This window comes from Aythya marila (genome assembly GCF_965140915.1).
Source record: "Aythya marila genome assembly, chromosome: 4".
NCBI classification, from domain to species: Eukaryota; Metazoa; Chordata; class Aves; order Anseriformes; family Anatidae; genus Aythya; species Aythya marila.
The window spans coordinates 19770414-19842502 of record NC_139045.1 but is presented as its reverse complement, the minus strand read 5'-3'; the positions used below and the strand labels follow the sequence as shown (position 1 = coordinate 19842502).

At 38.5% G+C, this 72089-nt stretch overlaps 2 protein-coding genes across 5 annotated transcripts in view; both read left to right on the top strand.

Annotated features, from left to right (window-relative positions):
- The first annotated feature begins 57582 nt into the window (after positions 1 to 57582).
- TLR3 (toll like receptor 3) lies at positions 57583 to 66288 on the top strand. Of its 3 annotated transcripts, none has more exons than XM_082758768.1 (5): positions 57583 to 57656; positions 59288 to 59736; positions 60583 to 60774; positions 62337 to 64162; positions 64745 to 66288. In XM_082758768.1, the coding sequence occupies exons 2-5, from the start codon at positions 59296 to 59298 to the stop codon at positions 64971 to 64973; spliced, it is 2688 nt and encodes an 895-aa protein (XP_082614894.1). In that variant the 5' UTR covers positions 57583 to 57656; positions 59288 to 59295; the 3' UTR covers positions 64974 to 66288. The 3 variants fall into 3 exon arrangements, 2 of the variants coding, with proteins under 2 accessions (XP_082614894.1, XP_082614893.1); XR_014317361.1 differs by having other exon boundaries at positions 57602 to 57671; positions 62337 to 64223; positions 64745 to 64847; XM_082758767.1 differs by having other exon boundaries at positions 57602 to 57671.
- A 1303-nt stretch (positions 66289 to 67591) lies between these two features.
- FAM149A (family with sequence similarity 149 member A) overlaps positions 67592 to 72089 on the top strand; it is a 23389-nt gene continuing 18891 nt past the window's right edge. For both annotated transcript variants that reach the window (XM_082759675.1, XM_082759673.1), the window contains exon 1: positions 67592 to 67924. In XM_082759675.1, coding sequence (XP_082615801.1) covers positions 67803 to 67924 — 122 coding nt within the window. In that variant the 5' untranslated portion in view covers positions 67592 to 67802. The remainder of the gene's footprint in view (positions 67925 to 72089) is intronic.

Here is a 72089-nt window from a genome sequence, read left to right as displayed (position 1 = left end):
CACTTCTACCCTGAAGCATGTAAATTGTTAAGGATAAAGCCACATCAAAATGGTTTGTTGTCTACAGATTGGCCATATCCTATCATATTAAACAGGTGAATGGCAGGAAAAGATCATGAACCAAGCAACCAGATTAAGTAGCAGATAATTTCTGTTTGAAAAAGCTAAAGCCTGTGCTCTCAGAGACACTCATAAGAAGGTGAAGGAAATCACTATACTTCCTAATATGAGCTCTTTGCCCCTTATTTCCTGAACAGAAACAGCTACCATCGGACCCTTCATGAGATACGTGGAGCGTGAATAGAGCCATTCCATCTCTACTCCTTCATGTTCCTCCAATAATACGCTAAGCTCTAGCAGCAGGACCCCAGTGAAAAAGCCAGCCTTTTAGTGTCTGTGTTAAGAACCTGAAGATTTACATGGTAGTAATGTACACGCTTAAAAGCATCGCTGTGTTGGAAACTAGCAGAAACATGACAGCTGCAGCTAGCCTCCTAGTTGCCCTTCTAACACTTCCAGTAATAGCTGGAAAACATTCAGAGATATTTATTGGCTTAAGGACTCCACCAGGTATAAGAAAAATCTGATGTCAAGAGTAGGCATACCACACACTTTCTGAAACAAGCAAAAACTCATTAGCATTATCAGTGCCTCATACCCCCAAGTAGACAAGTTCTCATTTACCAGGTTCTTATCCCAGTTAATAGGATTTAGAATTCTTGAATATCTTACTTGAATTAGTCACGCACTATTTCTTTCACCTTATTCCAGAACAAAAACCTCAATTGATCAGACCATACAGGTAAGTTCTTCACATACATCCTTCATTTGCTATAAATAGTTCCCATAAAGGTTCAATTGGTCTTGTTTCTTTTGGTCAGCATGGCCTGCCACTGCTTAAAACAACTCAGTTCTTTAAAGTAGTAAGTATTGGTATTAACCACTTGATTTTCCTCGAGGAAGGCTTAAAAGGCAGAAGGAAAAAAGATCTTTGAGCAAAGATTACCATAAATTACATACATGCAGTGGCTGCTTACTCTTAGATACTTGGGAGTATTTTAGTTTTACTGTGTATTTTGGCCCATCAAATTTCAGGCAAAGATTTTTCAACTGTAGGAGGACAAAAGCTATGTTATCCTGCTGGTGCACTTACTAATACTCTCTTCTCAGTAGCACTAATTCAAGAGAGCTGAAACCAATGAAAGCAACTTAAAAAAAAAAAATAGTACTGACATTTCAATCTACAAGACTCTGAAGGTTTTCATTGGTTTTTGGTCTTGCTGTGCTACAGCCACTGACCATCATAACACAGTAAAGATGAATAATATCACACCTGGAAATTATCAAAGGTGCCATACACTTAATGAGATGTGATTTTCTGCAGCAAGAGAATATAATTTGACTGATGTTGTGTGCCCTCCACATAAGGGGCTCTGAAGCTGTTACAGCAGTCTTTGAACAAATGGAACATATTTAGAAGCTTAAGTGACAGTAGCATGATACTCAGTGATAAACATGGAAATTTTTGAGGAAACTGAACACTGGCAAACAAAATTTCAAGCTTTTGAAGTGCTGGCATTACAGAATTTTTAATTTTCTAATCACCTGCCATAGTTTGCTCTAAACTGATATTCGCTAGCTGTTTAAGAAAAGCATCTATTCATTATTAGTCACAGACTGAAGAACATATGCCCATTATATCAGCTAAGATAAAAGATGACTTGTCACTCTCTAGTGCTCAATCTCTAATGAATATCTACTTTAAGGACACTTTAAGGACAGGGTTTTCCTAACTTTCTCTTGAATGTCTCCTGCCATCAGAATTAAGAATCAAAAATTTATTTCTGGGTCTGGCAGACTAAGCGCTATATTCACGAACACTGGAGCTTTATGTTCATACCAGTATGCCATAAACATTAAACCAAATGTGTTGCCCCACCTTTGATACTTGGAACACTAAAAATAGAAGCCATAGTCAGAATTGTAGTTTTTGCTGGTTATCAGTGATGTCACCAGCAAGTTATATAATCACATACTGTACATTCCAAATGAATGAGCAGACTCCCAGGTTTTTAGATGAAAAGTTACAGTTTCACACTTTGTCAATGATTTAAAATTCATTGAAGGTGTATAGACAAAGTGATATGTACGTTTATGAAACTCATCAGTTTAATTTATATATAGTCTCTTGAAAGACTCTGGCTTGCTAAGAGCATACTTTGGAAGTGAACAGAAAAACAATTCAGCTTCTTCTAGTGCTAGGGCTCCCACCTACAGGAGATGCCAGAATTAGCACTAACATTTGGTTAAGTGATAGGTAGGAGTCCTAACTGGGTAGCTAACTAGATCAGTGTATAGAAAACAGTACAAAGAGAAGTCAGAGTTTGACTTAATAACTTAGAAGGATCTATTCTGAATTTCTGTAAAAGCACTGCACTAGTTTTAGTACCTTCAGGTTTCACACTTGCTTCAGAATTCTGTTATGTTCACGAATAGCATCTTCCAAAATTCCTCTCAGCACCATGTCAGCAAGAGATATCAGTGCCTCTTTTTGCATTCACCTTTAACACTTCCACTTTGTTTAAGAGGGTACCATCATATCTGACTTCCACAATTTCACTGTGATTTGCGTATCACTGCAAGGATGCTCAGACTACAGTTTAATAGCTGATGATGCAGTCAAGATCTTCTCTCCCAGCTATTAGAAGCTGTTGAAGAGTTACTGACGATTTCTGTTCTCCTTAAAGGGTTGTTCCTGTAGTGAATTGACGGTCAAAAATAAATTCAAGTATAGAAAAACTATTTAAAAAGAAGCTTAGCTATAATAAAATCTTCCCATAGTGCCTCTGTTTTAACAACAATTTGGTTCCATCCTAGTAAACTGTCTATAAAGTTATACTCCTACACTCACATTCTAAGTATCTCAAAGCTTGCAGCAAATACAGAGTTATAGCCAGATGTCTTACCAGTTTGACAAAGTCTTGCTTTATTTTTGCTTTTTTAATTTTATTGAAGGAGTGGGGATAGGGAGGCAGACAGAGGGGGATGTGTTCAGAGAGACTAGCAGTCAACTTGAAGAACTGGTAACAGCATGCTAACTTTTCCTCATCTATGTCAGCTCAAACTTAACTAATGGTAGTTTCAGCCAAAACTGTACTGCTCAGATCCCTAAAGCCATTTATCAGCTTTGAAAGAGTTTTCATTGTCTCAGTGTATATATGCCCAAATTTTCCTTTACCAATGAAATTGTCCAGTATTCTCCCTCTTAAGGGAGTTTGGCTATACCTGAAGGAAGTAGTGCTTTTCTTGCTCACAATGGATGTGTTCTGTGGAAAGCACTCAGAGTAATGGTGATATTTTTGGTCATCTTGTCTGTATTGATCTGTCACACTTTTTAATTTTTTTGTAATGAAAGATAAAAAGTGCAGATTTGTTCTAGAAAACTTGCATACAGCCTTATTATCACACTCTTCAATGACTTTTTTTTTTTTTTAAAGCCAGATTATCGTCCTGTTCTATTTTTTGGTATGTAAGATAAGACAAAGAACAGGGTGGCAAAATTCTTGCACTGCTGTTAATTTTAACCGCTGTATCAATTATGAACTGCCATTCAAGTTAATCAAGGGTTTCCATTATTATTATCATCATGTTAAGAGAATGAGATCATTAGCACTAGTCAAGCTATAAAAAGCTGTGGCATAACTGAAAGCTGATGCAATCCTAGAACATACTTGGAAATGTTTGCCTTTTTCCAAACAGATACTCAAATTCTCTTAAATATCCTTACATATGTACTTTAAACAGTTATAGTTACATAACAAATTTTGGATTATTAGTACATTGAAAAGCATTCATTAGATATTCCACATTCATAATATGAATGTTCTATAGGTGGGAATTAAGAAATACTTGTAAAGGTAATATTGTGAGGTTCTGGAACACTTTCAATACTTTTTACCAGTACATTTATTTTCTAAACTGCTATGGCTTATGAAGTAACAACATTCGAAACTAGAGTGTAGTCAAACACGTGCATGATCAAAGAAAATATCCTACAAGACAAATATGATCCCCAGCTCTTATCTGTATAAAATCATTGTCCTTAGCCAGTGCAGGCATTTACTTTTTTTTTCCCCCCAGTGGTATGTAATGAGAAATACAATTTAAAGTAGTGGCATTGGCCTAGGTATAACTGAGGTTAAATATAGGAATGATTGACTTAAGAGGCAGAAAAAAAAATTGTTCTCAACAGTTGTAGCTCAACAGCAACTGCAAGCATAATAATCTGTATAACAGTTGGATCTGAGTCTTAGATGTGAAAGAGGATGCCACTGTGCTTTGCACTATATGAATAAATTAGTTCATCTGAAAGAACTCAATCTGAATGTATTACTAAGGCAAAGATGACAGACTGAAACATCACAAAACAATTAAATTTGTCTCTATATCAGTGAGTGAATTTGGATTTACATTTTTCATCACTAACCAGCTGTGTAAGGAGTCACCATCTTATTTTTGGGAGAGCTACTACACTCAAAGATTTAGAAGTGAATATTAAAATTCTGCTCTGAATGTAAACTTTCCCTCAGAAACATCTTCATTTCTTGTTCTTATGCACTGCCCCCTCTTAAGGATCTTGACAGAAGACAAATTTAGCTATCAGATATTACAGAATATTAATAATTACATAACTTCCCCCCCCCCATTGTACAGCAGCTCTTAAGAGTGAGAAACAGTCTGAAAACTGAGACACCACAAAGCTTTTACTGTTATTCACAATGTCTAGCACACCAAATACTTTTGCCAAGCATCACCAATAAATAATATTTCCCTTATATGTACTGCACCTTTCTGTGTTTTAAGGAACACGATGCATTTGGGAAAGCCTAGCAAAAGATCTTCAAAGAACTTTCAACATGAAATACCCCTTCACTGATTATTTCAACCCATCTGGTCTTGAATCTATGTTAAAATAGCTTAATCTGGAAGTGAAAACAAATAAACACACAAGACATAACTAGGAAAACTTTGTAGTCCATAGCTAAAACTTATTCTTGCTTGTCAGGAACTCTGTATTGCCAATATAAAATAAAACAACATCATGGCCCTCCCATGAGAAGGTCCATCTTCCACAGACCTGAGGTAAAATGATTCCCAGTATTACTGATACAGACACATTGGTACAATCTGTCACAAAGGCATCTACCTATGATTTTTCATTCATAAATTTTATCAGCAGATACCATAAAAACTAGAAGAGCCTTTATTCAGCTGGACATTGCCCTGACCATGGAATTTTATCTCCACTCATGTAATTAGATTACCGAGACCACAGTTTTTAGAAGCAGCTCTAATGAGTGACCATCATAAATCATGGCCAAGACTCCTTTTTACAGGGGTTAGCATGGCAAACCAGAACACTGACATAGAAGGCATTCAGTAATTTCGTTAGTCACGGTGGATCATTGTGGCTCCCCTCCAATCACGCTAACATTACAAGAACTTTATTAATTATGAAGTATTTTCTAGTCAATCATTGCTGCTATTTCTGAGCTCATCTCATCTCTGAAGGACATTTACAAACAAGCCTCAGCAAGTTTCCAGTGCTGAAACGTGCATATAGAAGTGAAGCAATCATGAAAGCTTTCAATAATCACCACATGGAGACAACATACCATTCAAATCATATTTCAAAGAACCAATATACACATTTCACAACAAAAATATTAAGGGCACTAAAATCCATATTTGTTTAGGCTCAAGTGGTGACTCATGAACAGAGCTAGTGTCTATTTTGCCTTACGTAGAATCAGGCTATCTGAATGTTCTACGTAAGTCAAGAATATACTTAAACCAAGATGATGAGTTGAGGGAATTCAGCATGTATAGATAAATATTCAGCAACTTTGTAGAAGACAAATTAAACTATGTAGATCCAAGAAGTCAACAATCATGACAGACCTTTTGACACATCCATTTCTCTTCACTTGGCATTAATTTTACATTGACTATACAAAATGAGATTTTGCATTTTCATGTGATAAATAGTGAGTAACTATTTAAATAGTGAGTAACTATATGTGATAAAAGTGAGTAACTGACATCAAGTTGTATGACTGATATTAGATGGCTTATTAAAAATTCTTATCTGTTTTAACCCATATCCCTTAAACCCAAAGGCAGCTATTCCAGGGAGTGTATCACTGTGCTGGGCAAATCAGCATTCCTGGCTGAGCAGTACATTCCTGCCATTCTCAGAAGCACAGCTTTCACACAGCAGCAGTTCCAAGAACGAAAGCAAACGCATGCCAGGTTTCACAGCAGGTAGTCACTGGCACAGCAACAACTCCAGCTCTCTACTCCTGATCCCGAGACCACCACACACATTTGAATACTCGGGTGTATTTTTGTATGATCACTTCAGTGAATGTGAGAAACAGTACTGTACTGTTAGTCCAAATGACAAAAAAAAAAAAATGGTCAGCACTTTTCAGAAGGCATTGCACCGTTTCCACTTTCATACATACTAAATCTGAATTGTCTCTACTTAGTCATTGGGTACATAGAACTCTCACTTGCACAAAACCAGAGAAGTTTAGATTTCAGGCACTAAATACATCAATATAGCAGCACAATTATTTTACTATCCACTAGGTCCACCACAGGTTTCCTGTGGTGATACAAGTTTTGTTTGCTTTTTGGTTTTGGCTGTCTTCCCCCCCACCCCCAATGAATACTCTGGGAAAAAAAAAAAAAAAAAAAAAACAAAAAAAACACACAACACAAAGTTTACAGTCTATCTTGAAAGTTGGCAGAAAATAATGCACTGTAACTGTCTACCAAATATATAGTTGCAGATAATATGATTAGTCAAAGCACAGAAGCTGAAAGACATCTTGCTCAGTCTCCCTTCTCCTTGCCTTCTTAGTGGTATCTAGTGAAGGAGTAATAAATAATAGGCACAAATTGAAACACATGAAATTCACTGAAATGTAAGAAAGCTTTTTACTGTGATTGAGCACTGGAGGAGACTGTCCAGAGAGGCTGTGGAAACTCCAACCTTGGATATGTTTAAAATCCAACTGGACAAAGTTCTGGTCAACCTGCTTTAGCTAATCCTCTGTTGAATTGAAGGTTATTGGATTAGATGGCCTGCAGAGATCCTTTCTAACATTATTTTGCAATTCTGTGATTCTTCCGGTTGGGTTACTGGAACACTGACAGAAGACAGACAGAAGTTACTTTGGCATTTGCTGTACTAACTGAATGAGCTGTAGGGGATCTCAGATACCCTGGAAAGCCCTGAAGTGCTGGTATCCCAAGAGTAATTGTACAGCACAGCCTTCATGGACAGCCATTCTACAAAGGCAAGCAGGAGGGCAGAACCTGTCTGACAAAAAGATGAGTGGCTAGATGTTGACGGTAAAACAATTCAATGTTTCCTTTTAGAAGCAATCAACCAAGCAAGTCCAGCTCATCAAAAATAAAGCTGATGTCCTCAGTTCATTGCAGGAAAAAAAATAAAGAGGACCTACTAAACACTCAAGAAACAATCCTGAATTTCCAAAACAAATACCACTGTCCTGTTATTAGTGCCCAAGTATTATAACAACTGTTTTGATATGTGGGGGAAGAAGAAATGCCCCCATATTTAAAGAGGCAGACAGCAGTTTAACCAAACTGATAATAAACAAAGATAAAAACTAAACTTCCTCCATCTATGGGAAAATGCTTGCACTTCTAGTAGTGATTGTTGTTATGAACTACATATTTAGTCCAAAGAGCTTAAAAGTTTCTGTTATCAGGTTTCATGATTAAAATCACTGTTACCCATAAAAGCTTACTAATTATTGTAATTACTTATTTTTATTAAGAAATTTTATTGTGGGTAATATTGATGAGATTAATGCATTTTTAGAAAAAGTATTGCTTACCACAGAAGCTTTAGGGCTTTTGAGGTTACATCTGAAAACACAAAGTTTATGTAACTGATTAATGAACTGAAGTTTCAAAGGAATACTTTTTTTTTTTTTGGGTAATAAAAATAATCTGATTAGAACCTATACTAGCCTATACAATCCTAGCCACAATGATCCTAGCCGCATCATTTGATAAAAAAACTGTTTCAACTGTATTCAAACAGAAACAACATTTGTCAATGGCTTTATAAGACAGGTACACACTGACTAAAGCACTTAGGACTTATGAATTTGAAACAGCTTTCCTGGCAGGAACATACATTGTACTAATGAATTCTTCAGACTACCTTTCTTCAGGTGATCACTGCAAAAGATCCCCACTTTATTTTTTATTTCATTTTTTTGAAGATCTGATCTTATTTCATTATGAGCAGGAATATAACTCACGTGGTACACTTCTATTTCCTTACAAAGTCTTGTGAGATTTATCAAAATTAAACCAGATTTAGTTTTTATACTTAAAAAAAATAATATATATATATTTATTTATAGTTCTGTCACAGGTAAGCAATATAATCAGATCTCATCCATTAGGATATACCAACCTAAGAGAGGTAAGTGATGACAAACTGCAAGGTGTGAGGGCCCTTATTGCCCTCCCTATTTCCATGCACCATCATTTCCCCCCTATCTGTTAAAAATGCCTCACAATGCACACAGGATCAGCAGTCAGGAACTGCTGTTTGTGTGTAGGCAGTTACACTTCATCTTCTGGGAACTGAGAAATGCTTATTCTTTTAAGCACAGCCTGAGAGAAATTTTGCATAATTACTCAGTGGTAAGAATGGGAAATCTAGACTTTCTTAGAAAATGAGTGGGAAGTCAAGTCCCTAGGGGCTCAACTTCAGCAGAGAAGGAACTTAATTGGGTAAAGACACACTGTAATCAATAACCAAGAAATAATTAGTAGTTTAAGTCAAACTGCAGACTGGTCACATCAGCATGCAATACATCTCCAGAATCTTACCTATAGAATTAGATCATGAAGAAATGAATGCCAGCACTTTCTAAGCTAAAAACACACAAAACCATTTAGTTTCCTGAATGACAGTGTAAATACTGATTACAACTTACTCTAAAAGCACAGTGGTAGAGAACTACTGGGTAGACACATACTGACACAATGCATCAAATACATTATCAAAAAAATCATTGTATTCTCACACTTTAAATTTTGGTGCATAAAGAAATAAATTACATGATTACCTTTAGAAACTTCTTGGAGGCAACACAAAGTAACTGCTTGAAATTTGTATGTAACAAAATAGCTAGAAAAAGCAAGGTAATGTTATAAGAAGAAATAGAAAACTAGGTCTGTTTAATTCCATTCCCTGTACAAGAGCTTTTACTATTGAATATTCCATCCTTCTATCCAGTAAACCCACAGCTTGTTTAAGCTGGAAAAAAAAAAATATCCTGGAGCATGCTTTCTTATTACAATTCAAAAATTGCATTATATCCCGTAAGGTTTTAAGGATCATCTTTGATATTTATGTTGTAAAGTTCCAACAGAATATGCAAAGTCAGGGCAGAAATTTCCCTGCAATGCTTAAGGGTATTTTAGGTAGTGATGTTCTCTGGTTACAAATTTTAAAGCTGTTATTCTTGATGTTTAATAATGTTGCCTGGTCAGAGAAAAAAAAAAAAATCAGTATCTGGAAGGTTACATGCTATATGTGTGTCACACGTTATTACATAATTCACCAAACTAAGGTACTGCAGTATTTCCCTTATTCCCACATCAGCTATACTCATTTTCTTTAATATTCTAACACTGAAAAGGTGTTGAACAAAAGGAACTACAGGAGACTCCTCTCCAGCTTGAAGCTTCTCACATAGGTTAGATTCACATTCCTCTGATGCATTATATTATTTTCTGGTTTTGTTCCCCTCCTTTTTCTTCAATCCTGAAGATCTTTGTCATGTATTCACAGAATCACACCATCACTGAGATTGGAAGGAACCTCTGGAGCTCATCTAATCCAACACCCTGCCTCTAGCAGGGTCAGCTAGAGCAGGACACCCAGGACTGTGTCTAGTTGGGACTACTATTTACAGAGATGGAGATTCTACAACTCCTCTGGGATACCTTTTCCCATATTTGATCATCCTCACATTGAAAAAAAAAAAGAGAATCCCTTGTGTTCAGATGGAATTTCATACATATCAGCTTGTATCTACTGCCTCTTGACCTGTGAGTGGGCATTATCAAGAAGAATGTCTTCTACTTCCTCCAATTGTTATTTATATAGTGATGAGGTTTCCCCACTATCAGTAACGGTCTCTTCCCCAGGATAAGTAGTCCAAACTCTCTCAGCCTCTCCACATAAAAGAGATGCTTCAGATCCTTAATCTTCATCAACTACTCCAGTAGGTCCATGTCTTTCTTATAGTGTAGAGCCCACAACTGGATACAGTACTCCAGTACTGGCCCCACCACTGAGCAGGGCATCACCTCTCTCTTGTGGGCAGGATTACATTTAAACTTTCTTACAGAAAGAGAAAGAACAGAAATGTATACGTATAAATATCATGTCAATACTAAGGTTTCTTGATGCTTTAGACAGACATTGGGAAAGTCTCACATCATCTAGAACAGACAGGCAACATGTAAATCAGAGAGATATAGAATAAGAGGTTGATACATAAACAAAAGTGGGAAAGCAGAAGGACAAAGCAAGAAGAGAGCACTGAAGTGCGCATCCATTAAAGGATCTCAGATTTTCTACTAAAATGTAATGTGTAATTAAAAAAAAAAAAATCAGAAAGCTGATCATGGGAAAAAGTGAAGTTTATTAGTGAGGTTCTCATTGCTGGTACCCATGCCACTGATTTTCAAATTCACTGACTGTTTTAACTTAAAGCATCTTTTGTGATGCTTTTTTTTTTTTTTTTACCCTGACAATGCCGTTTGTCAGCCAATTTCTTATGTTTCCTCCTACCATAGTAATGAACAAATATATATTTAAACAAAAGCTTTTTTTAACACCACTTTCTACCAACTCTTGAATACCAACAGAATACCGCACAACATATACCACTACAAATGGCACTGAAAGATTTAAAGGAAAAAGACAAGTTTTTTGCTGTTCAAAAAAGTGAAGTCCCTTTATAAGCAAGTAATCCCTTTGCAGGATTAGTATGTCTGTGATAAACCTGAGCCAGTTAGAAAGAACTTATATTTCAAAGTATAAAGTAAATGTAACTGGATAGTTTCATTACTGGATTAAAGCCAACCTAAAGAAGTTTCCAGCTTACAGAACAGAAAAATTAATTTTGACTACTGAACAGTAGCACATAAATTTCTTCATGAGATTAACATTATTTCTTCTAAGTTACAAATGTGCCCAACAGAAACAGAACTCCAGCTATCCTTAACAGGAATTTAAGTTTTGTTCATCTTTTCATACAAAAGGTAAATTCCACCCTATATGCCCATAAAAATCCAGCAAACATCTAGGATGAACAATAGCATCACCTTTTTTTTTTTTCTTTCTAGCATGTCACAAAGCTCTTTTATAAGAGTTTGCCTTCACTTGATTCAGTGTTGAAATGCAGGAAGGACAAATGCACCAGTCACTCTCTTTAACCAGCCATTCTTCAACATGAAAGTCCTTGCCTACCTTGTTTTTTTTTGTTATTATTATTAATTTTTTTTTTTTTTTAAATTAGCCTTAGTGATCCTTCCATCCTTCCTTTTCCCCAAACTCTAAAGGGCTCTTCATACAAGTCACTGTGTAAACAGTCCTAGAGTGGGGTAACTGCTTCCTCAAGTTCTGGTTTAGGAGTTACTTTCATTAACCAAATCACTGCCCTTAAGTGAGCAGAACTGCCTTTTTCATTCATTAAGCAAAACAATTCTTCAAGTATACTGAAAACAAAAAACATTTACCATATGCTTCACAACAGGCTAACTGCTCAGAATTAAAATCCAGCCAATTAGCAATGTTAGTCATAGGAGACATCTATGCCCTTTAGCAGCAGTTTCTTTTTGCAAGGCCTATTCCTTCTACCCACACTAATAGCTGTGATCCACCCTGTAAAGAAGCATGCATTTGTAGTTTAGTCATCTTGCTTTAAGGGAACCTTTTCTATTATCTGTTTGCTAAAGGTTTGTTTTCTTCCTTCAATTTTGCACAGAAGCTGTAACAATCTACAGCTGGGTCAACATATTCAAGAACATACTTTGACCCACTGATTATAAAACCAGCTGCTTAGTTCAGTGCACATGCATATCAGAATTAACTGAAGCTGGCAAATTTTCCCTTTCAGCTACATACTTCAGGTTAAAGTAATTGTAACATAAAATTTCAGGTGCTGAAAGTTCCTGTATCAGGAACTTTTTACACCAGGTTACAATTTTGCAGTAACAGAACTACAAAAATCATTAATGCTAAAGTTTTTCCTAACTGAAAATTTAAGTTTTTCAATAAAATAAATCCCCCCAAAATCATTATACATAAAAAACATTTTAACCTGAGGTACTACAGCTAGCCCAGAATTTTTCCAAAGAGTTTTAGTGGAGTGTCTTAGAAATTTACTTATAACTACACATACTGTGGACACAAGAAAAAAAATAAAATAAAAAGATCAAGTAAGCTGCCTGCACTAGCACTTGCAAGATTTTAGATTGCCAGACTTGCTTTTCCATGCTATAAACTCTGCATATATTACACTTTCATTTACAGATATTTGATTACATGAACTCATGTGATAATGCAAGCAATAACATCTATTGCAGTAGACTTCATTTTGCACTGAGCCATCAATGATTAATATAATTAATTTCTTAGCACAACACAGGGAAAAAATGTTTTTCTGAAAAAGCAGCGAAGGTTAAATTTCAGATACACCCTGCTGTGCTGAAATTAGTCTAATTTTAATACGTAATCAAAACAGTAGTAAGTCAGAACCTGAAAGAATTTTGGACTTGAAATTTTTGAAAGAAGTAAGCTGAATTACAATAAGAAGTTGACACATGGTTATGAACATGAAACTAAGCTCTGGACAATTTCTAAATACTTAACAGCTATGACAGATGCTGTACAATACACAACAAAATAATGCTTGTTTAGCATCTACTGCAATGTTAAAGATGACTTAATTCATGAAGAAGAGCAACTACCAATTGCCTAAAAGTAATCCGATCCAGAGTTAAGATAGGTTTTCACAATGAGAATTACCACAAAGGAATATGCAAATTCAGAGGAATACAAATATCAGTAAGTGTCACCCAAGTATTTCCTCGATTATCTGTTTATACAGGTTGTATGAAACTAGAGGGTTTTCCAAGATAAATTTGTTTCTTACTCAAAAAAAGTTGATTCTTAAGTATTTGACAGTAATAGTTTGGTTAATAGTTTGTTTTTGGTGAACTCCCCCAAATCAGACTGGGAAGCCTGTAGAAACTTGCCCAGTTTCTACTAGAAACTGGGAAACAAATCTCCGGCCACTCCATCCAGCAGGAAAGCTTGCTTCAATCCCATCTGCTGGTTGAGGAACTTTACATTAGTTTAGGTTCCTAACCACATGTAGCTGAGAATCTGTCAACCTGGGAGCCAGCTTTTAGGGCTCCGAGGTTAACTTTTCTGGTTATGCCATCTTGAGAGTCCCAATACAACTATAAAATACAGCAACACTGCACTATCCGTGAGGAGAGAGAGAAAGAGCTAGGATTCTCCTTGCTCTTCTGGCTTTGTCTTCGTATAAAATATTAATAGAATTTCCTTTGAGAGTAACACAAATTTCGTCCTTTGGCTAAATGGAAATATTAAAAATACTTCTAAGTAGAAGGATGTAAAATGCTTTAGTCAAATCTCTCTGATTCACATCCTAGGCAACATATTAAATTGACGTTAAGTCTGGAATGCTTCTGGAGCAGATGAGCATACCTTCCATCTTCTACCATTTTGCCGTATTCTTTTTGAAGAAAAATGCCAAAGTCAAGCAGACTGACACACTTGGGACACTGCCAAGTTCTTTCTAGACTCATTAGCAAAGAAGCCTAACATAGTTGGGCAGGTTATCTGCAGATCTCTGGCAGTTCTCACATTTTAAGTGTATCACGCAGACGGGATTTTATCTCAAGCGGAGAGATTTAAGTTCCAGGAAGGCAGCTAAGTCCAGCAGGCCAGAATAGTGGCAAGACAAGCATGTGCTGGAACTCCTTCATAGAATCACATTCACGTATGAAGTACTTTCTCATCCACTACCTCCAGTTCACACTACTCCATTTAAGAACTGTGGCGTCACTAGTTGCTGTCAGTCCATGCATTACAGAGTAGGTTTAGCTTCTCAGGTGACATCTGCTGTGTGAACAGCCACTCTTATCTTTAGATTGAATATTACATGTCAGCTGATAGACAGCTTAGAGAAAAGATCAGTTACAGTTCAGAAAAAAGGTAGAAGCATTTATCTAACAGAACAGATTTTCGGACAGAAAAGTTGCCATTTCTGTAACTCTAACAGATCAACAGAGACACAAATTTGTTCTTAGAGCTGCAAGGAAAGACAGCATCTGCAAACATCATTGTGAAACAGAATCCAGAGATGGAGATTTCTGGCGGGCATTTCTTTGCATAAGCTATATTTCAGCATACTGTCCAGCCTGAAAAAAAAAATCTTCAAATCCTTCCTGCCGTTCAGACAGACCTCCATCTAAAGCAGATCATTTGGGTCCTTGATACCAGGTACAGAATTTCACATTAAATAGGTTGATAAAAAAAAAATAAATAATGTGCACACATTTATCTTCTACATGTTGGGAATAAAATATACAAACTGAAGTGATATTCAAATTACCATTTCTGAAGTGCATCTGATTTCATTTAATGATTGAGTGGCATACAGAACTCCTGACTCATCTGTCAGAATGCTTGTACTATGTGAGTTATTGTATATAACCAAACCTGTGTACAACTCTTCAACAGGACAGAACTAGACACTAGGTACTTAAACATCTTTACAAACCACAGAGCTGTTACATACCATCTAATATTATAGTCTGAAGCCTGGAAGGCAGTTATTTCCATGGGCTAAAAACACCTTGCTCATCCAGCTCCATGAATAGCCTAGTAGTTAGATTTATCTTATTGTTTGAATAAGCTTCACATATGAATTAGCTTCATATAAGACTTGCACATGCAACCAATACAGTGTTCTCCACAGAGACTATGCTTAAAGGAATATTACTGCACTATAACTTAGTAACAGCATAAATGCTGTTGAAATACTTCTTTTCCAGGGTCAGCTTGAATGAAGCTAGGTCAGTTCTCCAATTGTATCAAAACGCCAACATAAGGCTAGAATATGCTTATTGCATATCAGTCTCAGAAACATATATTTTCAGTCACCTCAATTCAACAAGTTTTTATTCATATTTTCATATCTTCCGTGTAAGTTGTTATGCTTCATGTAAAAGTTTCTCTCAATCCATCTCTTTTCACGAAATATGAATAGGCCAGAACAAAACCCTGAAAGCAAGCCTATTCCCACCATTTCTAAAGTTAGCTCAGGTCTTTCCAAGGGAATAGTTTAACAGAAGCTTTAGAATATCAGTTTACTTCAGCACACAGTATCTTCTGTCCCAGAATCTGTATTCATTAGCACTACACCTTTGCAACATTACATAGCTACTTCAAGTAATCTGAATCCAGCAATTCACAATACATTGTAAGCAGCAAATTCTGTTCAGCCTCAGCTTTGCAGCCTGTGCTTTCTCATTTAACAGAGGACTAAAAATTATTATTTCTGTCCACTCTTTCAAAGTGAAATAACCACTTTTTTTTTTTTTTTTTTTTTTTTTTAACACAATTGAGCTAATGAGAACTGCTTAAAGCATTAACTGTCACAATCCAGTTTGTACCACATTAATGAACACTGTGCTGATAGCCACTGATACACTAAAGGTTCAGCTATTTGTATAGTTCTACATTTGTGGTCAAAAAACTAATCAGTATTACATTACTTGTTTAACATATTGGCAGGATGCTGCAAAATTATTTTTAGATGGAAACTATTTCTATTAGTCCTTCACAACGGTTTTCTCCCCTCACGCCCTCCAGTATTATGACTGGAAATCAGCATGTTTGAGGTGTGCCTTAGTTCATGAGTCAAGTTACCCTAATATCATCTTACGAAATGCACCAGGAGACAGCTTAATGTGTTGTCTAGTTTTAGATCTACTATTAAAACCCCGAACTCTTCCTTGTGCACTGTGAAGGGAGACTAAGCACAGAGCGCTGAATGTAATGATTTTATAGGAAAAATTAGGATATTTAGTTTTATGTAATTAAGTCCTTCATGGGAAATGAGCTCTATGTTCTTCTACAGCATTATTCCAATTGAAACTATTATCTAACTTGCTCTTACAGGATTCTAATATAGTTTAGGGTAGCTGATTAACATCCATTTCTTTACAGAATGAACTGAGAATTGTAAACCAGTACAGGAGTGCAATAATCTAAGCAGTTTTTATAAACAAGAACTACCAAATTCTAGCCAAATATAAAAGTCTGCATAAATTTCAGGTGAAAAAACATAAATCAGTATACACGTACATAACATACATGTATTGCATTGCATTTATTTTCTGGTTTAGCTTGGCCAAATTCTACACTTAATACATAAAAGTTTTATTCCAAAATATATTAAACATTATCTACAGTGCAAAAAAAGGCTGTATTAAAATGCACAGTGACATAAGGAAAAAGCAAAAGCTTAGAACTTCAGTGCCCGTGCACTGCCAGCACATGGCCAATGCATACTACATAAACCGTGTGGATTTACATTATGCATGTACACACACAAGGACAAACATCATGCTGAATCATCTTGTCGTTGGTGTATCTAACCACATGGCTAAGACCAGACATTACTACTTAGTTGGTCTGCCTATACTTCACAGCAACTGGTAGAAGGCCCTTGCCAGAGCTGATTTGGGTATTTTTGCACACAGCATAAGGAAAAATCTCTTCTTGGGAAACGCATAAGTTAAATGTCTGGATATTAAGAAACTGTAGAAAAACATTTACCATTAATTTTACACGATGTGATTATATTCACAGTCAGCGTAGAGCAAATGAACTACAAAATGTACTATAATTACATGGTATGGATTCCATCAATTTTAGCTTTTCTTAGCAATACTATAAGGACTTAGCAATACTGTCAGAACTATCAGTAAAATACTCATTACTTGGTTAGTTCAGACTCCTAAAATAACTGTAGAATAATTCAAGTGATATCTCCCCATTTCAGTGGGGATTGGTTAGACCTTTCTTGTTGCAGTGAATTGAGGTGTATATTGGAAAAAAACAGGAAAAAAAAATAAACGCTTCTTCCCTGCACATTGCACTTTCTTCCCTGTTCTAGTGCTTGAAATCTAGTATAAACTGCAGCAATTTTTCCCCCCACCAGATAACAATGTCTTATGTCTGCACATCATTTATGGCTCAGGATAGACTCATCAACTTTCACATGGGAAAACTGAAAGAACTGCTACACAATTCAAGAACACCATTCATTCACTACTCCTCTCAAATACACTTTTACCTAACCAGTCCAACTGAAGAAAGTGATCCAACAATTTAGAAATATTTTGAGAATCCCTAGACACAGATAATTTTCTGACCAATACTGGCAAGCTTCCTCACAGTTTTGTGTCAAGTGGGACAAAATGCTTGCAGGGACTACTAAAGCACATTTGTTCTTCTAAATCCTAGACTATTATGTCTAAGTCAGCACAATACACCTAGGTTTTCATATGTATGAAATGATACATACGAAAGTGATACAAACATTTGCGCAGTATTCCTACTGTTATTCTATAAGCTAATATTGTGGATTAACTCCTTGATATCTAAATGCTGCTTTGTCAGTTATACCAGTGCGGAGTTACTAGTGCCAAATGCAAACAGGATTTTATGAAACGGCTCCCTGAAGCACAAGAACTTGAGGTCTATATAAATACTATTCACATACTTTTGTGAACGGCTTGGTATGTTTCGGATTTATTTTTTATTTTTCCAAAAGCTAATAGCTATAAACCTCTGCTTCCTTATGTATGTTTCTGCGAAACACAGGGCCTAGTTTTCAAGTATTTATAGCACAGTTGTAAGCACTACCTTCATACAAAAAAACAGCTTGGCACACTATGCCACAACAGTTGAACTTGCAAGCAGTCATGTCTACAGGATGGGCTCTCAATATCCAAATAAATTTATATGAAATATGTATAAAAATCATGTTTTGATTGTAAGTCTAATATGCACAAGACATTACAATTAATCTTACAACAATTTGGCTTCATCTTAACTGAGATAATGTATTTATGTGATAGCCTTAAAAGGCATACAATTGGCCAAAAACATATGGATACATTTGCCTCGTTCCATTGAAAAGCGGTTTTAAAAGTAAAAGGTTATTTGCAAGTAAATTAGTAGCCTTCATATGAACCAGAAGAAGGAAGTAAAGACAGAATCAAAACTGCAAGAATTGGATATTCTTATTTGTAGGTACTTAAGCAATTTATTTATTTTTAAAACTGTAAAATGCAATTTCTTTTAATGCGAAAACGCAAAAGAAAGTAATTTTCAGTTGAAATAAACTCCAGGATCAGGACTTCAGATAAGTCTAAAACTCAAGTCTAAGCATTAATTTGAGCACATTTAATAAAGACCTATATTATTTACAAGTTTGGTGATGGAAGCTAAACTCCTGAATCAGTCTTATTTTCGAAGTGCTGAGTTGAATGACCACCTGAAATATCAACTATTTTCTGAAGGACATCTGCACCCAAAACAAAGATACACTAAGCCAACAGCTTTTTCAATATCCAGGTTTAAGCATACCAAGCAAGTGAGCATTTGAAATGCATTACAGCTTAACCCATACTTCTGTGGACAGAAGAAATCAGATGATTAGAACGTAACACCTCAACACAGAATTTGCACACCCAGTCTCTGGGTGTTCAGCTTCAGTAGTGAAGTCTGGAAACTCATCTAAGGCATTTATAATCCTATAAAGCACACAAGCCTTTCAAAAAGCAATCCAAAGCAACTAGCATGCTGAGAAGGAAGCTGCCCAGAAACAGCCAACTGTCAGAGGAGTTGTATCTTACGCCTAGGAAAGGATTAATTTTACCCATCTTTGAGCCAAGCAGAATTTTAGAAAATTGACTTCTCCACCTCTGAATTGAATGTGTGTCTCAGAAAAAAGGATTTCTGCAGCAGAATCTTTTATGGCATAGATGCATAGTCAGCTTTTATATACACCTAAAGGAGAATACCAAGGCATTGCATTTAGAGGAAAGCAGGTATTTTAAATCCAGAGAAAGATAAAGCTTTGCTATGCCACACATCTTCAAACAAACAAACAAAAAACCACCCACACACAATAGAGTAAAATTAAGATTTGATGAGCTGCTTGTGTCTGCATTGGAAATTGGCATTTCAGAAGACAGCTATTTTAAAATGCTATAGTCACTTACAACATCTGCCATGAGAAACAAATGAAGACTAAATATAAGAAGCTATCCCAATGAAGTGATCCTTGTGAAGTGGCACAGGAACACAAAAGTAAAAATACATGCCATTAGTTCCTTACAGGTCTGAAAACAAGTGCCTGAAGGAACATAGGCAAGAAAGACAGATTAATAAAGCTCACTTAAGAATTGAAAAAAGATTGTAGATTGATGAAGAGGCTGCATTCTCACTCTGAGGTGCAGGTTTAAAGAAAGACTCAGGAAAGTAATCAAGACTCAGGAAAATAATTTGTGAAACCATACCGGAACAGCATAATCTGAAGAAGCTGGATCTAGAAACACACATTCCTAGGAGGGCTATGAAGCAGTCACTAATTTTATGGTATCTCCTGCGTTGGTAAGGGAAGAAGTGCTTCAAGATCCTTGCTTAAACTCACCTACAGTCCATCAGCCTTCTGAAGTTTCCTGAAAGTGAACAACAGCATTCAACATGCTAATACCAGCTTGGCCATTATAACTTTTAGCAACAATACCAGGACAATCCTCATGCCCATATTCAATGCTACTACTAGGTATATTTGAAGCGGTTCATTTCCACAGAACTTTCATCTGCTATAATCCACTGCAGAATGACACAGCCATTACTCTGCAGTTCCTGTCACCGTTGCTTAAATATATTCATGTAGATGAACAATTAAATATGCCACTTAGCACCAGAAATTTCTTATTGAAGCATATAAGCAGAAATAAGTGCCATGTCTCAGCAATACACAAAACCAAGTTACAGAAGCTACAGAAACAGATCCCCATGATTAGCCAGCAATTTCAACCTCTTTTCAAGTGCCTTAAGAGATAAGGTAGTAAACAGTGAACAGTTGTCAGTACTTGCAAATTGCCCCTTTAATAAATGGTATTTTGCACAACAGAAGCATTTCTTTGATATATGTTGTTTAACCTAATCCATCAGTACAATGGCAATCCCTGTAATTCTTCTACTTTGAGTGAAGTGTTCATTTGTAGTGAAAATAATCAATCCCTTGAAATGAGAACACTCTAGCACATAGATGTTGCAGAGTGATGGTTGGATACTGATAGGGGTATAATGCTGCACATGCTTGTATCCCACCAGTGCTGCCTCTTCCAAACTAACATGCAAGGAAGCCTCATCAGGCATTTACAACATGCTTGTTGCATTCATGCACAACAGAGCAGTCAGATCTGTTAGTTGTTGGGAAGCATCAGATCTCTAGCTCCTTGCAAGTCTGATTTGGCAGCTGCTGAGCTCACTGCTCCCGCCCTACCCTTCATTGGGGCTCACTTACTTCCCAGGGGACACGTTCAGAACATGGACACTTATAAAGAACAGCGACAGGTTAGCAAGAGCTGGTTTGGGGGAGGGGAAAAGAAAGAAAAGCTTCTCAAAAAAGGCTAACAGCTTTCCAAGCTTACATGTAGACTCAGCAAGGACAAGCCCAATAAAACAAACTAGCTTCACAATAGCAAGCTTTGTGTTTATATTCTGAAAACACTATAAGCTGCATCCGTTTAAAACAATATTGAATGGTCAGGTGGTTTCCAGTTTTAAGGCATGTTAGCATAATCAGCCTTAAATCAAAGCAGATGGGAATGACAGATATGTTAAGGTTATTAAAGACCTCTGGAGGATAGAGTTAAATAAGGTTACCTAATCCATCTTAGAAGGGTATTATGAATTGCATCACTTAAACAAGAATAGCATTCTTGCATCTATTTTAGATTTTACAGGACTGGAATAAATAAAATTACCAACACAATGTAATTAAAAGGTATGCATGTAAGGTGTCTCTTCCGGTCTGTTTTTGACAGAGAAACCACCAGGATGCTTCCTGATATTAATATTCATATGGATCTTTTAACAGTAAGGATGATCATTCTCCTTCTGATTTTGCAGTACATTCCCCAACATGGTTTATAAACAATATGCTGGTTTTTTTTTTTTTTTTTTTTTTTTTTTTTTTTTTTATATAAACCAGCATATTGCATCTATTTAGAATGAGGAACTTGCCTCTAAAACCTTACACATTCAGGTATAGAGTTCTCAGAGGTTCCTCTAAACCAAATCCAAAAAAAAACAACAACAAAGAGCTTCAAAGTATTCAACACATCATTATTTGGCACCTGTGTATAGTATAATCCAAAACTAAGTTAATAATCTTGTTTTCTTACACACAACAGTTACTAACAAACCTTTAAAACTTAATTGTTGCCACAGTGGCTATGTGTTTTGCTGATAAACATTAATTGAGATACGCAACAACTAGAGTAGGAACCTGGACTCAGGTTCCTCTTGTGTACTAATGCTCTGCTTCTGGCCTGTGAAATATTTTCCAGCTCAGCCAAGAGTTCCCAGGAAGCAGCCAAAACGGCTTATAGCCTGATAGAGTATGAAATCCCAACGGAAGTGGGAAACACAGTTAAGATCCTCCTCAGATTAGAGTAATACATCAAACCACAAGCAGTATATAAATTCTTAGCCCATAGCAGTCTTGCAGAGGCATCTTTATGCAACTTTCCACACCTTTCTATACCAAAGACAACAAAATGTTTGAAAAACTCAAACACATAGTGGTAGTATTAGGTAGTGTTAAACATGCTTAAAGCAGAGGTGGCAGAATCATGTTCCAGGCAGAGAAACAATTCATAAATCCTTTTTTTTTTTTTTTTTTTGTGCAGGTTGGTGATAACGTGCTGAGCTTTTCCAAAACTACAATCCTTTCTCAGTATGTGCAAAAGCAGAATGATAACCTTTTTTAACCCTTCCTCCCTCTATAATCCCCAAACTAACAAGTCCCAGTTCCCAAGGTTAATTGAAGATCAAGTGACAGCGGAGCTCTGGCTCCCAGAATCACTTTTCTGAATTTAGATGCCTATACTCAAATAAATCCTGTTTTGCAACCAGCCTGGAAATGACTTTCAAGGATTCCCAAAGTCAAGGTGAAAGATACAGAGACAAGTTAAGTCAGTGGGAGCACCTGATATCTAAAGACCCCAGCTTGTACACATCAGTTTTGAAAGTGCGGCTGAGGGTCTTTGACATTTCCAAACACCTCTATTTATGAAAGTAAGTGACCCAACACCTACTTTTAATGTACAATTTACAAAGAAGTTTGACATCTTTACCAAATTTGCTGTACTGGAAAACAGTCACCAGGGATGGATTTGTTTATTCACTCACCTTTTTAAAATTAAACAAAGCACTTTTGCTCAACTACTAGTTATATTCAACTATTTAAAGTAATCTACATAACTGAAGTTTTCCTTGTGAATTTATGTATAAGGAAGCTGTGTTATGTCAACCATCACTAATCTAAAACTTTGACTACATTGTCCCAACTGCAGGGCATTGACAACAGCTAGGCATATTCTAACCATCCAGCAGGATTAAAAGTAACTGAACTGAAGTTTAACAGCAGTACAATTCACTAATCAGACTAAATTAACTCAGCACTCAGATGGAAGGGGGATTAGAATTAGCATGCTAAATCTGTTTTGGTAGATTATATGTACTTTCTTTTCTATTCAGCAGAGAAAGTTGCAGTGCAGAATATGAAGTGGAATCTTTACCCAGTGATAAAACACGAAGACAAAGCAAGCCTTTAAGTGAAATTAAAATGCATACTTCATGCAACACCAGCATCTATCTATAGAATGGGAAGGGAACACCAGACTCAGTTTCATTAGATATTTCAAAAGGTATTTCAAACATCAAAACAAAAGTAGGCCTTTATCTATAAAAGCCCTAAGCTCCACTATTAAGTTAACTTGTGTTATTAAATCAAAATCTCAACATTAAGGGAAAAGATCAGCTACTTTGCGCTGTCAAACAGGTCAACTTAACAGTTGAACAGTTGGGAGGCAATAAAACTGAAATTTTGTGCACCGTTTTTACAGTGCTCTTTGGTTTATTCTTTCAGTGTATCTGTACAACCAGAAACTTCTTGTTAAGACAGAAACCAAGACTGTCAAAAAGCATGAGTATCTAACAGCTTTGGCTCTTAAAGAAAAAATGCTTCCAATTAAAGCAAGATTCATTACAAGTTAACAAGTTGCTGGGCTGAAACAAGTATTGATCAAATAAATATTACAACTATTTAACAGTAAAAGTGAGGTCACTTCCCCATCCCACTACTTTTTTTTCCTCTACTCTTTTTCTTTAAAAACATACACTACTTAAAGAAGACTTGAGAAATTCCAGTTAGTTTGTTAACAAGTAAGAACTTAGTGGCAGTAACTGGCTACCTCCATTCAGAGCCTCAGTCCTTTGTCAGGCTCAGTTCTGAATAGGAACTAAACCTGTTTGCAGACCTGAAGCACTACCAGAACTAGGTGGGAAAGAGACAGCTGGGCTTCAGTGCAGCTGGGCTGCACTGACTGATTTATCCACACCACATTTGTAGTAGAGAGCTAGCTGTCTCCTTTCTCTGCTGTATTCTTCTCTTGCAAACTCAGTTCTTCCATACCCTCAGGCAACTAAATACTGAGTTGAAGTTCTTAAATGGCATGCTCATATAAAAGAACTCACACTTAATTTTTTTATGGTAGGTGCTATGAAAATAAATAGCTATTGGAATAGCACCCTACTACTAAAATCAGCATTTCTGTAAGTCATCTAGAGCACACAGCCTCAAAGTAAACCAACCACAAAGCAGCCAGATTTCAACAGGGCTGGAATGCAAAGCCCTGAGTGGAGGTCTGTTTAAGTATCCTGCATGCCGAAGTGAAAAACCTCAGAAAAAAAACGGTAGCTAATTCAATGAATGAAGAAAAAGCACAAGTCTGAGACTGGAGAAACTGACAGTCCCCTGAGGATGTGAACATCTCAGGGGCTTTACTTTGATCTGAGAGATTTTCATTAACACACTCAAGTACAACATGGGGATCCATAAAAGGGTCCACTGTGGAAAGCAAAGTTGATAAAGATTTTAATCTCCATTAGAAAAGGCTTACAATCACAACACCCATTTATTTAATCTAATATGCCAGGTTTCTTATAAAAAGCACAATAAAGAGGGCTTTCAGAGTCTACCAGCCAATTTGGAAGGTTGCTAGGGAATTATGATAGCATTAAATACATTTGAGTTTATATTGGCAATAACACATTAGTTTGAATAACCCTATTGTGCAAACTTCAAGTTGTTCATGATATCCCACCACTTAGTATTAGTCACAGCTGAGGACTGTAAGGCACAAAGCAAGTAATTGTCTAGGGCAGAAAAGCCCCAATGTCTTCACTACATACTTCTAATGCGACAGAACCTTGGAAGGACTTGCAGACTGCTATCATCTCTGAAGGGAAATGACAGAAGCCTAGGAGAGTTTATATGCACTCAGATCAGTCTGCACCCTGCCCCAGAAGCATCTTCACCTCCCAATCCACCTGGCAGAAACACCAGACCCGACACCCTCTTCCTAGCTTTGCCTCTGCTACATCAGTTTTACCTTCTCTAAGAAGATTTGGGGTCCCTCAATATAGACTATTCTATGATATATTCCTGGTTAACCCCTAGAAATTAACTGCATAGTCAGTAACTACAGAAACAGCATACATATTACTCGCAGCACTTCGGTAGCAAGTCAGCTGGACCTCACAGCCAGTTGTGTTGAGACTATTTTATACTACAAAAGATACCTGACATCTACAGTACTGCATTTCCTACCTTTGGAGTAAGAATGCTGTTTTATCTCCTCTCTCCCCCACAACGTGGGAAGTCTCCCCCACAAGTGGGAAGTTCCTAAGATGCAGGTGAAGTTCAGGAGAAAACATTAATGAAGTAATGAAGTCAATTGAAAGAAATCCTTATAATATGTATTTATACTATCAAAATGAATCATCAGAGGCTATCTGGACTGCAAAATCTGCCATTGTATCTATTGCTACCTCTCAGCACTTACTACAGCAGATCCAAATACTTAACAGTAACTACTTCTTATCCTATGACAATTAACTTGGAATTATATATCTTATATTTAATCCTCTACCTCCAAACCTAACTCTGGATTGTAACAAGGCAATTTTAACTCAAAGGTTGTACCTCCAAGAAGTGCAAATGAGGCAATTAATTTTGTCACAGCAGTATGACTGAATCAGTACTCCTCATGAGGAGTCACAGAATCTTCAGTTAAGCCACGTGCACCCAGAAATAGCTAAAAATGTATACTTTAAGTGTTACTACAAAGGCTTTTCACTTATCAAATGTTTTTAAAAGGTCACTTTTATATTTCATGCAGCATATGTAGTTGTAATTATAGTTTAGCTTGGCATCTAGTTGGTATTTGATTTTTTTTTTTTTTTAATTTGTTTTGGTTTTTGGTTCATATACCACACCTCAAAATCTGCACTGGAACAGTTCACTTGTTTCATCAAAGAAGGAAAACATTAAAAATGTAAGACTTGCTCCAGAAACCCAAGAACAGCTCTTTACCTTTGCCAAAGTTAATACAGTCTCCATGAAAAGCAAATTCCCCTCCAGCCTTGTGCCAGTGAGACTGTGCAAATGACACCATCTCATTCTCTACTCCACTAGGATTTCGCCACTTCACAGTAAATGGGCTGGGCCTTGCCTCATGTGCCTTGCCTAGCAGCACCAGGCAGAGGAATTATGCTAACATATATCAGGATGGCCAACTTCAACTTTAATTTATGAGCCAAGCATAGTTCACATGTTAACTAACTTGCCAGAGTGAAAGAGTTAGCACTTTGCACATTTCCCCTCACTTTTGTTATAAGCACGAATATGTAAAGCATTCACTCAAAAGTCACATGCATTAAGAACACATTACTAGAAGCAATCAACAAATTTTAAGAAACATTTGCTACAGAACATAGAGCTAGTTCATAAAATGGCAAAGCTAAATGCAGTCTGCAGATACTTTACCTAGCATCGAGCCAACCATAGTTCTTACTACAACTTTTACTATTTTTTCCTCACTAAGTACAATGATTTTTATCAGTACTAAGTTCTCAATAGCATGAAGCTTAATAATTTTGCTCTGTACAATGTTTTCTCTTCAATACTTGGATTACTGTATTTTGGCAAGGATCCAAATAGTGGTGTTTTAGTTGACTCTGCTGTCTTTAACTCAGTATCATGAAAGCAATAAACCGTTTGGAAAAAGACTAGAAGAGACACCGAAACACTTCTTGTCTTCAGTAGTATGCACACAAGCCACCCTTGTTTTCAAAAAAGAAGTCCCAACTATGTTCTGATACCAGCTTAAAGCTTCTATCACTAATTCAATTAGACTTTGAAATGAAAATTCAGGCAGAAACAATTTCTCAGTGATTAATCTCAATAAAGCATTTGATAAGTAGGCCACAGATTACCAGGGTAGGTAAAGTGATAACTCAATATTGTGTACTTTCAACTTCTCACTTCTAAAGGCCTTTCTCCTGCTAAGGAAAAGCAAGACTATTCCAGCTCATCAGCAATCTAATTAGGAAAGTGCATGAAATACAAAATATAGTCCAAAAAAAAGTCATAAGCATAACATCAGGAATATATACATCAGAAACAGGGCAGAAATAGGTTTGCCTAATGCACTCTACACAATTCACTTTTAGCAACAGCAAAAGTTACATTTTTAGTCATACCTACCATTCCATCACGAGGTCCTGAGTTTTTATTGTTTCAGAAGAAGCTGTAATAGTTATTAGTGTCCCAGAACTTCAGCACTGGTTGGCAGATGTTACAGTGAATGGTTGAACTAGTTTCCACAAGGAAGATGCATTGCCAAACTATACACTCTGCCTTATGGTAGGCTAGAACAGGTACTCTATTTTCTCTATGAGAAATTTTTCTAGGGGCTGAGATGTTTCACCTTTCCTTAAAGAAAACAGAAATTCACATCCCTCAATTTAGAGAAATTGCTTTGGCCCTTCAAGTCAAATGATAGCTGTACTTACGACATTATCTTTCTCCACATTTAAGTTTCATATAGTTTTAGCCCCTTACATCACTACTGATCTCTTAGATCAGAGGTGATAAATCTAATGCTTTCTAACAGAAACCTTTAGCCTTGAAATATGACTGCTAAATAAACAATCAAAAAGTTGACAAGAGAAAATCCACAATAAAATAAAGCACTATTTAAACCTTTCTATAAAATAAGATACAACACCCTCCAAAGCAAGCATTTAGTTTCTACCCTGTTTGCTTCATTACTGTGCTGTGTAATATAACAACAGCTTAGCAACAGTCATCGAGGAGCTACTCATTCTACTTCAAAGTTCTCAGGCCTGAATTACATTTTAAGGGGGAAGGTGTGACATTAAAAATTAGTCATTAGGACCTCAAAAAGAACTGAGAATAGAAAATATTTTCATCACATCTTGTGCAGCTTGCTGCTAGAGTCATTTTGCAATTGAAAAACAAGAAAAAAATACATATATACAAATATACATACTTCACATTCAAGCAGCTCCTCAGCATCTGCATCAATTTGGCCTTTAAGGTCAGAAACATTTGAAAAGCATGAAAAATAGCTGTTCACTTGAATCATTTTTCTTTGTTTTTATTGCGATTGTTGTAATTTGAATGAGAACCACAAACATGATTAGTTAAGACTAAGGAAGCTATAAGAAGCATCTCTTCAATAATCATAAATATTTATTACAAGAAACAGTGGCCTCCCTTTTGATATGTACAAAAAGCAGATGAGAACAACAACAACATAAAAAGCTATTATTGAGTAAAAACACCACAGCCTCCTATACCTTTTACTGCCACACTTATATTAAATAGGAAATAATCCCCACATTTAAGACCTTGCTATTTACAACTGTAATCTCCCAGAGACTTAGGTAGCCATGGGGAGCATTACCCTTTGCCATAATAGCAATAGAACCAACAAAGACCAGCAGCAGGATAAGGCAGCAACAGCCAGCATGTACCCCTGACAGGCATTTATAAGTCTTGTCTTACCTCACAAGAAGAGCACCACAGGGACCAGGGCAGGAGGATGTTTGATGGCAAGCAGCAGGATACTGTCCCTTTTCCTATGATGATGATGGTGGGGTGAGCAGGTGTGATGGGCCTGCACGCTGTGACCAGTGTTCCTAGGCTGGTGACCCCACCTTTCCCCTCAAAAAAAAAAACAAAAAAAAAACATGGAAAGAGCCAAGCGTTACACAAAGGTGCATGTTCAGGGAAGAAGTTCAAAGTAGATGGCAAGTCTGCTGTCTATATGGTGCATACTATGCCCTTGCAAAGGGCTTTGTTTAGGCCTGGAGTCTGGCGTACATGTGCCTGCTTGGGGAGGCTTACTAAGTGGCACAACATGGAGGTAAAAACATCTGATGGCATTTGCAACTTGAATACCTCATATGGAACAGCTGTCTGGGTGGCTCAGGGCTTCCTGGAAAGGGCCTTGAGTTGTGAGGAGATTTTCACAGGTGTGATAGATGATTTTAATGGTGTTGCTGGCAGCAGGGGTGGTCTGCGTCAGCAAAGGTCCTTGTGCTGGGAGGTGTTGGTATAGGCCTGTGGTTCTGAGTGTCCATCAGTGGCAGAGGTGGGTGAGCACCTGTACCTGCTTCTGTCTGCTGGGGAAGTGGAAGGTCTTGCCCGGCTACAAGAGACTCCTTCAGAAAGACTTTTGTAGCAAGACAAAAAGGAGCCTGTTGTGGCAGGGAGCTATGTCCAAGCCTGGTGGTGCCTTGGAACATTCTGGGGTGGAGGCCTGTGGGTGGTCCAGTCCTGCCTGTCAGGGGAGTGTGATGGTGTTCATAAGTGAAGGAAACTGTGGGGCTATAGTAATGTGAGAAGGGAATGAAGGGACAGAGCCTTGTCCAGGAGTGGTAGATGTGTAAGTGATATGGGAGGCAGGAGTGTGCAGTGGTAGCAGCAGCCTGTGAAGTGCTGGGGTTGTAGAAGGGAAGGTGTGGGGTGGGGGAAGTCCCCACAGGTGAAGACAGCCTCCCTGTGCTGTGGAGGCTGCAGGATTGTGCAATAATATCATAAAACAAGAGCTTCAAGTCTGCAGGGACATGTAGTTTCATGAGAAGGAACTTATGGGGGACCAAGATCTTCCAGAGGAAAAGCAAGTGTTTAATATGCATTTTGTTTGCTGTGGAGGTGGCAGGAGTATCTAAATACTTCTTATCCAAAAGAGATCGTAGTATTTTGGAAGAAAAGGAGGTGGGTTGGTGCCTGTCTGCAGCTTCTGTACGCCGTGAAGACAACATGAGCAGGAGGAGTGTGTGGCAGCAATGACTTGAACTTAACTGCCTTCTCTTTGAGGGGGACTAGGGAAAAGTAATGTGTGATGTGGGAGAAACCTTCTCAAGGATTGACGGATACTTGTGTGGGCATCTGAGGCAGAAAGTATGTGGTGGTATTTGTAAGAGAAGGCACTATTTTTTGGGCAGGTTTTTGTGGGAGTGGACTGCTAGCAGGGGAGTATAGTGTTGCCCAAGCATGGTATATGCCTGTGAGCAGTTTCCAGCTGCTGTGGGGCCATCAGGAAGGTGGCTGCAACAGTGCCCGGAGCATGAGTGATGTGTGAGCAGACTTGTGGGTTTGTGGGGATGGTACCTCCTGTAGGATGGCTAGGAAGCTTTGCACAGGAGGAGCAGCCTGCATGCTACTTGCATTTGTGGAGGTAGCAGGATGTGTGTGGTTGTACTGATGCTCACAAACTGTGTGAACAGTGTTCATATGGGCTTGTCTTGTGAAAATGACCCCTGTAGAAAGGTTTAGCCTCTCCAAGGAGGGGCAGATGCTTGTGTGAGTTTACATGGTCTATGAGGGCAGCAGAGCAGGTAGGAATGTGCATTGGTGATGACATTTACTAACAAAGTACCTTGCATACAAGAGTAATTTAGGTGGGCTTTCAGTCTCTGGAAAAGGGATCTGTAGCAAGGGGGTGGAGGAGATCTTCCCTGAAAGAGGAGATGCATTTTAGAGAGGCATGGCGAAGTGTGTTGCAGCAGCATGTGTTCATGAACAGAGGTATTCAGGCAGGCTTGCTTGCTGTCTTGTGAGAAACACGTGGGGAGAGCAGCCTTCCCTGGGACTGACACATGCATGTGTGCAGCTTCCATATGTTGTGAGGGCGGCGGGGGTGGCAGGAGAGTGCAGTGATATTCATGAGCTGAGTGCCTCATGCTTCAGTGGGCTTGTCTTTCAAGAGGACCTGTTGTGGGGGTGGTGAGGAGTCTTGCCCTTGAGCAGCAGATGTCAATGCTTCCATTTGCTCTGGGGATGTCAGGGGTTTGGCAGCAACATAGGATAAGGGCCTTTGAGGCTTGGTGAGAAGATATCCTTTGGAGTGTGGTGGGGAAGCTTGGCGTAGAAGAGGCAAACACCAGGGCATGCCTTCTGTTCCAGGTTTGGGGCAATAGAGGGTATGACGGGGTTTCCAAGCTAAGTTCCTCATGTTTGGGAGGCAGTTGGGTAAGCTTGCAGCCTTGCAGGAAAGAAATTGCTCAAAAGGGTGGAGGGAGCCCTGTTGAGGGGTGGCAGGTATCTCAGAGAGAGGAGGAAATATGGATATGGCCATGCTGCTAAGTGTTCCATGCCCAATTGTGTTTGAATGTTGTTTGTGAGAAGGGGGGGAACCTTGTCCAGGTATGAATGCCAGTGCACAGCTTCCATTTGGAAGGGCTGGGCATTTCTCAGGAGTAGCTTTTTCTAGGAGTGGCAGAAGCTTTTGAGGGGAGATAACGGAGGCAAGAGCTTGCTGTGGTGACAACATCATGATCAAAGTGAAGCTCGTCTGGGCAGGCTTGTAGTCATACAAAAACACATATTCTTTGGGGTGAGGAAAGCCTTATCCTGGAGTGACTACTGCCTTTGGTCAGCTTCTGTTTGTTGCTTTCTGTGTTTGTAGGCACTGACATGTGTGGGGGCAGAGGAGTTTATGAACTCAGTGACTTACACTTGGGGGGTTCATCTTAAAAAGGCAATTCCAGCAATGGAGAATGGATGGTGGTAGATAGACAATTGCCCATGAGTGGCAGATGCCTGTGATGATGGCATAAGCTGCAGAAGAGGTGCCTTGAGTTTCTGTGCTTGAGCTTTTTGCTGAGGGGTGGTTAACTCCCCACCTGCATTTCCCACATCTTAAGTGTATTTACAGGAATAAGAAAAGTGAGTAACAGCCTTAGAAACAGTTAACCTCTCATGTTACTTTCTATGGGCTCTTGCAGTGTCACATTCTGTAGCTTTAAGCAGCTTTTCCTAGCTGTCTCTTAGTCTGGGGAAGCTTTCTCTGGAGCCTTCTACCCACCTGAGCCCCTTTTCCAAACAGATTTGCAGCAACTTCCCCTCAGCCTTTAGCTTCTACTCTCCTAAACTCCCCTAACTCCCTGCTTCACAACACTTGTTTTCAGAACTATCACACTTCGGTCTTTCTCTTCTTTCCTATTCTCTACTTTATGCCTGGCAGAAGTGCAAGCTCCACATGGCCCAGCTGCATCACATGCCCTCTTAGTGCCCATGTTTCCAATTTCTTTAACTCATCAGGGATTTCTGTTTGCTGGTGCCTTTATGCCACTTCCAGATGGAACCAGGAAGATGATTTTGAGAAGTTAGGCTTTTGCAAGCTGATTTTATGAAGCTGCAAGTCCTCATACACCAGTAATGTCTTCTAGGCAGTACAACATCTAGCTGTAGTTCCAAGTTTAGAAATCCCAACCTTGATGCTGTCTAATGCTGTCTTTTTAGAATTTGGACTGTGGTTAGTCTGGGTTATAGTTTAACTTGATTGGTATGATACTACTTTCATTCCAAATACTGCCCACTGTGCCAAGCATGCTGTTATACCAGGGGTATCCACAGGCAGGGCAAAGGTCACTGATTAATGTTTGTTTGCTGTAGAGGAAAGAAGTGCTGGGCAAAAGCTGAAATAGAAGGGGAAAATCTGACATAAGCATTCTTACTAGCTGAGATATGGGTTTCATCCTTCAGAAAGCCTACTAATATAATAGGGCAGGAAAAACTGCTTGTTACAAAGAATCTTTATGCTAAAGCTGTTATTCTTTAAAAAAAAAAAAAAAAGTCAGGATTTATTGGTTTTGAAAACATCCTACATATGCTAAGTTACCTTACAATGTGATATTTTAGTTTATTTAGTGCTTGTCTCTTAAGGAATCTCGTGGAAGTAATGAAAGCTTTTGTTACAGAAGTATGCTGCAGAAACAGGTACAGCTGTGACACATCTGCTGTTACAGTCACTGGTTGTAAGAAATGTTTCAGTGTTCTTGTAGTCTTGCAGTACTATTTTGAAGACTTCTCTCAGCCTAACAGATCACTCTTCAGCTATGTTGGCCTTGTAGATCTAGATACCGAATCGCAGATATTGGCTCAGGTTGTTGATGTGTAAAACTGTCCAGTAAGGTGCTAAACTTGATTCTGCCTGGTGTTGTGCACTCTCTGGACTGCTGCAATGTTGGCATGCACTGCTAATTTTCTGTCACGCCAAAATCAGATCTATCCTCAGATGCCTTAAGGTTCATTATTAACGACCTAAAATACAGGGCAAATACCTGAATTTTATATTTCTGTGAGCTGTAATTTGCTGCAGTAGTTTTGCTCATATAGTAAGCCTAAGAGTACACCTACACTCCAATCTTCTCTGGCAAGTTCAGTTGCAGCAGAAATAGTTAATGATACAGCAACCACTAGGAAGATATGCAGAGGTCTTAAGTGAAAAAAAAAATAAAAATGGATGAGGAAAGCAATCTGCTCCCATAAGAATGTTTTACATCTGATAAGTGGAGTGAACAAAGTAATCTGTCCCCTTTGTTGTACTCTTCATAAGGGTTTCAATGAGTCAGGTACAAAGCTGTGAGCCTTTAAGTCTGGCTGTTGAGGGTCTGCCCTTGCCTGTTAGGGAAGTAGTAGTCTATGTGAATGACCCAGTTGGAACCACAGCAAAGAGGAGCTTAGAAAAGGAGGTATTGCTGACATCAGCAGTCCTTTCTCAGTGAAAAATTCAGATGTGATGTAAATGGGTAGTGCTGGAGATGCTCATGTGCCTTACCTGTTTCTAATTAGAGAGATCAGTGACTTGTGACAAATACTCCTTTCCCCTGCCACAGCCACAAGACTGTAGGATCTTTTTTACTGAGGCTGTGATGAAGTACAACGTGTAGAAGAACCTTTATAAACTTTTTTGAGACTGATAACCCAATGTGGTTAAGGTATCCATGCCAATTTCCTTCTCAAAGAGGCAGTTTCTAATTTTTCTTGTGCAGATGCTTTCTTTGTATGAAAGTATTCTGTTTTGTCTTTCTCTGAGGTTGTTTTGGTTTTGTTGATACTAAATAAGATTAAAATAATCCTTTCTGACTTGGGTAATGTAGACTTTGAGATTCTTCATATATACAGTAATAGAGCATCTGAGAAAAAATTGCATTTGGATGTCTTCTATTTTAACTGAAAAGTCTCCTGTGTTTGGTTCTCTTTAATCTACTAGCAGCATTTGGATGAAAAGGATGATTGCCCTCAAATGTGTCACGACAGCTTGATCTCCTCATGCTGCAGTTAGTGACCCATCTAGAGAGCAACCAGACTGTATTGCACTGAGACAAAACTTTTCCTGGCCTAACCTTTTGAAGGGTATAGTGCCTCATATGCAGAGGATTTTAGTGGAGTCAATACAATCAACATGGAATCAAGACTGAATTTGTTCATACTGAAGTGTTTGTACTTGATTAAAGATGCTTTGCATTGCTATTATTATTATTATTTTTGTATGAGTTTCATAACAGAAAGGAAGCATGCAGGTATGTGTTATAACGGCAGATACAATTTATGGACTGCGTTCAGTTACAGGTTTTGAAAGAAATAAACTCCCAGACTAGAATTCCAGAATACTTTTCTTGCCTTTGCTAGTAGCTGCCACCTGTTGTGTACCTTTGGCATCTCTCCTATTACTACTCACTAGAGGGAAAGAAGAGATTAGAAGCATACTGATATAGCCTTTGTTGCAGGCTCTTTTTATCAGTGTTCCCTTAGTTTGTCCATTTCCTTTGAAGGACAGGATGAACAATAAAACAGGCATAATGCTTGCTCAACAGTTGGAGTGTTGTGTTTTGCTGAGATGTATCTAAAAATGTGGTATTCAGCAATGAGATTTAAGGGTGTTTAGACTACTGACGTCAGTGGCTGATGATGATTGAAAACAATTAATTTTCTTACCATGAAAGATAAAGGTGATTTTGCTATGATCGGTACCTCTGTCTCAATAAAACCTTTCTGTTGATGGTGGATTAATATTGAATGGTGGCTCACAAATGTCCTATTAAGGAATAACAGGACAATTTTAGTTCTGCTGTGATAAGATGCTTTGTAATTTTACTCTCGACTCAATTTAGCAGCCTTGTTTGCTTTCTTCAGAAAACCTAGTGGGGCTTCTACAATTCTGACTTCTTCAGTCCTATAAAGCATGGCACAATATAATTTGAGGACAATATCTGAAATTAATATTTTGTTTCTAACACAGCTGGAAATATTATTCTCCAAGTGTTTTCTAGAACAATTTTTGGTGCAAAATAAACCAGATTGAATACAGGTTTGAAGCAACACACTGTAAACGTCGACTTTTTCCAACATTTTATCTTATTTGTAAAGTCATATTCTCTCCCTAGAGAGAACTGAGATTCATCTCACAAAATGAAACACTTTTTTTAGATTTGCTTCTGGATGTGTTTAAACACCTGGTTGACACATAAAGTATGTCTGTAAAGATGTGGTAGGATAAGATACCCAATGTGCATATCTTTGTGCATGAGCAATCTGTTTTCATGAAACTCTGCTTGAGCAAGATTTGATCTGACATCAAGCACTGAAATTTAATCACCTTCAAAAAATAGAAATAGCAGGTGAGATGGGACAACTCAATCTGGCAATTTTGTGTCTATGTTTTAGATAGGGAAGTTATTTTTATTTGGGCATCTTGAGAGGCTGGGAGCCAGACAGCAGGGAGCAGTAAGCCTCAGGGATGGCATGGTGACGTCACTCACATGTTGGAGTGACTGGATAACTGGTGCATTTTAAAACAAATTTTATCTTGTACCTTGTAATAACATTCTTTGTCATGGTATGGAAGCCTGTATTTAAAATATGGAGCATATCGGATTTTCTGGTGAGAATTTTTAGCAGAAAATACTGATTATTATTATTATTTATTTATTATTTTTTTAAGAATTGTTCCTTTAAGAATTGTTCCAAATTTTGTTCCTTTGGAAGTGTTTCATAGAGAAGTCTGACAGCCAAGATAGAGTTGCAGTCAGATTTAAAAAAAAAAAAAAAAAAAAAGGCTGATGAGGTTATTCATCTACTTTCAAAGTGTGTTCAGGGTCAAGGCCTTCCTTGCCAGGGAAGTCCAGAAGATAACACAGAGAGAAAACCAAACTAAGACAGCCAAGTGTGGTGCATGTGACTGTCCTCTTCTGCGTATTGCACTGGCTGCTGTCCTAGGTGATGCACAAATTGAAGGAAGATTTTTCTATTCACTTTTCTGGTTTAAACAACTTTTTCCCAAAGAAAGACTGGGAGTCTGATTTCTACTTAATAAGAAGTTTTGGATTATAAAATAAATAAACATGAACACGAGAGTTGATGTTTGTGACAGTATCCCAAATTACTCAAAGGATTAGCCTGAAAATTTACTTCTATTGAAAACCTCTGCAGTATAATTTGTTAAGTTAAAGTTTGTCAGTTTTCCAAATGTACTTTTCATATCCACCTGGCTTGTAATAGGGAACTTGACAGCACGTCCTGAAATGTTTGTCAGAATTATTGGGATCTTCATAGGGAATTTAGTTTTAAACCTTGTACAACTGATTTTTTTGTAAACCTTCCTGCATATAGAAAATAAATGATGCAATACGTGCACCATAATGCTACAATACTATAGTTAGGCTACTGATTTTTTTTCTTTGTGCTTCAAGTGTGTGCATTTCTTCAACGTGTTGTAACTCATCATTATTCTATATTGGTGCAAATTCCTGAAAGTCAAGCAAGCATGTTTTTTAAACAGAATCCTTGGCAACAAGAAGAAAAGAAAAAAATCCAAAGGGTTTATTTTTCTAAAGATCAACAGAGGCTACAAGTTGAGAGGTGAATCAAGTAAATTGGATAATTTCCAGAAAGTGAGATTAAGAAGAAAGGAAAGAATCTTACTCAGGAAGCAAATGATTCAGTAGTTTTCTAGGACTCAATAGCATGACACCAGTGAGCCTTTTAGTCCTCAGTCTGCAACTGTGTTTGTTATTTCCTTTCTGAGTTAAGTTCAGTTTGCTTTACTTTTCATGCTGTCCCCTAGCAAAAGAATGAGTCACCTCCTGCAAGCAGATCTATGTTCCAGAACAATACGAGTTTTTATACATGAACTGAACAGTTTTCAAAGTCAGAAGAGTGCAAAACAAACAGGTTCCTTAGAAAATACTTGAACAATTGTTGATCATTAAATAGTTGCAGGCAGCTCCTTCACTGATGCAAATAGGCCTAGCCTCCATTGACTTCGATAGAGCTGAGTTGGACCATTACAATACAGGAAGAGATTGGATAGGGAGCTGTTACCACCTTAATTTCAGGTTTTATTGGAAGGGATACTGCAATATTTTCTCTTGAGCAACTCTCATCATCCCTTGCCGCAGTTCTTAGATGCTAACTAAATGAAATCATTTTAGTTCTCCTTTGCTCAGTAAGTACTATTAACCTCATCGATACTACTAGGCATTTGAAACTGGGTTCAGCATTTGCTGGAGCAGCCGTGAAGTTCTAGAGTACCTGAGCAGTGAGCAAAGCTCTATTTCCTTTTTCTTCCTGGATCCAGCATACAGAGTCAGTAGTTAATTTCAGCTAGGAAAAGAAGGAGCAGGAGATGTCCCGGCTCTAGTACTGAAGAGAAAAAAAGTCAGATTTCTCATGCTGATGTTGGCTGCTTAGTCTTGTGTGGCAGACTCTTCAAGAGTTTAAAAATTTTTGATAATGATTATGGTTGCCTGTTAATTTACTTTATTATTTTCTTCAAAAGCAGTGAAAACATTTGGAAGTGAAGTTTATGGAAAAGACAGTTACTTCTATTAAAATCAGCTATATAAAGTCCCTTATTTTGGAATGGGGCTTTGTCAATATATAAAACTTCATTCAGTTGCATAGTTGTATCCTACTTTTCTCTTGTTTGCATCATTCAGGATATATAAGGAGAATGTCAAAATCAAAAGTATCACTTGTAATCTACTTTAGAATGCTTTTGCCACCTGAGTTTTTTTTTAATTTTATTTTCAGATAAGTAAGAAAATTCCAAGAGTCTTCTAATTCTGTAATGTAATGTTGACTTACATATATGAATTTTATGGTTATATTATATATGTCAAATTCCTTGTGTTTTCTATGAATGCTAAAATGATGAGGAAAATATCAGTGCAGGAAATCTTCTTGCCCCCACACCTTTTCCTAGTATGAAAGCAGTTAAAATAAGAAAATTACAGCAGTTATTTTCCTTCAGTGATGTTAACTCGTATTCTTAAGTATTTAAATGCTTTGAATTTATTTATCAGTGAATTTCAAGACCTCTATGCAGTGGAGAGTGTAAGGCAAAGAATGTTAATGCATATGGGCATTGTAAAAAAAAAAAAAAAAAAAAGGCATTTTTTCACTGAACCAAAGCTGATTTTAGAGGTCTTTTCCAGCCTAAATGATTCTATGATTGTATGTTCTAGGTAAAGTAATCTTGCCTCTGTTCTTGCCACAGAGGGAATGGACAGCAGAAACTGTTGTTTCAACACCTCGATATCTTTGGCTAATGAATCTCCAGCACCATCCAACTTACTCTCTCTTTTGGTGCATTTACAGATATGAGAAAGGGAGTGCCATATTGTAGGTCATACTTCTAATTCTTTCCTGCTTGCAGGCTCTGGGAAGATTTTTTGCCACCAGAACAGTGCAATGTAAATGCAGCAAACTACAGCAAAATGCTAGGCTCCTTTGGAGCAGATATTCAGCCTTAATTTCAAAGGAACAACTATATTATTCTCTCATTTTTGCTGGAATATGACCAATTGAATTTAAAGTCTGAGCTTGAATATGCAAAGAAAACATGTTTCTCCAGGCACCATTTCTATTTGGTCTGCTGCAGTCTTGCATAGCCCACACTAAATCTGCTTAGAAGTGTAGTTATTGATATAGGGTGTTTCAGCTTCCTGCTGGCACTGTGTAAAGCTCTCCATTTAAGGCTCATGGCTATAACAAAATATTATCACTGTAAATGTTTTCCAGTATCACATGTAAGGCTGTATAATATAAAGGGAAGCTTGATGCTGGTTTTTGTTTTAAGTGATATTTTTAGTGCTTTTCTTTAGTCAGCTTGAGATGTGACCAAGTGAAAACCCACTGAGAGGAAATAGGCTGGCCTGAACTTCCTGAAATAGATTACATGAAGTCTCATTTCTTTGTTACAAAACCATATAATAGCTGACGCTGGAAGAAGGAACCTTTGGAGAGTTAGTCCAACTCCACTGCACAAAGCAAAGTTACCTAGAGCTGGCTGCTCAGGGCCATCTGTGTCCAGTTTTGAATGTGTCCACAGACAGATCTTGTGCATCTGAGCAGCCTGTTCCAGTGTTTCATCACCCTTGGAGTAGAGGTATTTTTGTTTAAACTATTTCAGTTTCCTATTGCATCATCCTTTCAGTGAATAGCACTGAGAAGTCTGGCTCAGTCTCTTTACATCCTCCGATCAGATACTTATCCACACTGAGATCTGCCCTGATTGTTCAGAGAATCAGAAAAATGGATCATAGACTTGCCATCTCTAAAAACTGCAGCCTTAAATTGAAGATCATAAGTAGAGATGTAAGATGAGTTTGTGTACCTATAAGCAGTCACTTGGTCCTCCAAGTGAGGACTTGCATTCAAGGACTTGCAAGGACTCGCCTTGCATTCACCTGTCAATTCCCAGAAGATATGTTCGTGTGAAGGCTGATAGTTTTTGAAACAAACATCTCTTACAGATTTTATCTTCTGATGCCTTACTTTTACAGTGCTGTAAGTGGATGGCATTGTTGGTATGTACTTTTGGATTCTTGCCTTGACCCTGATGAAATCCATTCAAGCAATGGGATTAAGGAAATGATCTTTGACTATATCTTTCCAGCCCATATGATAGACTTTTGGCTTCTGCAAAGGTTATGTTAATCTAAACACCAGCATTAAAATGACCCAAGAAAACAAGTCCTTTTTAGGAATTCTAAAATCAGTTTGTTTCAGGGTGTTTGTTTCCAAATAGGTTTGATGAACTAGAAATGCGGAGGTTGAGTATGCACTAAGAACGCTTCTGTTATGATTGACTACAGAGGCTAGTTTTGTGTGTTATGAAGTTACGTAATTTATATGCCTTGTGTAAAAAGTTTCCTCAAACTTTTGTATAATCATGTTTTTTTCCTAAGCTGCTGGTGGAACGTTGTACTTGGACTTCTTTCCTTAGCTGCCTGTTGTTCATGCAGCTGTTGGTAATGTAGTTAGGCTCTTGCCTCTACTTGGAATTATTTGGAGTGTCACTCTTCTCCCATCTTCACTTTACATATTTGTTCTTAGGCCTGATGAAAATTGTTCTTCTGTATGTGCATCTGCATAGTTTAGTTTCATCTCTTCTTTGTACAAGGCAATGTTTCATTTGCCCATTGTCAAAAAATCAGAGGTTGTTTTATAGTTGTAAGTGAAAGCATTATTTGATTTATGTCACTGCAATGATATCTATTGTATCCAAATAAGTTGAGTCTAAAAACTAACTAGGTAAGCAGGTCAAATTTGATGAAACATATTTGCAATGATATTACAAAGCAGTTTTGAGTAGATGGAGAAGACTCAATGTTTGCATTGCTATTAAGATATGAGATGGCTGTTCTTATCTCATAGCCTAAACTCTTTTCAGTGGTAACCTGTTTTGTTTTTTTGTTTTTTGTTTTTTTTTTAAAAAAAAAAGGAAAACTTGGTGAAGTAATAATTTATGTGAAAAATGTGCTGACCAATAAAAAATAAAAATAATAAAAAAGTGCAGCCTCATGTACTGCAATCCAAAACACCAAAACACTGTACGAGCTGCATCAAAGTGGATTCTATTATATGGCTCTCATCAGCAGGCAAACATGGTCATAACCTTGGTAAAAACATCTTTTCTAGACAATTCTAAAGTCAAAAATACTGATTAGCAAGAAAACTGAAGCATTTAAGATGTTTTTTTTTTTTTTTTTTTTTTTTTATGCAGAGGAAAAAGTGTTTCACACTTTTAACAAGCTAATGTGTTAAATGAGCTTATAACTAAAGTAAATTACAGCATAAGTCTTACTATGATAATTTTTCAAAGAGGACTAATTTAAGGTTGCTATGCCTTGAAGTTAAGGATGTGTAGTTTCGTCCTTCTTGGCAATCTAGATCTGTAGTTGTTTGTTAAAACACAGAGTGTTGGTTGTGGGCAGAGGTGATAGCTGGGGTCTCCAGCAGGTATCAGGAGCTTGCTGAAGATGACTGTGTGTGTTCTAGAGGAGATGAATGCTCGTCGTCATTGGCAGGCCAGTGCAGTGAGGCAGCACAGGATGCCTGCTGGGCCTCTTTAATACAACTGTACAGCCTGCAGTGTCCTGAACTTTTTCCCTTAAGTGTGCTCAGTTGCCCCTTAGAGAAGCACCATTCTTCTTCAAAGGATTCTGCTTTGGTCTGCATAAGGGATGTAAACATAATTGCTCACACAGTTATGAAACAAGAAATGAACTCTGCCAAAACAAAAACAAACAAACAACAAGCCATAAAATGTCAAACTCTGAAGTAAGTTACATCTGGATTGCAGTAAAAATTGGTGGCATATCTAACAGGGTCTTCTCTAGTGCTTGTTTGCTCATCTTTTTTACTTAATCTAAATAGCCACCGTTTTGCATTATCTTTCTCATTCAATACCATTGGACTTGATCCAGATGAACACTTCTGCCATAATTTATGTTCATTCCTTAAACTAGCATTTAAAAGTAATTTCATATGGATGAGGAATGTAAGTTGATAGCTTAATGACTTCCCATGCTTAAAATAATGAATTCAGCATGCTAAGGAGCAATATAATGTGAATAGTGCCACAGATTGTTTCTTGTTGTTTTGTTTGGTTTTTGCTCAGTTCGAGTTAGAAGAACAGGGTGTGTACTTGCACACTAAATAAATGTGTGCAGGGGAAATGCCCAGGTCTGCGCTCCATTCTGTACACTGTCATAACCATTGTTTCTTATTTCAAAGATAGAAAGCTTGCCTTTTATCTTGGCAAATAAACATTTTTGTGGCTAGATTTCATTATTTATGTTTATCAGACTCCTTATGCTTTTGCATAAATCATTAGGATTAATTTTTAATGTAACCTAGATAAAACAGAATCTCGTATATTGTAATAAATTTCATGTTAACTACCAGTTGCATGAATACCTGTATTCATGTGGTATGTGAATATAATGCTGCTTGTCTCACTCTCATCTTTCGTGTTTTCAAAGACAAGTTTGGAAAGGTATGCATGAGAAACCTATTGCTGAGACCTGGGGTAGCAAGTTTCCCATAGCATTCCTAGAATACCAAAGGAAGAAATATGCAAATCACTTCAAACCCAGACACTTTGGGCACAGCTTACAAATTAGTCTTTTCGGCATAAATCCTAGTTCAATAGCTTAATTATTCAACTGTAGTTTTGCACTCCTGCTACAAAAGCAAGGAATTTCAAGCACATTGTTTGTGAGCTGCTTACAAGCCCTCCCCTATGAACCTTGGACCTTTTTCTTAACTGCTGCAAAGCGGGCTGAGAACATACCACAGAGCAGTGCACTGGAAGAGTTTTTAAATGTTAATGAATAATATGATCACTTTATTAGGGAACTTTTCCATGATGTGTTTCCAGGCACTCTAGAGGAATGTATTTGTGCACACAATGTTTTATTTGCTTAAGAGAACAAATAACTTTTTTGATATCCTTTGACCTTCTTTTTTCCCCCTTTTTAAATTTCAAAGCTGTTGATGTAAAACTTCTGTGAAAAGGACAGGATAACTTGCAGAGAACAGTGTTGTAATGTCTACTGTAAGTGTTTTTAAAGAGCCATGATACGTTCTGTATCCAAATGATTAAGGAGATCTTTTCTGTGCAGCAACGCTAATCATTCCTTCAATTATTTCCCTGAATAGCTTTGAGAGCTCTCATACCTCATATTCCTTCATCTCATGTTCCATGACAGGAATGAAAATTGTCTGTAATTACCTAAAGTGGACACTACTTCCTATGTGAGTTCATGAGATGTGTAAAAGCATAATCCTATTTGTATCTGGTATCAAAGCTAGGTAATATTCTCACATATGGGGAAGATACAATGGAGGTGTGATTGGAATTTTTCAGGTGATTTCTCCATAGAACAAGTTGGCAACTTGGAAAACTATGCTGTAAATTAAAACTGCCCATCCAAGCAGCTGTAAATTGCGTGACCAGCACTTACTCAGCAAATAACTTCCTGTGGACCTCACTGACCTTGTCAGTATTGCGAGGAGCATGGCTTCAGATGGAGAGAAATTGCTTTTGAATAGTTGCTCTGAAAATGTACAAGCAGGCATCTCTGTAACAGGAGGCATGAGAAAAGACTAAAAACATGAGAAATTATAAAACATAGGAAAAATCTTTTTTTTTTTTTTTTTTTTTTTTTTGTGTGTGTTTGTGGTATTCCTGATTCATAGCTTTCTTGCTTGTTCCTACTTTGTGTTTAAGGTTACAGCTCCAAGAATCTTTTTTTTCTTTTTCCTGGAACAATCTCAGCTTGCTTGAAGGGCGAGTCCTTGGATGCCATATTTATGTCAGAGCCATCTGGCTGACATGTTCATTGAATTAACATGCAAAAGTAGTAACATGTTCTTATCCCAAAGTTTTACTTCTGATATAAGGTCAATTTAAAGCCAAGTTCAGGTTTTCTAGGAATCCAAAACATGTTTATGTAATGGTCACAGTTGGCAATACTATTGAAATGTGCTGTTCTATGGATGCAGCAGCCTTTCTTGTATTTGTTTAACTTACAAGTAAAAATTATGTATCGAAAAGGCCTTACTTTGAAGCATTTTAGTGTTAAACCCCAGATTATATGAATTTTTTTTTTTTTTTTTTTCTGTTAATTATTCATTCTGCAAAAATCATCCAGGTCACGAGAGACAGAAATGGTTTGAGTCCCCCCTTTTTTAAAAGCTTGTATAAACAGCTTGCTTCCCTAATTTTTGAGTTTTGTAATTCATCTTTTACTTGATCTACAAGGTGGACAAGTTATAGAACTGTACTGTGGATCATCTTGCTTTTTGATAACAGTAATTTTATTTGCAAATTATAGGGAAGATAAAGAATATATTCTTTTCACAAAATCATTTAGTTTGGAAGAGATGTCAAGATCATCGAGTCCAACCTCTGACCTAACACTAACAAGTCCTCCACTAAACCATATCACTAAGTTCAACATCTAAACATCTTTAAAGACCTCCAGGGATGGTGACTCCACCACTTCCCGGGGCAGCCCATTCCAATGCCTCACAACCCTCTCAGTAAAGAAGTTCTTCCTAATATCCAACCTAAAACACCCCTGGTGCAATTTTAGCCCGTTCCCCCTCGTCCTGTCACCAGGCATGTGGGAGAATAGACCAACCCCTACCTCACTACAGCCTCCTTTAAGGTACCTATAGAGAGCGATAAGGTTGCCCCTGAGCCTCCTCTTCTCCAGGCTGAACAAGCCCAGCTCCCTCAGCTGCTCCTCGTAGGACTTGTTCTCCAGACCCCTCACCAGCTTCGTTGCCCTTCTCTGGACTTGCTTGAGCACCTCCATGTCCTTCTTGTAGCGAGGGGCCCAAAACTGAACACGTTACTTGAGGTGCGGCCTCACCAGAGCCGAGTACAGGGGGATAATCACTTCCCTAGCCCTGCCTGCCACACTGCTTCTTATGTAAGCCAGGATGCTGTTGGTCTTCTTGGCCACCTGAGCACACTGCTGGCTCATATTCAGCCAACTATCCACCAATACTCCCAGGTCCTTCTCCACCAGGCAGCTCTCCAACCACTCATCTCCCAGCCTGTAGCTCTGCTTGGGGTTATTGCGCCCCAGGTGCAGGACCCGGCACTTGGCCTTGTTGAACTTCATGCAGTTGACCTCAGCCCATCGGTGCAGCCTATCCAGATCCTCCTGCAGAGCTTTCCTACCCTCAAGCAGATCGACACACACACCTAACTTGGTGTCATCTGTGAACTTACTGAGGGTGCACTCGATCCCCTCATCCAGATCATCGATAAAGATATTGAAGAGGACCAGCCCCAGCACTGAGCCCTGGGGAGTGCCACTAGTGACAGGCCTCCAACTGGATTTGACTCCATTTACCACGACTCTTTGAGCCCGGCTATCCAGCCAGTTTTTAACCCAATGAAGTGTACGCCAGTCCAAGCCACGAGTCGACAGTTTCTTGAGGAGAATGCTGTGGGAAACGGTGTCAAAAACCTTGCTGAAGTCAAGGTAGACCACATCCACAGCCTTTCCCTCGTCCACCAAGCGCATCACTGTCATAGAAGGAGATCAGGTTCGTCAAGCAGGACCTGCCTTTAATAAACCCATGCTGACTGGGCCTGATCACTTGGTTGCCCTGTAAGTGCCGCATGATGACACTCAAGATAATCTGCTCCATCAGTTTCCCTGGCACTGAGGTCAAACTGACAGGCCTATAGTTTCCTGGGTCCGCCCTCTGGCCCTTCTTGTAGATGGGCGTCACGTTTGTTAGCCTCCAGTCGACTGGGATCTCCTCCGATAGCCAGGACTGTTGATAAATGATGGTAAGCGGCTTGGCCAGCTCCTCTGCCAGTTCTCTCAGTATCCTCAGGTGGATCCCATCTGGCCCCATCAACCTGTGTACATCCAAGTGCTGTAGCAGGTCGCCAACTTCACGGATAGTGAGGGCCACATTCTGCTCCCCGTCCCCTTCCACCAGTTCAGGGTACTGGGTATCCAGAGACCAACTGGTTTTGCTGCTAAAGACTGAGGCAAAGAAGGCATTAAACACCTCTGCCTTTTCCTCATCTTTTGTAACTAAGTTCCCCCCCGCATCCAGTAAAGGCTGGAGATTCTCCTTAGTCCTCCGTTTTGCTTTAATGTATTTGTAAAACCATTTTTTGTTGTCTTTGATGGCAGTTGCCAGATTGAGCTCCAGATGGCTCGTCTAGATTGGGCTCATCTTTGGGCACGTGGGGACAGACCGCTCCTGTGCCATTAAGATTTCCTTCTTGAAGAGCTCCCAGCCTTCCTGGACTTCTCTGCCCTTCAGAACCACCTCCCAAGGGACTCTACCAACCATTGTCCTGAACAGTTCGAAGTTGGCCATCTGGAAGTCCAATACAGCGGTTTTACTGGTCCCCTTCCTGGCTTCTCCAAGAATGGAGAACTCTACCATTTCATGGTCACTCTGCCCAAGACAGCTTCCAACCACCACATCTTCCACCAGTCCTTCTCTGTTTGTGAAAAGAAGGTCTAGCGGGGCACCTCCCCTGGTAGGCTCACTAACCAGCTGTGTCAGGAAGCTATCTTCCACGCTCTCCAGAAACCTCCTAGACTGCTTTCTCTGGGCTGTGTTGTGCTTCCAGGATATATCTGGGAAGTTGAAGTCCCCCACGAGAACAAGCACTGACGATTTTGCAACTTCTGTCAGCTGCCTGTAGAACTCCTCATCAGTCTCCTCATCCTGGTTCGGCAGTCTATAACAGACCCCCACCAGGATGCTTGCCTTGTTGGCCTTCCCACTGATCCTAACCCATAGGGACTCAACCTTATCATTCCCAGCCTCAAGTTCTGCAACATCAAAACTCTCTCTGATATAGAGAGCCATACCACCACCCCTTCCATGCTGCCTGTCCCTTCTGAAGAGCCTATAGCCAGACATTGCAGCACTCCAGTCATGAGACTGGTCCCACCACGTTTCCATGATGGCAACCAAGTCATAGCCTGCCTGCTGCATGATGGCTTCCAGCTCCTCCTGTTTGTTACCCATGCTGCGTGCATTAGCGTAGATGCACTTCAGTTGGGTCATTGCCTTCTCTCCCAGCCTTGCCATTGTTCCCCCTGGCACAGCTCTAACAAGCCTTGTTTCAGCCCTGGCCCCCTTCTCACCTAGTTTAAAGCCCTCTCAATGAGCCCTGCCAGCTCCTGGCCCAGGATCCGTTTTCCCCTTAGAGATAGGGACCCGTCTGTGGCCATCAGGCCAGGTGCCGAGTAAAACACCCCATGGTCAAAAAAAACCACAAAATTTCTGCGTTGGCACCAGCCTCTGAGCCACGTGTTTATTGGGTGGGCTTTCCGTGTCCTCTCTGTACCCCTCCCTGCCACCATAGGGATGGACGAAAACACCACCTGTACTCCCGCTCCATCCACTAACTCTCCCAGTCCCCTAAAGTCCCGTTTGATGGTCTTCAGGCTTCTCTCTTCAATGTCATCACTGTCGGCCTGGACTATTAAAAGAGGATAATAGTCAGAGGGGCGAACCAGGTTGGGAAGCTTTCTGGCAATGTCCCTGACCCTGGCCCCAGGGAGGCAGCAGACTTCCCTACGGTTAGGGTCAGGCCAACAAATAGGGCCCTCTGTTCCCCTGAGAAGGGAGTCGCCCACAACAATCACCCTTCTTTCTGTCCTGGTGGAGGCAGTCCTGAGATGCAGAGTTGACTTCCTCACCCTAGGCATCCTCCTGGGTAGATTTACTACCTCTTCCTCAGCTACCGGTCTCCCAAGCTCCAGGGCCTCAAACCTCTTGCATAAGGGCACCTGGGAAGGTGGTGCCAGTAGGGTGGGGCACCGCCTGTGATGTCCAGCAGGGACCTGTCTCCATTCCTCCTCAACTCCTAGGTCCCCTGACTCTGCCCAACAGCAACAGGGCAGGGGGTCCACCCCCATTTCGGGTGTCTCACCCCGGTGCCTCAGGTGCTTCAGGCCGTGCAGGGAGTCGCTCCACAAGTCTATCTCCCACTCACACTCCCTGATATCCCTCAACCTCTCGACCTCCTCCTTGAGTTCTGCCATGAGGCGGACCAGGTCATCCACCTGCTTGCACCTCACGCACACAGTCTCTTTGCCCCCCGCAGGTGGTAGCAACAGGCTCAGGCACTCCCTGCACCTGGAGACCTGAACTGCTGCAGTTCTGAGCGGGCAGTCGGTCTGGGTGTGTACAGACTTCCTGGAGAGTGCACTGTGCCTGGTGCACACCATTGCAGCTGAGCTAGTGGTACACCGCCGTTAGAGGAGGTGTTCGTATGGGTGGGGGGGAGCGCTCTGCCCTTCCTGCTCGCCCTGCCTGAGCCAACTGCCGCGCCTCTCCCTTCTGACGCGCCACGCCCTGTTTGCCCGTCCTGGTCACCGCGCTCCCTAGGGGCCGGGGAGGGGGCGCTGCTGGCTCCGCCTACGCCTCGTTCTCGCCTCGTTCCCCTCCCTCGCGAGGGCTGCCAGGACCCGGCAGCTCCCTCGAGTGGGCTCGGTGCTGGAAAAATTAGCCCTGCCTGCCCGATCTCCCGCTCCGCTGCAGAACGCGTCTGCCCCGGAGCCGATCGCCTCGGCAAGTGGCCTTTTTTGGGAAGAAAAAAAATATTTTTGTCCTCTGTACTGGCCTTAGAAGCAGAAATTATTAGGAGGTTAAACAGTGCAGCCCAAAGAAACACTATTTGCTTTCAGACTTTTATGTGTGTTTAGGTATGTCCAACCATTCTGAGGTTAACCAGGGCATTGCTCTTGTGTACTTATTCTTGGATTGAGGAAGAGTGGAGCTTGCCTTCTTGTTCTCTTGCAGATTTTTTTTTTTTTTTTTTGAATGTCAAATTTTAATCTTTCAGCGAACACTAACACTCTGGTAATATCCAGGGTTTAAGGTTGTCAGGTGCTATGAAAATTCACAGATACTAAAATTAATTCACACAATACCCTCCTGCCTATAACAGCTATCTGATGGGAGCAAAAGAATGGAGTAAATAGCAATACAGTAGTGTGTTTAGGGAAATTGATAAAGCTACACACTTCATGATCAGTTTGTTTTCAATACAGGTGACAAAAATCTCATAGGAAGAACTGCAAAAATAGATTTTTGAGCTGTTGATTCCTAATAGCTATATTTGTGCATCCAAATAATAATGTGGTATTGCAGATGACTGCAGATGCCCTAGTCCTCTATAAAATGGAAAACAAGTTTCACCAACACCTATAGAATACAAAAAATGAGAAAAGAGTTGTAAAATGGCCTGCACAGGTTTACACTGTATAGGAACCTCAAATGATAAAATACCTTCTGACTTGCATGTTGGCTATTTGCCACACATGTTGCTCTTATCTTCAGTGGTAATCAAACATGAATCTCCTAGTAAGTTTTTTTGGGGGACAGAAATATTAACCACATTATTCACCACTGCTCCATCAATTCTTGTCCTTAAATACAGAAATCTGTCTTGAGATCTAACTCTGTGTTCTAAATGTTCCGCTAACTATACTTCAAATTCAAAACAAATGATCATTACTATGTGTGAATCAATTTCATAACTAGAGTGTCCTGAAGGTGCAAATGTGGGCATTTTAGGAAGGCATTTGTCCTCATGGCAGTAAGCAAAGTATGCACATAGAGACTTAACTGAATCAGAAGGTGAGAAAATCTCAGATACTTTGTCAGTTAAAAAAAAAAAAAAAAAGACAAAAAAAAAGGCCTTAAGTGCTTGCAGCTCTGTTTTTGCATATTTCTTATGATTTGTTTCCCAGAAAACTGTTATGATAGTTTGTGGTCAGTCTTGTGGGAGGTTATGGCTTGTATCTTAGGAGTAGTAAGTGATTGTCAGGCATCTTGCCACTGTCATAATGAAGCAAAGTTACAACAGCAGTTCCTGCAAAATTCAAAGCTGTTAAATACAGTCAGGTCCATATGTTACTCCTTATGTTATTTAGATAAAATCTGGTAAACTCAGCAGCAGCAGGCCTATGAGACTGTTGATGACAGTACACATCCCAGAGTCTTTAAGGCTGTGGACTTGGCTTTTTGTTCCTAGCTGCAGCTGAATAAGATGATTCATTTTGTGTACATGATGTGTTCAGTTATTAGGAGTATGAATGTAGAATTTCTTTAATTCTACCAAATTTAGTTCAACAAATCAAGCTGTGATATACTTGCCAGGGCAAATAACTCTGATGCCCAGCCAGTTGCAAGATCAGTCTTTACGTTAGAAACATTTCCTTTATGGAACTTTGGACTTCAGGAGCTACTTTATGGGTTTACATCTATCAGAAAATAGAAATCAAATGGCTTGTATCTTTTTTTTGGAGAAAGTTAATGCTGACATCTAGTGGTGGTTTTTTGTTTGTTTGTTTGTTTTTGTTTTGTTTTGTTTTGTTTTTGCATGTACAAAAAACAGAGATTTAGTGGATCAATAAATGTGACAAGTAACCTGATTCTTTGATGCTGTCTTTTCAAAATAATTGACTAAAATATGAGATTGTTATAAAAAGCCTTACTGTGGAAAAAACATCAGTACTAATGTTAATGCTATGCTTTTCAAAGGGTGTTACTGTCTTGCATAGAAAGGATAAAATAAGTTAGTGTTTTCCCTGTCTTTCTTGGAGTTAAAGTACCTGAAATATATTTCCCATATTATCTGTTACTAGTTTTTTTTTTGTTATAACACAAGTGCAGAAATATTTTTTAAATATTCTGGATAAATTATTTTTGCATTAAACTACATTTGATATATTACTCATAATAAAGCAGTGACTAATAGTCACAGGTCTCAAAAGGTAAAGGGATTTCAGTGAATGTGTTCAGTATTTTGCTTCTGTACTTGATCATGTAGAACCATATATCATGAAATCTGCTGTATTTGCTGCCTCTGGTTTCTCCAAGTAAAAGCATTTATTTTTTTTTTAATGCTTTCAACTGATATTTTTATGTGTGTTAACACAGGGAACACAGATCAGACGAGATACATAGTACCTACTGTTTACAATGTGTGTAAGGAAGATCATTTGCAAAAAAGGTACTTTAGCTGTATAGTTTAGGGGTACAAATATCTAGTTTGAAACACCTTTTCTGATTCTGTATACACATTCATATATCTTCATTTTATCTACAGATATTAGGCAGATTAAAGGTGCTGAATTTGAAAAGGGATGCATTTGACTTAATTGTCTTGTTTATGAGCATGGCCATGATCCTCATTTTGCAGAGGGTTTCACAATGTGGTCAGGAACAGCCTGGCACAAAACATTCAACTTATGGGTTATATTTAAGAGGAAAGTTAAATGTAGGCGATTTCTTAGGCAGCCCAACACGTGCTTTTCTTCCCCCAGTATGCATTATACTGTAGACTTGACATAAGCCATCCATGCTGAACGTAAGTAGTTTATTCAGATACAGTGACGTTTCATTTCTCACCCAAATTCCTGGATGTCCAAATACTGGCTTCTAGTAAAGAGAGTAGAAAAATGGTGACTGTCCTGTGGCATACAGCCTAAACTCTCAGTCCTAAAATTTTTAAAGGTTTCTAATGTAGACATAACGTGGTTGTATATGTTAGCTTTTATATGAAGTTGGAGAATTTGAAATATTTTAAAAACTTAATCACAAAATAAGTTAACCTCTGATCCAGACTACACTCATTATAGCTCTGCTTGAGGTTTGTGTGATATTAAGAAACCGTAATACAAGTGTTAACTCAGAGTATAATGAAATCTGTAATGAGTTGATGGAAATTGTCCTTTGAGGTCAGGATTTTTGCTCACTGAATTTTAATTAAAACTCAACTGTTTCAGGATTTCTTACATAGCAAAGTAACTCTATAGAAGGCTGACATGAAAAGGACAATGTTCAAATCAGTTTGCTGCCTCGCTATACACAGATATTATACCATCAACACAAAGTTAACAGCTACTCTGAATACATGCACAGATATATTTGGCTAGGTATGTTAATATCTCAAAATCTGTAATTCTCGTGTTATAAACAGCTTTAGTTTTAGCTCAGAATTTATTTAAAAGCAGCACCTTAATCTCCATTCTGCTAAGCAACTCAGCAATACAGATTTCATCCAGTTTTGAGATCTGATGGGTGTAAGCATGCAATATAACATCCAGACACTAGGAAGGCTGTGTTACTCAGAAGTCAGTATCTTGTTCCATGGTTAAGTAAGTATGTATGTATTTTTATGTACTGAGGAATACTGTTCTCTTGATGGATGGTGACTTTCTTTCTGACGTTTTTCATGTAATTTGTGTTAATTTTCAAGATATGTCTGTGGAATCAATATTACAGCTGAGTAGAAACTTTTTACTAACAGAATGGTTTTCAAGCAGAACTTCAAGCCCTGGCAAATGGACTGGTTTTGCAGTGAATCAGGGTGATTGGATTCTTAGCGTATTGCGTGTAGTGGGGACTGCTAGCGTTAGGTCAGAGGTTGGACTCGATGATCTTGAGGTCTCTTCCAACCTAGAAATTCTGTGATTCTGTGATTCTGTGATTTGCACACAACCAAAAATATTTAGTATGCAAGACTGAAGCTGCTACGAGCTAGAATCACACAACATGCTGCAACAGAGACTAGTTTCCAGCACTTGCGTTCACTGACTTGAAACTTATATTTAAAAACAATAGCCCCAAAGCCCCAAACTTCTTTGCTTATGAACGTTTCTACCAGTAAGCTTTAATATTCACTCCAAGTCGATTGAAAAAAAACATTGCTCAGGAATCACTAATTGCTAAGGAATGTGAGGCTTCCTTTCTTCATTTTTGGAGCCATAACATCTGTATACTGAACTGACTTCAGGCCGTAGGATCTTGGTTCCCTTTGAGAGGAGTCTTTCAGTCATAACTGAACGCTACGGCCTCTTTCCATGAATGCTGCACATTAGCGATTCCAGGTGTTGGGACAGGATGCACTGCTTGGGTTATGATCAGCTCTCAGGCTGGGATGTACCATTCATGTGCTCATCAAAGCTAAGCCATGGGCACCAATGCCCATCTGAGTTTGCAAACAAGTCTTTCTAAATGCATTTTTCTATGCTCAATGCATTAAGTGGTAGGCAAAATAAAATAAAAATTAGCCTCAGGTAATGCGTCTTGTGCAATATAGAAAAAAAATCAGTCTAATTTTAAGTCATTGAATCAGGTCCGGTACTTTATATTTTGTTTATAAAATGTTTTCCTGACTTCTAACCTTTTGTAGACATAATTACTGCCTGTAATGGTCATATTTCCAATACGTATATAAAACCAGCCTTGCAAATTAAATGAATTTGGAAATGTGTATTAATCATTAAACCTGTATGGTTTTTTTTTTTTTTTTAGCTAGTTCTAATAAGACACTTCTCTATTTTTGTGACTTTGTTCTGGCTAGAGGGAATTGAAAGATATTGTTCCACACTTTTATTTATAGCTAAAAGATTTCACAATCTTAATCTTTGAATAGCAACAGGTTTTAAACTCTGCAGATGAATTTAGCAAAAATCTAACACACTGATATTGAAATTCAGTTCTCAGATTTTAACTTAACAAAATTATAATTAAAGGCTGATGGTTCTGATAATGGTTATGATTGACCTTGCTTGGTTTTCTTCCCTGTAAATGTTTTCCTAACTCAGCCTTAGCCACTTCTAAAGAGTAGGGGCTACATAATGGCACTGCTAGCGAAGAGGCTGGAAGGGCTCTGTACTGGGCTCAAATGGTCATTGTGTGCATTCCAGATCAGAATAGAAAAAAAAAAAAAAAGAAAAAGAAAAAAAAAAAAAGATATTTTAAGCACTGGTAGAGCAGAAGTTTCATTTCAGCAAAGCTGAATCGTATTACTTCATCCTACATGTATGCTTGTATTGAACTTCATCTCTTTTGCTATATTTGTTATATTTAACATATATAGATCATGTTTACCATTACTGAAATTAAGTACTAGCATGTCAAAATGGCAATTTCTGCCTCTAAGAACTCTCCACTGATACGATTTGGTAGTTTTTTACTCAAAAGCTTTGTCCAAGGAGCTGTTTCCCTAAAGCACCTGTTTTTTTAAAAATAACAGTAGCAATTTATTTGGTTATTCTGCTAAGCAACCAAAAGATTGTAGCTACTGAGAGCAACATAAAGAATCTTCACTGCATTAAGAAGCATGTTCAGGATCTGTCTCGCACCTTGTAAATGAAGTTAAATGCAGCATCTTGGGTGGAATAAAGGTAAGGAAGCCTGAAGAATTACTTGTTTTATTCCTGAAGCGAAAATGAGAGAAACAACAGTGAATAGGTGTGGTCAACAGATGTAGCTGGGGCCATTTTAAAGAAGTCCTTTTGCATCTGAAGTCAGTTACCAACAAAGCAAAACATTTGAGGGTGGGGAGGAAAAGGGTGAACCAAGCATGTGTGTTTGTTTATTCATTCACTTATTATTCACTTATTATTCCTGGCTTGCGCATCTTACTGCTTTGAGCTTTTAGTGAATCTGGGCTTCTAGGGCTTTCAGAACACAGTAATATTGAGGGAAAGGTACAATTCAAAAAGGTTCTGGATATAACTGAATACAGATTTTATTAAATGGAAAGGTCAAATACAGCTGTGATTCTTTTAAATGCAGTTTAACTTTAGAAGCTAGAGGTCACATAGCCTTTAAAGGTATAACCTTTAGTGGGGAAATATTTCTGAGAGGTTACATTGTGAAGTTACACTGTGAACACAAACATGAAAATCTGCCAGAAAAAAGGGGGAACATTGAAAAAGGAAGAGATTCTGAAACCAAATTATTAAATGCTGTGAGAAAATCCCGAGAAATAGAAATTATTGCAAATTAGAAATATTTGATGTGCATGCTTAATTGGTAGAGCTGGATAAGAACAAGATTTTAGGAAGGTTGCCATCTTCACTGGGGAATTCTTAGAGCCAGAAATTGCTATATTTTTTTCTACAACATGGGAATGCACGCAAATTCCAAATACAAATCTCTTTAATATTTTAGTATCTAAAAAGTTAAAACATTTCATTGTAAAATATATATATTAAAAAAAAAAAATCCAGTGGTGCAAACATGAAATATTGACAACTCTTTAAAAACAAAACAAACAAACAAACAAAAAATCCAAACAAAACAAAACAAACAAACAAACAAAAAGTGAAACATTTCTACCTTTGCTAATCCAGACTAAAATGTTAACCTGGAAGCAATTCCAGGTTTGTCTGGGATTAGGATTCTCTGGTTGAAAAGTAAATTGCAGCTTGTCCTGCAGTAAATGTGATTTATTGTGGAGGTGCAGATGATCTCTAGTCATTGCAGCACATCAGGAAAGTGTTGTGACTGCTCTCAGAGTTGATGAGCAACTGCTGCAGAATTTATCTGTGTCCAGTGGTGTTTTTCAGGTAACTTCCAAGTGATGAATAGTTCAGCCTGTTTATTGTTGCCCACTGGGTAGCTTAAAATCCAAACTATGGCCTGAGTTTTAAGCCACCCACCCAGGCAACATCTTCAGCTAGGGAAAAAAGAAATTTGTGGAAACAATCTCCTGTCTTTGGCAGTACCCAGAAGTTTGGGAGAACACTAAAATAAGCATATGGTCTGCTTTAACATTGATCTGCACGTCAGCCCTCAGGTATGCTTTTCCACTTCTGCACCCACAAAAAGCTAATGGAAAAAATCAATTTTTACCACCAGTCACTGCTAAATTAACAGTGATGAGTGAGCAGCCTGAAAGGAACCATTGCACTCAAAAGGCACCTGACCTATTAGATTCTTCAGCAGCACAACTGAATTTGTCTAAGAACAGTGGCAGAAAAACATCTATTCTTCTTTCCTTAGAGGTAGATAGAAGCTTGCTTTATCTGCCCCACTGTCCTCTTATCAGTTTTCCTCAAAGCTGAAGGATGTCCCTTGTCAAGCCTTGCCTCAGATCTTAACTGTTCAGCTCTCTGCTCTTTCCTGCTTGCTTACTCCTGGTAGCTTGGCTCGCTTCCAGACCTCTTTCACTTCTTTCTATACCCAACCACAATATATGGAGCTTTTACCATGAGCCATGGGTATTGTCTGTGTGTTATTTTGGGTCTTCCCCTGATGCTTGCAGTCTGACTTCAGTTTATGAAAACACTGAAGTCCCACTAGCCACATGCTACTGTGTTAACACCTGTATGTATTTAAAGACCAGATTAAGATTAGTAATTTTCCTTTTTGCTTTTTCTCTAGGCTAAGTTTTGGTGGCATGTTTGTTCTGGGAGTGTTCCATCAGATACTGCACCTATGTCCCCACCTTCTGTGCCTGGAGTCCAAATAAACTTAAAGTGGGTCTGTGCAGCAGCTGGCTGCTCTCTGTGGTCAGCTGGAAGTGAAATGGCTACATATCCAGGATTGTGCCCCACTGCCTATTGTCGCCATTCAGAACCAACTGATGTGAGTTGCTTTCATCACCCACCATATGGGGTCATTGCTTAATTTTGCTTTGCTTTTTCCCTAAATTATTCTTTGGACAGGTGGACTGCTTGAATTTTTCCTTCACTGTGAGTTCACCATGTCCTTTACAGGTCTTGAAAACACAACTGCCATTTAATTTACAGTGAAGTTATGGAAACTTGAGAACCTGATGTGATTTCACATCACTGAAATAGGCACAGATGTGTCAACTTTTGTCCTCTGCCTCAGAAATCCTGTACTTGGTGAACCTGCACTGTCTGTGTATGCCCTAGAGTCTGCCTTGCACAGTGTAAGTTGCTGGTTCTTCCAAATCATGCTGCAAAATGGTAGAGGTGTTGAGCAGGAATCAGCTGAGAGGTGAGATCAAAGAGCAGCTTTCACCTTGCAAAGAGTATGGTGTAGAGGGAAATGGGATGCAAAATACCTGGCAGTACTGCTGTGCTACAATAATGCTCTGCAAAGGTTGTTTGTTATTCTGTTTCTTTGCCATCAATGCAATCCCTTCTGTTCCAGAGCAGCAGAGTTGTAAAACATAGAGGGAAAATCCTCCTCAGAGTAATTTAGTGTGACTGCATTTACGATCAAATTATCTCTGCAGAAGCACACGGGGTAGCAAGGAACAAATTTATTCTTCCCACAGCAAGCTAAAATGGAAGACAAAAATTTAACTATGAAATGGGAATGAAACAGGCCTTGGAACCTCTCTGCTGCAAAGGAGCATGGTTCTGGTGTCCATTTTGGTGTCCTAACTCCAAGGATAAGTACTAGTTTATACCAGGCAGTTGCTCTGCCTCCCGGTGCTCTCCAGCACTGCCAAGCTGCCAGTGGTCCCAGATTTAACAGGACACAGGGTGGCAGCCAGCACAGTTTCCCTCCCCTCCCAGAGCTGCTGGCAGGTGGAGGGTTAACATTTTCCTTTGGGCTGTGATTTCAAGCACTTTGAAGGAAGGATTATGGCCCACTTTTACTCTTTTCTAGGCAAGTGCTGCGGCTACTCACTCTACTCCAGTGACTCTACTTCAGGGACTACCTGAAAATGTGAGCTGAGCGTATGGCTGGATGAGCACTGCAGAGGCTTCTTGAATGAGAGGTTTGTGAGCCTCCTGATTTGCGACACACAGGTGCACCGATGCCAATGTAGCCCAAGCAGCAGGACCTTTTGTCACAGCCAGATGCATGTATTGGACAAGTCCTCTCTTTCCAGAAAAGTGATAGGCAGGTCCCTGGAAAATGCAAATTCACAAATTGTGTTAAAAGGAAAAACATCTAAAAGCTGTACCTGAAACTTTTATTTGGACTTTAGGAATCATTTCCCTATTTTATTGCAATAGAAAATATTTGATTACTGTATCTTACAATTAATATATTATGCTGTCACTTACGTTCCCTTTTTAAAGAGGCATACTTTATTTGGCTCTGTAGGACCCTTATGGGGCATTGTTTCCACATAAGAGTAATATCCCTATGCCAGTAACCTATCAGTAACATATCTGCTTTTGGGATATGTCCTCAGTTTTTTTTCAGAGACACGGAAAATAGCCAGGATTGTTGCTGGGTTGTGTGATGCTGCTCATCTGTGAAACCCCTGTGCACTTCCAGCAGCAGCTGCCCTGCTGGCACAGAGGCTTGCCCATCTTCACTTTCGCTTTCACTTCTCCTTCCGGCTCCGGGCAGCTTCTTTCCTGATGGTTTTCATGCACTGAAGAACATGTGCAGTGCCTGGATGCCCCCATACTGAAGGAGGTAAAGCCCACAGTGGTAAGTTGATGCTGTTCTTCAGGTATTTGTAATAAATATGGGTATCAGAGAGGCGAAGCTAAGGCACTGCTCAGGCGTTTGGCAGTTTCCCTGGTCATAGATTTCTCTGAACTTGCACAAAGTCGGTGCCCTTGCTGTTTGCTTAATGAGAGTGTGCTTGGGTGCTTGTGTCTTGCTGTGAGGACCCCAGCTGGCAGGAGGTATTTATGTTAAACAGCAATCACTGGTGGAGTGGGAATATCACTTACTACGAGATGCTGGAGGATCCCTTGCTACAGTTCTCCAATTTTAAGATTCTTCCTAATAATATCGATGGTTCTGGTTCTGTCTGCTGTCCCTTAAATATTATTCTGTAACCTTGTCTTTTAAAGCTGATAGCGGGGGTGTCTTTACTTCACTGGATTCCCAACCAAAGCATGAAACAGTTAAAGCTGTTTCCAGACTTCCTGCAATGAAAACGGCCAAGCACAAGGAGGCAGCCCTGTTAGCCTCACTGGAAGTAATCCAAAGAGCCGGGGTTTATATTTGTATAGTGCATTTCTTGCTCCTTTCAAACTTTAAAGATGAACTGGCAATAATTACCGAGGAGCCTGGCAGCTACCTTATCTCTGTAAAACAACCCTCAAAAGTATGCAGGCTAGAGGCATCAAACAAGCTCCCCCTTTGGTTTCCTGCACTCTTCCAGCTCCTGGGTTGCAGAGGAATGAGGAAGGAGAACAAGTGCTTCATATTCCTCAGCTGGAGGGATAGGGGGCTGTGTTCAGCTGCAGGTGTAGCAGGTCAAGCTGCCTGTAGGACTGCCAGGTTTAGTTATGTGCTGTCCCCTCACCTCCCCTGTTCCCTTGCCAGAGGCAGGTGAGTGGAGAGCCAGGCTGAGTGAGCCACAAAGGACAAGACAGGTCCACATGCAGTGCCCAGCAAGGAACTGAATCTTTATTAGGACATTTTAAATTGAAATGCCTTGAATCTATAGACAGCATTTTCTCTACAGCTTGGCTCTTCTCACTTTTTTTTTTTTTAATTTCTATTTTTTATTAGGTCAGTATAGGTTTAGTTTGTTCTTTCTCATTTGCCTTTCTATAGCCTGGTATTCCTTCTTTTATTAAAGCTCTAACTAAAGTTAGACAAGCAACAAAACAAAAATAGATGGTTAGAATTTTGTGTGAGTGGCTTGTAAAACAAAAACTGGCAAGAATTGTAAAATAAAGAAGCAGCATTTATACTAGGCATTCTTACTGCATATAGCTATAAATAATTAAAGTGTAGTAAAGCTCAGAGCATAGATAATTAACACTGAAGAGCCTGTGCATAATTTGTCATATTTATTGTACTTTATGCTTGTTAAATCAATCCAAAATTAATCAGAAAAAGGAAAATGATTGAAAATTTGCACTGATTATAGATAAACCGGTGGTAGATTTTTAAACATAATTATTTCCAGCAAAGAGTGATTATTAAACATACCTTTTCCATAGGTAAAAATAATCAGTGTTTGCTCCGTATAAAACTACATGATTTCTTGTTCCTGGCTTGCTTAGCCTTCAGGTTAAGTTATAATGTATGAATTGTGTCAAAATGACTGTAATTTGTAATGCAAATTCATTTTGCCTTTGCAGATAAAGCCATGGGAAGTGATATTCTTTGTTGGAAGAGCTTATCTTTGAGACTGGTGTCTGTCTGCTTGCTGTGTGCATCAGTTGGAAAACAATGTCAAATCAGAAATACAATGGCAGACTGCAGTCACCTAAAACTGACTCAAATTCCTTCTGATCTCCCAAACAATATAACTGGTTTGGACATTTCTCATAATCAGCTAAAAAAACTATGTCATGCAAACCTGACCAAGTATAGCAAGCTGGTTTACTTAAATGCAGGATACAACATCATCTCTAAACTGCAACCAGAACTGTGCAAAAATTTGCCCCTGTTGCAAATTTTGGTGCTAGAACATAATCAATTGCATGAGCTCCCTGATGGAGCATTTACTTCCTGCTCCAACCTAACTGAGCTCAATCTAGGATACAACATAATAGATGTAAAAAACAATCCTTTCAAGACCCTGGAGGTAAGCTAAAAATGCACCTTTTCCTGTAAATAAAGTATATATGGGGAATTTATAGTATGTGTGTACAAAAGAGCTGCCTATTTCCATTTGAAAATACCCAGCATATAACCTTTCTTCATCCTTTTTCTAAAGAAAAGGCCTAGTGGCTTCTTGTGTTAGAACACACTGAAGTCCCAGCCATCCCTGAGAGTCAACGCTCTCCTTCCCCTTTCCTCTGCTGCATGCCATCAAGGCATCTCTCCATACAGAATCCGTGCTGAAAGAATAGCAGCAGCAGATGAAGCATAGGGTGGAACGGCTGGTCAGGAGTCTGAGTTGCATGAGGTCTAAAAACAGTAGCTAGCCTAAATTCTCAAGGTCAAGGCATAAACACTCAGACTGTGAAGACTGATGCCTAGGCTAAATGTAGTGTCTCCTAGCGCTTCGGGGACCGAAAGAGTAAGAAGGCTTTTAGCTGTCTTTGTTTTTCCTGCTAGTTCCTATGTGGTTAAATATTCTCTGTGGCATTTATGAGGTTGGGGGTCAAGGAAGGGCCTAAGGACAAAAGAACATAGAGGCAATGTGTGGGAACTAATTGTCCTACAGTGTTCTAATGAGCACAGCTGTGGTTTTGGGCAAGGCTGTACATTTCTGTCATGCTCAGTATTCCAGTTCAGTTATGTAAAATGCACTGGCTTGCATCACAGGACTGCAGACTCTCGACTAAGTGTGAAGGACTATAGCCAGCTTTGGTAGTACTATTTGTAGTATTGCAACCAATTTCTCATGAATTAGACAACTGCAATATTTCAATTTTTTTATTACATAAAAATATTTTTTATGATTCTGTTTGCATCTTCTCTGCAGAACTTGAATATTTTGGATCTAACTCATAATCACTTGAAGTCAGCAAATTTAGGATTGCAACAGCAGCTGAAGAACCTCCGTGAGCTTGTGTTGTGTGGCAATCAAATCACTGAGTTAAAAAAGGAGGACCTCAGTTTTCTTAGCAACACTTCATTGAATAGTCTTGATTTGTCATCAAATCCCCTGAAAGAGGTAGGAAGTATTTCAACAGAAATTCAACTGGTGTAAGTACAAAATTGAACTATCCTGACTTATCCCATATGATTGTATGGCTTATGTTTTATACATATAATTTGAATCCACCAGGATCAAAGTTAAAACCATTCTATTATACACAGCATTGCTCCTGACCCTCAACAGTAATACACAATTATTTTCCTGACGCTGTTATCAGAAAGAGGTGTTCTCATGTAGATCAGAAGTCTCAAGCAAGAGCTAGATTGAGTAGCTAGCAGGGGTTGGAACATTTGAGGGGTTGGAACCAGATGGTTTTAAGGTCCCTTCCAACTTGAGCCATTCTATGATTCTACCTCTGTGAGCCCTCATCATGTACATTCTATGCAGGTTTGTTTTTTTTTTTTTGTATGAACTGAAGGTGAACAGCTGAAAAAATCTTTCTAAGTCAGGGAGAAAATATGATATTACGAAAGACTAATTAAACAATCTAGGTCTCCCTTTCTAGTTATCAGAGAGAAATTTCATTTGTGCATGTGGGCTACTCCAGAGAAATAATCATTACAGAGAAGTATATTCACTCTTCACTTAAAAAAAAAAAAAAAAAAAAAAAAGGCATTTTTTGCTCTGCCACCTACCTCACTGCTTTCTACCTTGTTCTTTCTGACCCTCTCAGTGTTAAAACACAATTCATTAAAGAGTAATGTTAAGTGTTGCAGTTCCAAATTGGTTCACCTCTAGGCTTCATGCCTCCCTGTTGCTGGTGCCAACTGTAATGAGGCCGTAGACTAGCTCACTTGAGGAAACTCTACAGATTTCTTGGCTTGGTTATCTTGTAGCCAGGCTAGTTCCCTATATGACCACATGAATATCCATACTGGCAACAAGTGTACAGCCGGTGGATAAGTGGATGGGACTTTGACAGAGCTACTTTATGCTAGTTTAGCTTGCTCTGAATTTACAGTACTGCTATCTGAAAAGCAGCCTTATACATTTGAATTGAACTGATAAATGGAGTATTTAATTATTCAGCTGACATGTGAAATCAAATGAGAGGTCAGCACTATAACAGAGGCTTGCAATTTATGTCATGGAAGGAAGTGTGTAATATCATGGTTCATGAATATAGATTTTGTTCAGATGGTTTTCTTCTTGTTTTAACTGAATGCCTAAATCATTGTTTTTACATCTGTTTTTGCTCTAGTATATTGGTATCCTTAGCAGAAACCAATAAATGGAAGATTAAAAGAGATTATCTCTATTTCTATGGTACTTGCAGCAAAAAGATTTTCACTAGTTGGATACACAATTGTAATCAACTTTCATCTGACTAAGAAACCTCTTATTTATTCTAAAATAGTACCACTCAAAATTATGATAATCATATTAGAATTTTAGAACCACTAGCATGTGAAACAGTATTCCAAGAAGTTTGTCTAAAGTCAGGTGTGGAAAAAGTTGGGAGTTTTATTCTGTTTGATGATCTCACTTGAATACGCTTCCCAGATTTAGGCTTTGCGGGTCAAATATCTTCTGTAATCCCCTTACTTAGGCCATTTTTTTTTTTCCTTTTCTTTTAGTTTCACACAGGATGTTTACGTGCAATTGGAAATCTGTTTGGCCTTGTACTGAACAATGTTGATCTTGGTGAAAATCGCACAGAGAAACTTTGTACAGAATTATCAAACACAGCAATTCAGAACCTCTCACTGAGCCATGTGAAGCTTTCATACATCAACAAGACAACTTTCCAGGGACTGCAAGGAACAAATCTTACAGTTTTAAACCTTTCCAAAAATTCTCTCTTTGTGATAGAAGATGACTCATTTCAGTGGCTTTCAAATTTAGAGTACTTAAACCTGAAGGATAATATTATTCATGTATCTTCACGTTCATTTTATGGATTGTCCAACGTCAAACATCTGAATCTGATAAATTCGCTCACTGGGAAAATTGAAGATTTTTCCTTCCATTGGTTATACCACCTGGAGTACCTTTTAATGGATAATAACAATTTTCCACGAATCACTACTAATATGTTCACAGGTCTGAACAACCTGAAATACCTGAGTCTTTCTAACTGCAACATAAACTTACAAAGAATAACTAATACAACATTTTTATCACTTGCTAATTCCAGCTTGCAGGTTCTCAACCTCACAAAAACAAGAATCTATACAATAGAAAGTGGAGCATTTTCCTGCTTGGGACACCTGAAAATTCTCGATCTTGGTCTTAATGAAATTAGTCAAGAGCTCACAGGTCATGAGTTTAAAGGTCTCAATAACATACAATATATTTATCTTTCCTATAACAAAAACTTGACTTTGCGAAGTGAGTCATTCTCTTTCGTTCCAAGCCTTAGAATGCTGATGCTAAGGAAGGTAGGTTGCAGTAATCTGGCAATTTCTCCTTCACCTTTTCATCCTCTACAAAATTTGACTGTCCTGGACATCAGCAATAACAACATAGCAAACATAAAGGAAGATTTGTTTGATGGACTTCACAAACTTGATATTCTGAATTTGCAGCACAATAATCTAGCTCGACTTTGGAAACATGCAAATCCAGGAGGCCCTGTTCTTTTTTTAAAAGACCTTCCCAACTTGCATGTTCTAAATTTAAAATCAAATGGGTTTGATGAGATTCCAGTTCAGGTTTTCAAGGGTCTGTTTCAGTTAAAATATTTGGATTTAGGATCAAATAATTTGAATCTGCTTCCAGCAACTTTATTTGATGACCAAACCTCTCTGAATTCATTGAACCTTCAGAAAAATCTAATAACCTCAGTTGAAGAAGAAGTGTTTGGCTCAGCTTTCAAGAACTTGAGAAAACTAGAGATGGATTCCAATCCATTTGATTGCACCTGTGAAAGTATTGCTTGGTTTGCTAGTTGGCTTAATGCGACTCAAGCTTATATACCTGGATTGCAGTCTCAGTACATTTGCAACACTCCGCCTAAGTATCATGGTACTTTGGTATTGCATTTTGATAGCTCAGCCTGCAAAGACAGTGCTCCATTTAAACTTCTGTTTATGATCACTACTACAGCTGTGATGCTACTCATTTTTATTGTTCTTCTCATCCATTTTGAAGGGTGGAGGATAGCTTTCTACTGGAACATTTCAGTAAATCGAATACTTGGTTTTAAAGAACTTGATAGACTACAGGAAGAGTATGATTATGATGCTTACATTATTCATGCAAGACACGACAGGAATTGGGTGTTAAAGAATTTCATATCTCTGGAAAAAAATAAGCAATTTGAAGTTAGGTTTTGTTTAGAAGAACGGGACTTTGAAGCAGGCATATCAGAATTTGAAGCCATAATTAACAGTATAAGAAGGAGCAGGAAGATTATTTTTGTTGTGACTGAGCATCTCTTAAAGGATCCCTGGTGCAAGAAGTGAGTAGAACATAAAACACTGTATGTAAGGGGACAAAATTCTTAACAGATTTTTAACAAGGTAATCCTTATTTTTGCTATGTAGATTAATTACAAATTCAATGCAAATTCTACTTTAGTATATCATAATTTTTGAACAGTTACAAAATTAATAAACTTAAGTGCTCTACATGTACACTAATGGATATTTGAACCTCTGTCAATATCACCTCTGTAGATTGCTTTCCCCAAAATTACACATTTGAAACACAGTAACAAGTTTTGTTGGTGAGATCACTAGCATACAAAGATGATTTTTTTATTTATCTTTAAACAACTATTTTCATTACTTCTTTGTAGTAATCTTGAAAGGGAAGGAAAAGACTGTACGATTTAGATTATATTTTTAGATCGTAATTTTTTTCTGTAGTTAAAAAGTAATTTAACATAAGTTGTAACACTTTCTTATCACCGAATGTACATTAAAATCCGTTTATAAAATCAGGGTATAATGTGCTAATATGTGAGCTGTCAAAAGAATTATTTGTCCTTTCTTTCCCCAGCATGAAATAAAATACATTTTTTGTCTTATTTTTGCTTCAGGTTTAAGGTGTATCATGCTGTTCAGCAAGCTATTGAACAAAGTCGGGACTCCATCATATTGGTCTTTCTTCATGACATCCAAGATTACAAGTTGAATCATGCACTTTGCTTGAGAAGAGGAATGTTCAGATCTCGCTGCATCTTGAAGTGGCCAGCCCAGAAAGAAAGAGTCAACGCATTTCATCAGCAATTAGTGATGGCACTTAAATCTAATAGTAAAGCACGGTGAATGTTGATAGTCAAACTATCAGCTTTCTGTCATTAGAAAACTAGCAAGCTGTCAGTAAAAAATGAAAAAAGTTTGTCATACCGGAAAAATACAATAGTCACTAATTTAAATGTAGTTGTCTACAGTGCAATTCACCTGCACCAAGGTGGCATTATTTAAAGTGGACTACAATTGATAGTAATTTCAGAGTGTGTATCAAAAAGCAGTTCTGAAATGACTGAATTCTGAAAATTCTGAATGACCGAAGTCCTAGGGAAAAGTCCATCTGACATAATGTGGAAAAACCATGGGCTCTCTCCTTTAAAGGGGTATGTAAAAGAGAATGCAACAGAAAGTAGAGTGGACACTACTATTTGTTTTCAAAACAGAAGGGGTGGTTCAGAGAGATTAAACTGGAAAAACTTTCTATATGAAACACAGTAGGTAACATGGAAATTATTTCTGTAGTCAAAGCCACTAAAAAGGAACAAACCAGACAGAATTCTGTATTGTAATTTTTTATACATTAATTTGGCTGTTTCTTCCTTCCTCCTTCTGTACTTTTCAGAAGCATGGGGTAGTAGGCAATTGCATAGTATTAAGATACAGATTTACAGGCTAGTACCTTGATCTGAAGAGAGCTGAGAACAAGGGAAATGTGCTCTGAAATGATGTTTATCATGTTTGAGACTGTTTGCAATTTTATGGAGTGTTTGAGCACAACTTATTGACTCTACACAGTTATTTGTACATTTCTGTTAATGTTTAATTGTTCCTTCAGAGGAACTTTCAAACTTTGTCTTAAATTTTCAGTACTTGTTTGGTCCTTCATTAGCTGAGGAATATTTTTACTGTTTTTCCCCTATCATTTCTCTCGTCAGCTTCAATACCACCATTATTCCAAGAATGTTGTTTTACTGCTTTAGACAATAGATTTCAGATGGTTCAATAGTTAACATTTTAAGCAGCTTTTCTTATGGTTTGTTAAATTCATAGATTAAAAACATCGTGTTTTAATAGTTTTTTTTTTTTTTTTTTGTCCCATGATGACAGAAAATAAATAAGAAATATATAACGAAACAGGTTTTGCATGCACAGGAAGAGTGAAAGGAGTGTTGATTGCCTTCACTTGCTCAGGAAGTCCTGGAGTGAAAACAAAAGGTTTTGTTTACAGATGAAGTGATAGATGATGATTCCCTAATTACAGTAATAGGATTATCCCATTGTGATGCTTTCATCTCATCTTTCTGTCCTTTTCAGGCTAAGTGACAAATTCTCTCTTTGTGCATGGGCCATGAAAGTTGAGGAGGCAAGGCAGTGAGGATGGGGTGCCAGATATGCGCCATGTCAATTGTCCTTTCTTTTATTTAATGATTAACGTGAAAGGGCACCTATGTTTACTACATCTGTAATGACAAAAAAAAAACAAAAAAACAAACAAAAAAAAAAAAACAGAATTTCTCATTTCACCTCAATATAAATGGTTTATATTCACATGTATATTAAAAATACTGTAACATTGCAGAGAATGCACAAATAAATGCTGAGGTGAAATGTGATACAAGAGGCCAGATTAAGTGATGAAATGGTATTTTCTGGCCATTAAAGTGTTAAAAGACATAACGTCTAATTTCTCGAAAGACACCCTTGTTACTCCAAATGCCCCCAAAATTGGTCTTGGAAAACTGAGTAAATGTGTTATGGATACTGTTGTAATATAGCTAAGAATATAAACTAAATGTAACTGCTGACGAATGAAAAGTATTTTAAATGATAAAAGTATGACAGCATGTTCTAAAAAGTTATTTTAGTATTTACATTCAGTTTGAAATAATTTACAACAGAAGAAGACATTATAAAGGGTCACAGTGAGAATTAAATTAATGTTAAAAAAAAAAAACAAACCAAAACAAAACAAAACACAAAAGCGTTTAAGCACAGTACCAATGGTAAAATATCGATATACTTGACATATATACACATACATACATATATATATATATTTTTTTGTACAAAACTTCCTTGTTTGTCTGGAAGTTTTCTACTTCTGCTCTTCTACTATACATACGTTTCTCAGTATTACTGAGAGTAAATAAATGGGTTTACTTCTGGTGAAGAGTTTTAAGTCCTGTCAGGGTTAACAGTATGTATCTGAGCTGTCTGGTTTCTCGACAGTGGATAGCATCAGACCATACTCTGCTGATTTGCTGAGGAGATGAAAATCAAATAAATGAAAAATAGTATCAAACTTGTAGCATCGAAGATATTACCTTGGACTACAGAGGTACTGAAAAGAATATCGAAAGGATTGAAGTGAGGTAGAATGCTCAAGTCTGTAGATTTGGGGTGGAACCTGCCTGTTTCTGTGGTTCTTGCATGACAGGGAGAAATTAACAAGTTATTGACATTCAGAATAGGTTCTGTGCCAAGTTTTAATGCAGGATATGGTAGGTTTGCAAACTCCCAAACGGGACACGCAGCTAGGACAAACACACTAAGTGCTCAGTGCGGTTGATTTTACTATGGCATGGGGAAAGACATTTTGGCAGGGTGAGGAATAAAGCTCTGCTTCCTTTAGGGACCTTTCCCCTAGCATTTACACCACCGCCGCCCTACACCCCCACGCGGCCATGGGACGCGTAGGCTCGACGGCGACCTCCATGCCTCGCTGCTGGGCGGTGCGAGCCCTGCTGCGCTTTGTTTGGCGTAGCAACGACCCGGGGCCTGGCCAGGACCGGGTCAAAGCCGGCCAGGGCCCCGTCCTCCCCTCCCGGGCTCGCCGCCGCGATCCTGGCCCTCGCCAAGCCCCGGCGTCCCCCGGCCGGGCCCGGCCCCGCCGCCCCGGGGGACATGGAGCCCGGGGGCCGTGCGGGCGGCCGGGCGCTGCTCATCACCCTGCCCGACATCGGCGAGGAGGCGGCGGCGGAGGAGGGCGACACCGAGGAGGGACCCCGCAGCCCGCGGAGCCCCCCGTGAGTGCGAGCCCCGGAGGAACCCGGGGAGGGGGCGGCAGCGGGAGAGCCCCCGGGCCCGGGGGATGCCCCGGTCCTTCGGGGCGTGCTGGGCGGTGTGGGAGAAAAACGCCCCGTGCCCGGCGTGTGGAGCTCCTGAGTGATGTAGGGTGTGTGTCGGGGGGGCTCACTTAGTGGCTGTTTGCTGAACCAACGTAGAAAGGTTTCCTGGAAAATGTAAAGCAGAATAGCTGCCTAAAGTCTGTAATAGTTAAGCTATTGCATTGGAATTGTATTTTGTACTTCCCCCGAAGAAAAAATACTAATGTATGGCTTCCACGTAGCAGAATTTGTATTACAGTCCTCAGGCTTTCCCCTGGCAGAGAAGCTGTGCTCGTCCCCGTGCTCACGGTTGATACAGTAGGTGTGTTAGAAGGTGGGCACCTGTTCAATGCTTTTGGAAGCAGTTTATGGGCCTGATGTCTGTGAATGCATCTGATTTTGAACATGCCAATAAGTTTTAGGAACAACAATATCTTGAAAGGTACTGTCTGTTCTGTTTCAAGGAGGGGAAAAAAGTGTTTGTTTTTATTTTTTCTGCTCATGTCTGTTTAAATTGATTCCTCACTGATTTCAAGGAATGCCTCCAGTGCAACACAAGCAGGGTATAATAATAATTTGATCATCTTCTGATTTATCTGCCTCTTCTGTGTTTTTGTAAAGTTCGAGCATGTCACCTCTTAGTCTTCTCTCCGACTGAATAGTCCCAGCCTATCCAGCCTTCCTTCCCTCTATTCCCTTAATCACATTTGTAGCCTTTTTCTTATTGCTGCTTGTCCTTGAGGTGCAGGGACCATTTCAGTATCCTTCCTGGTGTGGACCAACATTTTGCTGATGGCTTTGGCTGTCACCGTGTATTGAGTCTGTGATGACTCTAGGATTGCTTTCTGAACTGTAGCTGCTAGTCCCAAAGTCAGCATCATGTAAAGGTGATGTAGTCTGTTTTTCTCCAAATAACCATTGCCAATGGCTATTTGTAAATAAATACTTTTATAAAGTTATTTTTACATTTATTTTAGCAAATAATAAATGAATTGAGATACTGTAATTGCCTGATAGCTAAGCTATGTAACTTGTGAGAATAATACAAGAAGGGTAACATCCTCCCTGCTGTGCTGCTTTTATTTCCTCCAACCTCCACCTAAAGTTGTGGGTTTTATTTCAGAATGAATTGTAAGCTCCTTCAAGCTTAGCGTTTTTCTGCGTTTGTGTAGAATAGTGGCCTTTCTGGAGTAGTGGGATTAATATGGTTTGAGGTGTATTGACAGAATTCTGTTTAAAATGTATTTGATGCTTTTTTTTTTTTTTTTTTTTACATAATATTAGAACCAAGACAGTGTTTGTCTGTAATTTCTCACTATTTTATTATTATTTTTTAAATACCAGAAATAAAGCTGGGTATAATGCTGTCTGAGCTGGCATTCCTGTTAAAGGGCTGATTTTTTTATTGTTAAAAAAAAAAAAAAAAAAGATGACACTCTAACTATTTGCTTGTATTGGGATGAAGAATAAACCTTATTACATTAAGACTGGTTGTGTGCAGCAAAATGCTTATTCCAGGTTACTACTGAAACAATTCTAACTGATATTCCCTCATTATTCCGTAATCATTATACTTTTGTATGCATGGCAGCATTTCAAATATTTTATTCATAGCAGTCAAGCTTATTCTGATAAGGTATTGTCTGTCTTGAAAAAACAAAAACAAAAACACAACAAAAACAAACAAACCAAAAGAAAAAAAAAAACACAACACAAAAACCAACCAACCAAAACCACACACACACATGCACACAAAATGCAAACCAAACCAGAAGGACGTAGAAGGAATAAGATACAACACTTTGACAAGGAAAGTCTATACCTCCACATTAGCATTTTTTAATTAGATGGTTCCACTTAAGCTTGTAGAAGAAGCATCTTGATTAAATATTGAAAACTTTAGTATTCCTTGCCTATAGTTCAGATTTGAATGTGTGAGTTGCAGAATGCAGTGTTATGTCCTTGATAGTTACATGGAAGAATTTTATGCTTATCTGAACAAAATTCCTATGTGACAAGTTGTATTGGTTTTTAAAATATTTGAGAAGACATTGTCAATGACTACTGTGCTTTCATTAGTAGCAATTTAACTAGGAGTGATTGGCTAATAAAAAAAAATGTAATTTATATTGTATTTTACTTTTTTTTTTTCTTTAGTTGCTGAAAGTCAGTAACAATCGAAATGACTGGAACAATCGAAAAGAGCAAAATAGAGAAAATCTGGCACTGATTTCTTCCTGTCTTTCCTGGGTACTTTAAATATTTCAGTCCCTCAATTTTCTCAGCTCTGCAATGACCAAAATTAGTCCTAGTACAGTGTAGGGCTAAACCATAGCAGTAGTTTATAGGATTTTATATTTACTGTTTATTTACATATTGATTTCATATCCTTCTAATCCAATTGAAGGAGCAGTAATAGATTTTTATTTTATTTTATTTTATTTTATTTTAAGGAGAAAAGTCCACCTGCACTACTGTTGTTTGGTGAAAAACAAACAAACAAGCTATATAAGGTCACATTATCCTTAGGAGGATGATGTGATGCCTTACGCTACACTTACCACAGCATGTTGGTGAAACCGAGATACATTGATACCTTTTTTAAGAAATGTGATTATTGGTAACCTAAAACATTGTGGTAACTATGGGAGATAACAGCTATTAGATGATTTAAAGATAAATCAGACAAGGTTTCAGTTATGTTATTTAGGAATGGGTAATATTTTGTAGAAATTTCTTGAACTGCTCTACATGTTTCAGGACAGTTCTAATGCCTGGAAAACCTGTCAGTGAATGCGGTACAAGAAAGGTAGATTTATCTGTGATGTAAAAATGTCTCTGTCTACTGCCAGATATTTTGTTTCTCAGTAGCTCGAGATTTGGCCTTCAAAATGACGACCTTTGAAAGTACAGGTATAGGCAAGTTGATGAGCTGCAGAAGAGAATGGAAACTCTGCTTCCATGTCTCCTATTTTAACCATTAATAGGAATAGATCCCTTTCATGCTATAATGCATATTAATCTATACAGGGCAATGTAGCATTACTTTGCTTCTCATTGCAGCTGTTGTACTGACCTCAAAGTGCAAATGCAATGATGTGGTGTTTTCCTTGGTCATTTTTTTCATTGCAAATAAGTGTAAAAGAGCTTAGAGGTATTATTAATTTTACATGATACTACTGGTCAGGATTTCAGTATTCTTCTAGATGGATGGAACTAAAAGTAATATTTAGCCTTTCCTAATATTTTATGTAATTATAGTTTCTTGGTAAAGTCTCCTGCAGTTTCCAGCAAGTAGTTAGTCAGAGAATGCTAAAAATGCTAAAAACAAAGAATGCCAGTTTTCCTCAAAGTGCTTTTATTGCTTTCAGATGACCAGAACCTACCTATTGCCTTTAATAATAGGCTCTGTTGTTTAGGAGAGACGAGAGTGTTATGCTTAAAACTGCTGTGTACTGTAGAGCTGTTTCCATGATCTTCTTTCATCTGCATAACAGAGTCTGTTATAAGAAAAAACATCAGCTGAGTTTTCAAATGTACATGAGTAATAAGAAGACATGGGGAAAGTCTTGTGGACCACTTCCAAGTGTTTTGTTAGGCTGCTACTCTCCCCTGTCTCTGTTCACAGACACTTGATCCTTCAGCAGTAAATGCCTCCTATCAGATCTAAAGAAATAAAACACCTTCTCTAAGATGCTAATTAGCATTCTTTATTATTGTAGTTAATTAAGATGATAGTATTTTTCTTAATGTTTATTCATAATTTATATTAAAAAGTCAGATTTACTTCCATAAATAAGAGCAGTACTTAATATGCATGTTTTGCTCTCAGAAATTGTTTATTTTCTGGAAGCAAGTATTATACTTATGTTTTCATTTTCACAGTGAACCAATATTAGAAATATAAAATATATGTATTTATAAAATAATCACCAAGCTCATGCCATGTTAAAGGCTTTATAGTTTTGAAATGCATTCAAAATTAGTAGAAGAATAAAATGAGTGTAGTGTATGCAGATAGTTTTAAGAACTAAGCCTAGCTTTAAAATCAGAAGAGCACGCTGTTTCTCTATCTTATGAAGAC

Coding starts and splice junctions, on each gene's coding strand:
- TLR3 (XM_082758768.1), top strand. CDS start 59,296: ATGGGAAGTGATATTCTTTGTTGGAAGAGCTTATCTTTGAGACTGGTG. Junction 60,775..62,336: donor CATCAAATCCCCTGAAAGAG/GTAGGAAGTATT, acceptor CTTTTCTTTTAG/TTTCACACAGGATGTTTACG. Junction 64,163..64,744: donor AAGGATCCCTGGTGCAAGAA/GTGAGTAGAACA, acceptor TTTTTGCTTCAG/GTTTAAGGTGTATCATGCTG.